The sequence below is a fragment of the Perissodus microlepis genome, chromosome 9 (genome assembly GCF_051167445.1).
Source record: "Perissodus microlepis isolate ML-2025 ecotype Zambia chromosome 9, ASM5116744v1, whole genome shotgun sequence".
NCBI lineage: Eukaryota > Metazoa > Chordata > Actinopteri > Cichliformes > Cichlidae > Perissodus > Perissodus microlepis.
Window position 1 is genome coordinate 5,837,461 of NC_140469.1, and position 72,089 is coordinate 5,909,549.

The 72,089-nt window shown below is 39.5% G+C and overlaps 1 protein-coding gene and 2 long non-coding RNA genes across 6 annotated transcripts; 2 read left to right on the plus strand and 1 right to left on the minus strand.

The window, feature by feature from the left end:
• Positions 1-964: 964 nt before the first annotated feature.
• LOC146379924 (uncharacterized) lies at positions 965-3,555 on the plus strand. 3 transcript variants are annotated; one of them, XM_084938833.1, is made up of 9 exons: positions 1,009-1,080; positions 1,229-1,308; positions 1,670-1,759; positions 1,857-2,035; positions 2,131-2,224; positions 2,636-2,992; positions 3,071-3,184; positions 3,259-3,350; positions 3,458-3,555. In XM_084938833.1, the coding sequence occupies exons 2-8, from the start codon at positions 1,306-1,308 to the stop codon at positions 3,274-3,276; spliced, it is 855 nt and encodes a 284-aa protein (XP_084794959.1). In that variant the 5' UTR covers positions 1,009-1,080; positions 1,229-1,305; the 3' UTR covers positions 3,277-3,350; positions 3,458-3,555. The 3 variants fall into 3 exon arrangements, with proteins under 3 accessions (XP_084794957.1, XP_084794959.1, XP_084794958.1); XM_084938832.1 differs by having other exon boundaries at positions 1,015-1,080; positions 1,527-1,759; XM_084938831.1 differs by having other exon boundaries at positions 965-1,308; positions 1,527-1,759.
• A 260-nt stretch (positions 3,556-3,815) lies between these two features.
• LOC146379925 (uncharacterized) lies at positions 3,816-5,101 on the plus strand. Its single transcript, XR_014801255.1, has 4 exons — positions 3,816-4,041; positions 4,243-4,410; positions 4,536-4,691; positions 4,891-5,101. It is a non-coding gene; the product is annotated as an uncharacterized LOC146379925 (long non-coding RNA).
• Positions 5,102-16,729: 11,628 nt separating this feature from the next.
• LOC146379926 (uncharacterized) lies at positions 16,730-39,085 on the minus strand. Of its 2 annotated transcripts, XR_014801257.1 has the most exons (3): positions 38,723-39,085; positions 24,778-24,870; positions 22,371-23,745 (listed from the first exon to the last, which is right to left on the minus strand). It is a non-coding gene; the product is annotated as an uncharacterized LOC146379926 (long non-coding RNA). The 2 variants fall into 2 exon arrangements; XR_014801256.1 differs by lacking the exons at positions 22,371-23,745; positions 24,778-24,870 and adding an exon at positions 16,730-17,960.
• Positions 39,086-72,089: the final 33,004 nt, after the last annotated feature.

Below are 72,089 nucleotides of genomic sequence, written 5' to 3' on the forward strand. Positions count from 1 at the left end.
GTGTCACTGGTGCTTGTCCTGGCCTCTTGTTGTTTTTTGGTGTGTTTTGAGAGTTTTTGGTATCACTCAAGTTCATATTGTTCTTTTTCTGAACTTGGAGTTGGATAGTCCTTGAAGAAGAACTTTTTTGGATGCTCCGAGTCACTGCTGTTTCTTTTTTTCTCAGTGTCTACTCTCATCCTCTTTCTCTCTGGAGAGTAGCTCTCAGAGTTGTTTTTGCTGCCTTTGGAAATCTGACTGTATTGTCTTTTCAACACAGTTTTTTCTTCACAGATTCGTCTCTTTTTCCTTGGTGGAGAGCAGCTGTCGTCACTTCTGCAATTCTGTGCAACATAATTCGGGCCTCGCTTCCTCTTGAGTGGAAGCTGGAAATGTGTTTCATCAGAATTTGGCTCTGGATTTTGGTGATACATTGTAGTAAAGCCAGCGTAAGCTTGTTGGCTTTTGCCGTGTTTACTCTGAGACATGTCAGAGTGTTGATGAAGTGACTGTCTTAAAGATTCAACTATTTTAAAATTTTTCTTTTTTTTTTCTTTTTTTAAAAATTTGGTTCTATTGTCTATGGGGCTTTGGAGCGTGATGTGACGGCAGGGGGCGTGGCCGCCGGGGCGCCATTTTAGCAGGCCAAACAAAGATGTTTGATAATCTTTGCTTTAATCATGGACTGTATTTTAGGTGTTCCCTTTTTTCCTTGTTAATTGTGTAGAATGATGCACAGAGTGAACCTCAGCCAAGACCAGTGCGCTGGAAAAAACGTGACAGACAGGGAGATTTTATTCCTCAGACCATCAACCAGTCGAAGTACTAGTTGCATGCCACGTGGTCATATGGTGTCCTCGCAAAAGTGGAAAGAGGCCAGGCCTTGTCTTATAGACAATATGTTAGCTACCCTGGATCCACAGTCACACCGTGTGTGTCAGTGTGGCAAACAAGTAGTTGTGAGGTGTCTGGACTGCCTGCCTCTTCCATTCCTTTGTGCTGACTGTGATATTGCAGTTCACACACGCTTTGTCCTGCACAACAGAGAGGCAGTAACAGGAGGGTTTTTGCAGCCTTCATCAGAGTTTCACAAGCCAATAGGTACGGTTTTTAAGTCTTATGCATTTCTTGCTATGTACGAGTATGAGTGGGTGCTGTTATTGTATATTTATTGTGTATCAGTTAATTTCTAATTCTTTTTATATATATTGTGTGTTTTAATGTTAGTTCGGCTGTTGCCTGTGCAAAGGCCAGACCATGTGTGTGACTGCCCAGCAGGTAACGTTGAGGTTTCACCCGGCGCAATTGTGGCTCTTGTAACCATAAATGGTAAGTTGCCCTTTTGTCACACACTACATACACAATAGATGTGTTTGGAGGTTTTATTGCAAATTGTGCATTGCTATCTTGGTTTGAATTACCCTCGGCCCGCAGTATATGTGGGCACCTGTCAAAGGTCATTTGGATTTACCAGACCGATTTGAAAACAACATGAAAAAAATGAATGCTTTGAGCCATGACTGAATTTATCCTTATCCTTTCTAAAGGCCGTTATAACCTTGCACTGCCAGTGGTGAGCTGCACCAGCTGTGGCCTAATGTGGTCCCCCTCAGTTAAGGACATCCTGGGTAGTGGATATTGGCCTGGCACCTTAAATTTCTGCACCCTGTTTTCAATGGATGTCTTTCAGTCTTTCTATGACATTAAGAAGGCTGCACCAGGGATGTCACTTAAGGCATTTGTCAAAATGCTGGATGAACGAACAGCCCATTTTGGAAGGGTGAGTTTCTAAATTTGCCAAGTTTAAGGAAATTGTGCAAATCAATGTTTATGATGACTGTCCTTGAATATTCTGTTGTATGTCCTCTATGTAAAAGACTGGCCGAATATCAGCTGATACCTTCAGTAAAAGTTTCTTGGAGTGGAGTGCTGTAAAGTTTGAGGTGGACAGGATGTGCAAGGAGCCATGCTTTAGCTGCCCCGCCTGCACTCCAGACATGCTTGCCGTCTCAGTTGATGGAAACCGCAAGCTTTATCGCTTTCAGTCTAATGCAAGGTACGTTATGCATTGCGTACATAAGTCAAATATGGATTTGTAGAAAAATGTATTTTAATGTTTCTTTTCAAACAACTGTCACTGTGTTCGTTCAGCACTTCAGAGCAGGGGAACTTTGAAGGTGTCTTCATTGAAAAAGATGAGGAAGTTGCTGAGTTTGTGAAATACATCCAGAGACACACAAATCATGTAAGATACACATATATATTAGTGCTGTTAGCGTTAATCTTGTTAAAATGACGTTAATGCCATAACCATATACACATACGCGCGCGCGTGTGTGTGTGTGTGTGTGTGTGTGTGTGTGTGTGTACATATATGGATGGGTGGATATTTATTTTATTTTTCTCTTGGTGTTGTCGTAATACTATTTACTTTACTTTATCTTAATGTGTACTTAATTTTGTCACCATGTGTATTTAAAAAAAAAACAACAACATGATTTTTATTTTGTGTTATCAGTGCTGTCCTGGGGAGATATGAGGTCTTGTGTGACTCAAGGCTAATTCAGCTAATTGTTATGCATTTGTTTTAAAAAGTTTGTCCCTGATAGGGCTTAATCATGCCATGTCTTTTATGTTAAAATCTTTGAGTGTATAGGTCCCGGGGAAAGGGTTGTGCGGATCTTCATCTTGGACTGCAGCAAAGGAGTCGTCCAAAAAGTCCACTGGGAAGTTGGATGAAGAGGGCATGGAAATAGCTGTTTGTCGCCATGGAGTCCTCTTAGCTGCATTGAACATGTTTCGAGGGGAGATCTTTGCTTACCCCCTTTTTCTCCAGAGGAAGTTGGCAGCTAACGTCCCAGGACATATTACGTTCCATTGCTCCGATGTGGCCTGTAAATATTTCCCCTATTTAACCAAGGTGGCTCAGCAGTGCCCTGAGCTGAGGAACCTCTTGTCAATGCGTCCTTTTCTCTCCGTCATGCATGCAAAGGCTCACACTTGGAAATGCGAGGTATACTGCAGCTTGTAGACATTTTGTTATAAGGTTGAATGAATTCAGCAGTCATGTATTGTGACCTCCTTTCTATAGATCAAATGGGGAGGTGCGTTTCAGGATGGGGCCGGTTCAACAGTTGGAGAAGAGGTGGAACAAGTAAACAGTTTCCTGTCTAGGGCGGCCATCACAAGTACATGTCTAAAGCAGGTATGTGTCCGTGTCTGAGATTCCACTCAGTCTCCTGCTCATTAATTCTTATTTGTATACTAACTGAAATGCAGGGCGAACAGACATGCTGACCCTCCTGGCTTTGGGCTGGAACAAAAGGAAAGTGGAACAACTGGGCCGCACTTTGAGCCAGAGATATCTAAAGGTGATTTTTTTTTTTTTCAAAAACCATTTTAATGTTGTGGTAATGGGGGAAAAACACCAGTACTCTTTTAATGTCAATATGAATGACATTTATTAATGTATTCTTAGATCATAAGGATCCTTAGAGAACAAGTGGAGAGCCTGAATGCGACCAAAAATGAGCTGGGTGTGGATGACGACACACTGCAGCAATGGGTGGCCGATGTGCAGACTTGGGCTGAAGGTGAGTCTCAATATAATGCACTCGTGTATAACAATAGGACCCACCATGGCCTCATTAAAGAACTTAAGGTAGAATTAAGATCTTTCTGACAGTGTCAACAAACAATGAAAAATAAGCCTTGTAAAAGCAGAATTTATGGCAGAGTTGTTGCGTTTCATCAAATTGGATAGAACCTGGGTTGAAATGATGTCGTACTAGTTGGTTTTATAAACCTGAACACCAACATACTTGTTATCTAATGATAATGCAGCACATGAAGGCTACAGATGTCTTATAATGAATGTCATCAAGTCAGTGATTACAGAGTCCACTGTAGTTTGGTGACTGTTACTCATCCTGTATTCTGATTAATATTCCTCTCACTTAGAAAGTGATCAAACTGATGGCAGCCTTGGAGCGTTGCAGGCACGAATAGAGGAGCTTGTCGCCATCATCAGAGTGCGAACACAAAGTCTTTACAGACAAAATGGTACGTCCCAGTTTCTTTGAAATGGACCGTTTGATACTTAGTTTGTACAGCTTGTACAGCTACTTTGTAAACAGAATAAAATCAGATCCAGGTTTGTTTGAGCTGGATGTGATTTGTTCTAGCAAACAAATTGATGAGTGTAGATTAAAATGTAACTATATACATTATGTGAAGGTGTGAATTTTTTATAATTATTTACAGATGGCAACAAGAGGCGACACAGAATTCGCAAGGTCATCTTAGTTGAGAAGAAACGCTTGGCGGCTGCTGTTGACGACTACAACAAGCTCGCTGAACCAACAAAGCAAATCGTATCCAGTGATGCCCTCATGCTGACCGACATTTGGCCCTGGCAGAGCACAAGTGAACGTAAGCTCTTGATTTCTAAATATCCTTTTTAAACAAACTCCCAGTATCTGAGCAGTAGTTGAATGTTTTGTTCTTGAATCATAATATGCTATTATGTTTTCCCATCTGATGTTGTTAAACTGTAGCTGCTGCTGACCTCCGGACAAAGAGAAAGGTCTTTGAGAAGGTGATGGCTGTGAGGCGCCTGAGAGAGGAGGAGATGATCCTTTGCAGGGAGATGCGGCATTACTGGACAGTGTTGCGAATGTGATCTGTGGTGTTGGGGACAATCTCCTCAGACTGTAAGGACATCTTTTATTTATTAATTTTTTGATGAATCGATTGAAAATAAGAGCAGATGCTAAAGTCTTACTGGATCTTTTACCTATATCTAGATTGCTAGCTAACACTGCCTTCTCCCTTTTAAAAAAATGTTTAATTACAGGATCCTAATTCCTTGTGTTTATGAGGTGAGGTTTTTTTGTTTTGTTCTTTTTACAGCCTCCTTTGTTGGCATGTCGGAGGATGCACAGAAGGGACTCTGTAGCCTGGTTTAAAAAAAAAAAAAAGTGAACTGAAAGCTGAAATGCTCAAAGTAAAGGACGTGTACAAGAGAATCCTCAGCCACCAACCACTCCTGGAAATGGACTCGGAGGAGGAGGAAGACATTCCAGACGATGCCACTGAGAGTGATTTGAGCACTTCTGATGAAGACTGATTGTGTCATGATTGATGTTATGTTTGGTAAAATAAAAAGTTAATCACATCTCTGTTTAATGTGATTTTTCAACAGACATTTTACATTTTGAGAAGAAAAATGGAATTTCCTTGGTGCAGTTGTTTACCCTGAATCATTCTTTCCCATCTAATTTAATGACTAGTGTACATGTTCAGATACGATAACATAATTTAATTTATGGGATGCTTTCTGGGCTGCTCAAATTATCACAAAATTTAAAAGCACCAGGCAGCACACTCACAAGTAAATTTTTTTGTTCAGTGTTTTGTCGAAGAAATCAACAAGTACAATTGAGATGTTTGCTGTAGTGGTGTGTTTGTTAAGAAGCATGCCAGCACACTGGTGAACTGACAGTCCCAGAATGCACCTGAGCCAGTGACTCGCCCCAGAGCAAATGAAATTGCTTATCTAGAAAGGCAACCGTCATCACAGAAGAAGTAAAAGAGTAGGAAACGAATGGTAAGGGAATGTGCACGTCTGCTCAAACGGTCAGAAACGGACTCCATGAGGGTGTTATGAGGGCCCGACGTCCACAGGTGGGGGTTGTGCTTACAGCCCAACACCATGCCGGATGTTTGGCATTTGCCAGAGAACACAAAGATTGGCAACTTTGCTCCTCACAGATGAAGGCAGGTTCACACTGAGCACTTGTGACAGAGTCTGGAGATGCCGTGGAGAACCTTCTGCTGCCTGCAACATCCTCCAGCATGAGTTTGGCAGTGGGTCAGTTTTGGTGTGGGGTGGCATTTCTTTGGGGAGCTGCACAGCCCTCCATGTGTTCGGCAGAGGTAGCCTGACTGCCATTAGGTACTGAGATGAGATCCTCAGACCCCTTGTGAGACCATATGCTGGTGCGGTTGGCCCCGGGTTCCTCCTAATGCATGACAATCCTAGACCTCATGTGGCTGGAGTGTGTCAGCAGTTCCTGCAAGACGAAGGCATTGATGCTGTGGACTGGCCCGCCCATTCCCCAGACCTGAATCCAATTGAGGACATCTGGGACATCATGTCTCGCTCCATCCACCAACTGCACCACAAAATGTCCAGGAGTGGGCAGATGCTTTAGTCCTGGAGTCTGGGAGGAGATCCATCAGGAGAGCATCTGCCACTTCATCAGGAGCATGCCCAGGTGTTGTAGGGAGGTCATACAGGCATATGGAGGCCACACAGACTAGTGAGCCTCATTTTGACATGTTTTAAGGACATTACATAAAACCAGATTAATGATTCTGTATTGCATTGATCAAGGAACCAACCCAATAGGAGCTAAAGGAATCCTCTTGACATTAATTCACTCAGTAAGTTTATGTTATGTTTAATGTGCATTTTCTTCATCAGTTTAGAACATAACATGTTAGCGCTCCCTGGTCCTTTTTGGAGACAGATCCTGAGACAGCAGGCAACTATGGAGAACTCGTGTCAGCTGTGGTAATTAAGGAATACTTTGATTTAATATTGAATTCATGACAACTATCCTCAGGCACATATTCCTGGATATATATAATGACATAAGTAAACTCCCATTTTAGAAACATTGCCTTCTTTGATCTGACTTATTGCCTCAGACTTTGGCCCTGTGTCCCCAAAACTACAGAAAATCCATGACACTGAGTAAGAGGCCTTTATCATGTTATAAGTGAGAGAGTTTGGTGTAACAGTGGTTGAACATGCCAAATCAATCCACAACATACTGCCATTCCCCAGCTGTAACCTGCATATGCATCAAACCAAAATCCAGTATCATAGCCACATGATAGACATACAGATGAGGTTAAAGGGCTGTGTCATTTTGCCAGATAGCTTCATCCCAAAAAAGATAAACATTCTTCAAAAATTAAAGTTTGTGAATATTGCCAGGCCTAAACCAACCTGTTAAACTTATCAAATTATTGTCATAGATACGAACCTATTGATTGAAACAGAATAATCCATTGAAGCCTCCATCATCATCCAAGATCACTGTTACTGTTCAGATTATTTTATCTCTGTTTTCCTCTAGAATGTTTTGAAAATCAGCATTTGATCAACGGACTTTTTAAAAGTTTATTTTGATTTTATTGTTTACGTGTGTAATTGCATTTGTATTGAAATTATGACAGGAAAACCCTTAATCAAATTGTATCTTTGATATCTAATAATAATATTAACAATAATGTTACATATGTAATATGTACACAATAATAATGTGCAAACAAACAAGAAAAATAGCAAAAAATGTCAATTTTTTTCTAATACCCTGTATATAAAAACCACATATGACCACAACTCCAAATGTGCAATTGTCACTGCATCTAAACATGACATATTACAAAAAGGTAGAAACATATAATATACAATATGTTCTGAAGCTGGTACTGGTGCAGTTAACTTTGCTTTAGGCTCCCATACACAGTAGGTGTTACTTACTATACGTGCAGTGCAGTATTACTTTAACTTGTAACATGTTATAATAAGCAAGTCACTTCTATATTTATGAGGATGTAGACAATAATGTTGGCTGATATGTAAAACTATGAGATATCGAGTGCAGGGAAGATATTATTGATCGATCAGATTCATGAATGTGTTAGGTACTTAAGCCACAATTAGAGAGTGAAACAGAGACTGACACTGGTTGAAATGTATAGTAAACATTTTATTTTGAACTTTTATGCTGAACTACAAACTGAACTGTGCGATCTCTGCGACCTGTGGTGCCTGGTTTACTGTGTGTAAAACTGCGCAGGTTCCCATGTGTCATCCCACACTTTGCCACTGTCAGGAGAAAAACATAACAAACAACAACGACAACCACACACAAAATAGGATAATTTAGGTTGTGACATATGACAATTTTTTAGGATGAAATATCTTCTATATTCATGTCATGCTTTATACACCTTCATTGTAATATAAATTAATCAAATCAAGTCAGAGAGTAATAATATATGTAGTAGATGTCAAGCAGGACCACAGCAGCAGCCACGATCCATCGGAACCTGCTGGATGAGAGAGCACAGAAACTCCAGGGAAGAAGTTTAGTTAGTAACATGCATGAACTGCATTACTGAGACATGTATGTTTACAGATGGTGGTGAGGGAGAGGGGGAGAGTTTTCAGTAAAAGGAGACGTGACTGCATCTTCAACCAATACTGAGCCTGCATAACCCTGAAAGAGACAGACAGAGAGAGGGGGGGGGGACACTAACCCCCAGCAGTCTGGTCCTATTACAGCATAACTAAGGGCTGACCTGAACCAGCCCTAACTATAAGCTCTATAAAGAAGTAAAGTCTTATGCCTACTCTTAAAAGTGTTGACCATGTCCACCTCCAAAACTCATAATGGACTTTGGAGGTGGACAGCTATCAAGCTCCTCACAGAAGAGCAGCTTGACAGCTAAAAGCTCCCAATTTACTTTAGTCCAAATACATGAATTCAAATTGAGGTGATAACTATTTATCAACAATATGAATGTCTGTTCCCGTCCAACAAAGTTGTTACTACATACCATGTTGAGCAGGGCTTCCACTTGACTTTAACTTCTTCTTTTTCCTGAAAAACATGATATAAACAAACAATTAATTCAGAAAGACATGCAAGATGCATACAAAAAGGAGCTTATAAACATTTGTGTACTATTGAATGGCTCAATATATTATACAATTAGTTTACAAAAACATAAGAACCACTACAATGCTTGTACTGCCAGCATCGAGTGCATGTCAGCAAAGCAACACTGCTTACATTGTGGCTCACAAGCAAAACTAACTGAAGCAGATGTTACTGAATGGGAAGGAGCACCTCCACATCAATCACTCCTTCTGAGCATGATGTCAGGAGGACTTTAAAGAACGTAAACATCAGAAAGGCAGCACGACCAGGTCGTATCAGGTGGTATGTTCTTATTTAATGTCCTATTTGGAGTGAAATCCTGACTCAGTGGCTGAATTAGTGTAGATTCATCAAATACAAAAGCTTATGGATAGTCAGTCAGGCACAGTTCAAATCCGGGAAGTCAAAAGACGCAAACACATCTGCACAACAGCAGGCTAAATTACTTACATTTAAAACTCTCCTGTCTACTATCTCTTCATATTTGAAAATCTTCTGTGTACGGTGTTTTCGGCATTCTGAAAAATAACAAATGAAATATTTACATGAGGTCTGTAAAACTGGAGAAAATGCAAAAATTAAGAAAAAGAAATCTTAACAAACTTAACGAACCTGTCATGTGTTTCGTACATTTACAATACCATAACGTCTAACCTTTCCTTGTCCTTTTTTTGTTTGGGACATCCGAGGTGTACACCGTAGAAATTGAGGGAGATGCAGGATGTGGAGATGGAGAGGAGGATGCAGGAGGAAGCAGAGATGAAGAGGAGGATGCAGGAGGAAGCAGAGATGGAGAGGAGGATGCAGGAAGAAGCAGAGACAGAGAGGAAGATGCAGGAGGAAGCAGAGATGAAGAGGAGGATGGATGGCTTTGTAGCTAATGCTGACTCAAAACAGCATATCCAATTTCATTTTCAACAAAACAAAAGATCTATTATTGTGAAAAATAATGACCATGAAATAATATTTCACAATAATAAGTACATTTTTATAGCAGAATGCAATATATTTCACAATAATGAGCTTTTTTTCAAAATGTGTTCCATTATTTCACAATATCATTCTCACATTACATATCTGTGTCTTATTTATTCACATAGTTATTTATTTCATCATGACCTATTTATTTATTTAATTTTGAACACTTTGGAGTTCCATAATTTTCAGGCAAGAATGTAGGTGTGTAAACCTTAAATATCCGAGCCGGCGAGAGCAGCAAACCCCCGCGGTTTTTCGCTACTCAGGTTAAACATGATAAGTCACTTAGATAACTTAAAAATGTTATTGTCTGGCTTTTTTCAGTGCTTTATTTATTCGTGAGTAAATCGGTTTGGCTGAGATGATTAGAGTCAATAAAACTTGCGATGTATGGAGAGAATTACACCCTCTGGAGAAGGACTATACACATTTTTCAGTAGCCCATAAGGTACACTCAAGGATAGATTTGTTTTTGATAAATAGAAGCGATAAACATAGAGTCATAGAGTGTAATATCAGTATAGCTGATCTGTCAGATCACAACGCGATACACTTGACTATTCACTTATATAATCAGAATAAGAAATCATTGTGGAAATTAAATACTGGTATTCTTAATAATGAATCTGTGGTACAAGAGATTAAAAAAGAATTACAAGTCTGTATTGCTGACAACAAGGATGAACAGATGGATCCAACAATAATTTGGGATACTGTTAAAGCAGTAATCCGAGGGTATCTGATATCAAGGACTACCCATATAAAAAAAAATGAAAAAGCTCACACAATTCAAATTAGAACAACAATTAAGGGATTTAAAAAAAAAACAGCATACAGATTTGAGTGCCGACTTGGCTGAAAGCATTAAAGATGTAAGAAAACAACTGAGCGATCTGTCTATGGAGGAAATAGAAAAGAAACTGAGATTCACAAAACAAACATTTTATGAGTCTGGTTCCAAAGCAACCAAAGTACTGGCTAAACGGTTAAAATCAATACAAATAAGTAATGCAGTTAATAAGATTAGAGATCCAAACACCAAGGAACTATTATATGAACCAATACAGATAAAAAATGCGCCTTGAGGCGACTTTTGTTGTGATTTGGCGCTATATAAATAAAATTGAATTGAATTGAATTGAATTGAAAAAATGCCTTTCAAAAATATTATAAAACATTGTATAATCAACCCGACCAGAAAAACAGACAAGAAATTGAAGAGTACTTGGATAAGTTAGACCTTCCTCCTATTGGGACAACTCAAAATGAATTTTTAACTAAACCAATCACTAAGGAAGAACTGGATAAGGCAATAAGGAGATTGAAATCTAATAAAAGTCCAGGGAGTGATGGGTATCCCAATGAGTGGTATAAGACTTTTAAAGAGGTTTTGGCTCCTATTTTGATAGATTCCTTTAACTGGACATTAAAACACGCTAAAACTCCACCCTCTTGGAAAGAGGCCATTATATCAGTCTTACCAAAAGAAGGTAAAAACAAGGAAAACTGTGACTCTTATCGCCCAATCTCTATTTTAAATGTGGATTATAAATTATTTACATCCATAATCACGAGACGCTTAGAGCTGTTTCTCCCAGATCTGGTGGATGAAGACCAGACAGGGTTCATTAAGGGGCGACAGACACAAGATAATATACGACGCACATTGCATATAATTAATGAAGTTAATAAAGAGAAAATCCCAACAGCCTTAGTGAGCTTAGATGCTGAAAAGGCCTTCGATAGAGTCTCTTGGATATTTCTTTTTGCTGTTTTGAAGAGAATGGGCTTTAACAGTATCTTCATCGAGTGTATACAATCCTTGTACCACAAGCCATTGGCTAGAGTTAAAATAAATGGGGACCTGACAGACAGTTTTGAGCTCTTCAGAGGAACCAGGCAGGGTTGCTGCCTGAGTCCAGCCCTTTTTGCTCTGTATATCGAGCCTTTGGCTCAGTATATACGGCAAAGTGCAGACTTAAAAGGGGTTTTAGTTTCTAAAATTGAACAACGAATAGGTCTCTTTGCTGATGATATAATTATATACCTACAGGATCCTGACACGACCTTTCCTCGGTTGATTAATACATTAAAATATTTTGGCAAAAATTCAGGATATAAATTAAATATCGTAAAGACTCAAGTACTCTGTCTGAATTATTTCCCCAAAGAATCAATTCAAAACGAATATAAACTAAAATGGGACTCAAATAAGATCAAATATTTAGGTGTCTATCTAACTAGCGAAATAAGTACACTATACGAGGCAAATTATGTAAAGATTAGTAATACAATCCAAAAAGATTTGATTAAATGGGCTCTGCTTGTCATGGACCTTAGCTCAAGAATAGAGGTAATAAAAATGAATGTGCTTCCTCGACTACTGTATCTATTCACTTCATTGTCAGTCCATATACCAGATGCACAATTTGGTAGTTGGGATAAATTAGTTAGTAGATTTATTTGGAAAGGGACAAAGCCAAGAATAAGATTTAAAATACTCCAATTAAGAAAAGAAAAAGGAGGACTTGCCCTCCCGAATTTCAAGGAATATTTCTATGCAGCCCAGCTGAGATATATTGTTTACTGGTGTTCACCGGATTACACCTCAAAATGGAAGCATATGGAGATAAATTATTGCTTATCATGTCATCCACAAGCAAGATTGGGAGAAGAAACTATCCAGTCTACGAACACAAATCTCATTACTGAATTCACTATTAAACTCTGGTGGATTATAGTGAAGAAATATAGAATTATAGAAGACTGTAAATTGCTGATTTGGCCTGCATATTCTCGAAAATTCCAAAGTGGACAATGGGATAGTACATTTTTAAGATGGGTCAATAAAGGAATTACAGCAATGTGCACATTAATAGACGGGACAACATTCAAATCCTTCGAGAATCTACAGAGACAATTTGGACTGGATAAATCAGATTTATTTAGGTATTTTCAATTAAGACATTTTTACAATACAGAAATTAGGAAGAAGTTCTTGAGAGAAGGAAGCCATATAATAGAAATAATAACAGGTGCATATAAAAATCCTCCATCAAGAATTTTATCGAAATTATATAATGGCCTGCAAAATTTGAATAGGAATGAAACATTATATATCAAACAAAAGTGGGAATCTGAATTACATCTTGAGTTGTCAGAGGATGACTGGCGATCCGTATGTCTCACACAGCATAATTCCACCAGCTCTAGACGATGGAGAGAATATGGCTGGAAAAATGTGATTAGGTTCTTTATTACTCCTTATATCAAAAGCAAGCAGCTGAAAACACCCCAACAATGCTGGAGATTATGTGGAGACTGGGGCTACGTCCACACGTACACGGGTATTTTTGAAAACGAAGATTTTCCGTTTTCGTTTAGAAAAAAAATCCAGTCCACACATAAAAGCCAAAAACGAAGGAAAACGCTGCTAGGAACATGCCAAAGCAGCAGGTGGCGCTATATTCCTATCCGTGTAGAAATGTTGGCCAATCAGAAGTCAGCCTGGGTGGGAAAGAGTAAACAAAGATGGCGCATAGAAGCGGAACTGAGTCATATGTGTTGAGGGACAGTAACTGTGTGTGTATGTGTAAGCATTTGAACACTGCAGAGAGTAAAATTAACAGTAACGTATTTTGTCTACGTCCGCCATTGTAGAAATTCATTTCACCGAAACAATAACGTGGCGCACAGTGTGACGTCAAAAAAATGCGCACACCTTTGACGCTGTGTTTTCTCCGTTTACCTCGTCCACACGTAAACTCAAAAACGGAGTTTTTGAAAATATCCACCCTGGCCGGAGTTTTTAAAAATCTCCGTTTTCAGTGACCGAAAACGCCATTTACGTGTGGACGAAAGGTGCAAACGCATAGAAAAATCTGCGTTTTCAAAAATACCCGGGTACGTGTGGACGTAGCCTGGGACGCCAATCATTCTCATGTGTTTTGGAAGTGTAAAAATATCAAACCTTACTGGGAAAGCATTGCGGTAACAATGAAGAAAGTGCTGGGGTATGACGTGCTGTGTGAGGAACGAGTAATGTATTTTGGAATATGGGAAAATGTAAGAAAGGAGGACCATTACTTGTTTAAAATTATGTTGTTGTCAAGCAAAAGGTAATAACAAAAAACTGGCTGAAAAGTGACCCTTTAAAATTGGAAGAATGGACTGATGTAATCGAGGACATATATATAATGGATAAAATGACCTACACTTTGAGACTGAAATCTGACAAACACCGAAAACAGTGGACAAAATGGATAGCCTATAAGACTCACTCAGCCCCATAAGGCAGGGACCTCTCCTCGTTGTTGTTTTTTTTCCCCTCTTCCACAGATTAGGTGTCCTTTATTTTTTTAGTTTGTTTCTTTTGTGTTCTATTTTCATATTTTTGTTTGCATGTACTATAAAATTGGAAAAAGTACAAAATAAAAAGTTAAAATAAAAATAAAACTTTATTAAGCGATCTGGAGGATTCCTGAGTATTTCACACAACTGAATAAACGTCAAACAGAAAACCGATTAAACAGAAGTGTGAGATGGTCGAGAATTTACGCCTAAGTCCGGTTATATTTTAGATAGCAAGCAGCAGACGGCAGAGTTTATCTCCACCGAGAGAGCTCGTGACGTAATTCTGACCGTCCAATTTCACAGTCGCTCACTTCAGCCTACCTGGCTTTCGGAGGACCCGGCCCACTTAGACCGCGAAGGCCTCGGTCCTCGGGTGGATATGGCCTCTGAATTTTGACACCCCTGCTGTTTCCAGCCGGACAATAATAACGGTGAAATTTAACTTACTTTATCTGATAAATAAACACTGTAAAATTAAAGTTTTGTTGTGTGTGTGTGTGTGTGTATACCACTCCCCCCCAACAATCCTTTGGAATGTCTCCCTAACTCTGTAACAGCTGTAGGTTGGCAAGTATGGTCTAAGGTAAATATGACATGTGTCAATTCAATTAAAATAATAAAAACAAATGAACTCAAATGAAAAAGATCACCAAATAAAGTCTTGCATATGTAATGCACCTTTCAAATGTACACTTTTACTGTTACATTTAACTTTTGGGCACCAAGACTGAGAGAAGAGGACAGAGAGGGAGAGAGCAGTGCCTCTCACTGGCATATGCACAGCTGAGGTAAAGCAACACTGACAGCCTGCATTCACTACAAATGAAGGACGGCGAGTTGTTGAGAAGAAAATGTAAAATAATGCAAAATATCTAATAGATACATATCCCTGTATTATCCTTGATCTATTGGCAAACAATATGATAGGCAGATATAATGAAATGCTGTATAATAGAGTGAGGTCTTCACAGTCCATCAGAGCGATGTTTACTGAACAATTAATTAACATTAATTTGTTATAAACTAAATTCATCTTTTACCCTATGAAGCTAAACTGGACTGAAAACAAATATTAAAAACTAATTAAAAGGAAGTGAAAGATGCAAAGCTTTAATTAAAGTTGCAACCAGCAGTAGAGGGCCCTTGCACCTGCATTCTGCTATGGTCCTGGGTACTTCCCAGTGTTTTGTGTTGGAGTTCTATTTCTTGATTATTGGTTATTCATGGTTTTGCTCTCTTGATGTTATTTGTTGTTTTGGTTTAAGTCACTGTCTTCCTTGTGTTCCCTGTGTCATATTCTTTCAGTCTTTCTCTCAGTGTCAAGTCCATGTCTTTGTGAATTATTTCTTGTTTACGGTTTTATTTTGATAGTCCCAGTCCTATGTGCAGTGAGTCTAGTTTTGCTTCCCCTTGTCTCCTTATGTATAATTAAACCCAGCTGTATTTCCCTCCTGTTTCTCATTCTCTAATTGCTCCTGTGTGTATATAAACCCTGTGTTTTCGCCTGTTTGTTACTGGTCTGTCTGTGTCCCTCCATGCCAGTCTCCCTTTTTATCGGTCTTCATAATGAATCTGCTGTCTGCACGCATTCTTACATACTTTTATTTATGTTCATTTCCTGAAGCATACCTTTGCACATCAATGAATATGATGTTCTGTAATGTGGGCTTTTCTCTTATTTTTGTATACATCCCTCTTGACTATATATTTCTAGTGTTTGCTACTTATTCCTGCTGTCTAATTTATATTTTATTCTGGCACAGTTAGTGTGGAACACTCACAAATTCGTTGTACATGTCCAATGACAATAAAGGGATATTCTATTCTATATTTGTGCATATTGAGTCTGCATGAGTGCTTCTGTTGTTTTGTTTGTAAAGCTGCACTTCAATGATGCATCAAACCTTCGCAGTTACGGTCTGCTTTAGGTAAAGTCTGTCAGCACACTTTTTTAGTGTTTAGAACTTAAATTCATCAGAGAAACCGTTTTTTTAAGTACTAGCATTATTTACTTGACATCCTCTGATGTATGTCTCAGCACTCCTTCTGTAAAATATGCACACCTGTTCCACAGGAAAGAAACAGGGACACTGTGACAAATCCGAGGACTTCCTTCCCTTGTTCTGATATTTTATATAAGTACAGGTTCATAAGACCTGGAGCTACAGGTGAGACTGAGTCCTTTACAGCTCAGGAAAAGCAGACTCAAAGAAAGACTTTCATTTAAGGGCTCACATGATAATGAATTCATAGGAAATTCATATATTGTCATTTTTCATCTTGTGTAATTTCACTTTAGTGATCTTTTATGAGTTGCTGTTGTAGCTCTACTCACCAGTCATAAATAGTGAGGAGGTAAAATTATTAACAAGATAATCGACCTCTGTTGGAGTAGCTGCTCTGCTCTGTGTTGGTACAGGGCATTGAAGATGATAACAGTGGGTGGATTATATCCTAAAAACGTAGTTACCGCACTTTTAGAATGACATCTACTGTGAAGAAATCTACTCCTCACTACTGTATCATCTGGACATATCGTAGCGTACGTCCAGATGAACAGAATCAACTTTTGGAGATTTACTTACCTGGATGATTGAGGCAAATTTCCAGATGCTGACAGTAACATTCAGTCTTTTCAAATCTCTACTGTGTAGTCTTTTGGCTTCTGTGTTTTGAATGAAAAAAAGCGTTTGAACTACAGACTGCACTTGTAACTAAACAATACATTTTATATTGACTATATTGCTAATGTAACTTGCAATACAAAGTTGCATGTTACAGATACAATAAGGGGAATGAGAGTAAGGATATAAGCATAAATACACCATATATACACATATATAAATACAGAATATACAATACAGATAAATAGGATTGCACATTTGAGTATATTGCACAATGGTTATTGCACAGTTGAATATAAGAAAAAACAAATATTGCAAATATTGCACAGTGTAAAAAAAGCACTACAGCTCAGTTGTTCCCGCCCTCCTTTGTCCCCCTTTTTCCCCTCCCTCTCCCCTCCAGTAAGGAGTTAAACAGTCTGATGGCGTGTGGGACAAAGGAGTTTTTAAGTCTGTTGGTTTTTGACTTTGGGAGAAGCAACCTATCGCTGAATAGGCTCCTCTGATTGTTTACGACCGTGTGCAGAGGATGCCCAGCATTGTCCATAATGTCCAGCAGTTTCTTTAATGTCCTTTTCTCTGCCACTGACACCAGAGTGTCCAGCTTCATGCCAACCACACAGCCAGCCTTCCTGATTATTTTCTCCAGCCTGGATGAGTCCTTCTTTGCTGTGCTGCTCCCCCAGCACACCACACCATAGAAAAGTACTCCAGCAACCACCAACTGGTAAAAAATCCTCAGGAGCTCCCTGCAGATGTTAAAAGACCTCAGCCTCCTGAGGAAGTACAGTTGGCTTTGGCCTTTTTTGTACAGGTGCTGCGTGTTGCATGACCAGTCCAGTTTGTTGTCCACCCACAGCCCGAGGTACTTGTATGTGTTGACCACCTCCACCTCCTCTACCTCTATCTGAACTGGCAGTGGACCTGGTCTGGACCTCCCGAAGTCCACAACCTGTTCCTTGGTCTTTGAGATGTTGAGTTGCAGGTGGTTTGTGTGACTCTATGTGACAAAGTTCCTCACCAGATTCCTGTACTCCTCTTCCTGGTCAACCCAGATACACCCCATGATGGCTGTGCCGTCTGCAAACTTCTGAATATGGCATAATTCAGAGTTATAGCAGAAGTCAGAAGTGTACAGGGTGAAGAGAAGAGGGGACAGCACAGTGCTACTGACCACAGTGTCAGACGTGATGTCCTTCAGCCTGACGTACTTTGGTCTGTCGGTGAGGTAGTCGGAGATCCAAGCAACCAGGCAGGGGTCCATCTGCATCCTGTTTAGTTTCTCCTGGAACAGACAGAGCTGGATTGTATTGAAGGCACTGGAAAAGTCAACAGGTGATTCTTTGAGATCACAGATTTTCATTCATTCATTTTTCACAGTTTATTGTTGTGCTACGAGAAGTGATGAGTATACTTTTAATAATCCTATAGCAGTAATTAATCACAGAGCTGGGAGATGAATTGAATTATGATTTAAATCACAATTCTGGCTTTTAACAACCAATTAAACAAGATCATTGGGATAAAAACTCATTTGAATCATTCAGCAGCTTGCGTTCCGTTAACTCTGAAGTCCATTTGTTCATATTTTTCTACTGTGAATCAACATCTCCCGTTTCCTTTACAGGTATCTCTTTCACCTCTCCCTAAAAGCCAAAATTTGCTCTCAGTTTAGTTCAGGTTGAATAAGCGAAACTCCTTACAGAGCTGTTACGGTTCATTGCCAACCCTTTGGCCTGAGACATCGATCAGTGAAAACAGTGGGCCAATAAGAAGCGTCACATGCACTGTAAAATCTAATTAGTTCCCAGAACTCAAAAAAACTATGTAAACTCGTTGCCTCAAAAAAACTGAGTAAAGCTTAGCTAAAAATGACTAAATTAGGACAACTTATTTATTTTGAGTACTCTGTACAACCTCATTTGTTCCCAGAACTCAAACAAAATTGGATCAAGTTTACTTAGTCAGTGTGTGAATGGGTGGATGACTGGTTGTGTAAAGCGCTTTGGGGATCCTTGTGTACGGTGGCCCCTAGAGACAAAGCACGTACAAACTCCAAAACACTTGCAAACTCCAAAACACATGCAAACTCCAAAACACTTGCAAAATCCAAAACACTTGCAAACTCCAAAACACATGCAAACTCCAAAACACATGCAAACTCCAAAACACTTGCAAACTCCAAAACACTTGCAAACTCCAAAACACATGCAAACTCCAAAACACTTGCAAAATCCAAAACACTTGCAAACTCCAAAACACATGCAAATTCCAAAACACAACGGAAGTGCTCCAGGACGCTAGGGGCAGTGTTGAGCTCGATTTGCAAAATAAACGGCAAGTTTGTCTGTATGGGACGGTCTAGTCTCCGTCTCGCTTCCCAGGTTGCCTAGCAACCATGATACTAACTGCTGGAAACGTGTCATACAACTTTGTTTGACAGAAATGAAGGAGAACATATTTTGTTAATTTGTTTGTTTGTTTCTACAAGAGCTTTGTGTGATTTGATAAGTATCTGAGGCTGAGACCACAGGACAGTAAAACACGATTTTTGGGCTTCATTTCTGTACTGAACAGTCATTTAAGATTAGTTAGTAAATAACAATTAGCTAATGTTGTTCATGAGACTAAAGTCATATCACTTTGGTAATGTAAATATAATATGGCCAATATTATAGTAATTATATTAATCATTATTAGCTATTACAGCAGTGAACATGAACTCTGTGTCAAATACTGAGCCTCAGTACAGATTCAAGTTGCAGTTATTTATATGTCTTATCACCTTAAATCTTCACTCAAAGACAAGTGTCTTTGACAGTGTATATATAGGTGTATCATATATAAGAGACAAATGTTGTTCCTTCAGTATGTTGGCATTACTAAATTTGGCTCATTGCTTACATATATTTATAAAAAGAAAATGTACAAGCTGTGATAACTGTTTCTGATAGAATGAAGAGTAGACTGAAATATTGAATATTCCTTTATTAAAATCAGACCATGTCATAACTGCTTTAAGTCATACAGAATAGATATCAGAGCCTTAAACAGGCTGACTTCTGCTAAATGCGTCAAACTGGGCAGAAAGTATACAAACACATAACATCCTTATAAAATATGATGTAACACTATAGATCAACTTACCTCAGAATATATAAAGCATATAAACTGTGAAGAGAAAATTATTAGAAGGCAAAGAAATTTACACTCAGATATCTATTTTTACATGCGCATGGGCGGTCACGGTCCGATCTGCTCTGCACCAGCGTGCACAACAGAAGTGACACAGAAAAACCGCACAGGGCTCTCAGCGCATTCTTTATTTATACTCCAAGTGAGCTTTCAAGGAAGTAGGAGTGGCATGTTCAGAATACAAAAACATTTCCATAAAAGGAGAGACCTTTAGCTTGTCTGTTGAAACAGGAGATAGCTTGGTATGTATAGAAATTTAAACATTCCCATAAAAGGAGAGAGAGAGAGAGAGAGAGAGAGAGAGAGAGAGAGAGTTGACTTGTCTGTTAACACAGGAGGTAGTATCGTATGTCACCGCATTCCTCTACACATCTGGTTCCACTTTCCTTTCCTGTGGTGGTTCCAACTCACAAGCTCTCCTATCTTAAATGAAGCTACAACTAAACAATAATCACAAAATTAAAAATCTTTCATCATAAACAATTACAGCAATATGATGCAACAAACACAGCAGTACTACTAATCCAAAATACTCAAAGCTTCATAGAACTGAAACAAACATTTATTTTTAGGTCCATTCTGCTGCTGATACATACTTTAGGTTTCTGAATGTTAAACTTGTTGCTGCCTTTCATAGTGTGTAACCCGAAGGCCCTGAGTACTTTCTCCCACACTGAAAACACTGGGAGGATAAAATTATTTGAACATTACCTAATAAGACTGATTCAGGACAGACAATTAGTGATTCTAAACTTTCCTAGCAGTCCTTCACAAACAGGGAACAGTCTGTCTATTCTCTCCATCTGTCAGCTGCTGCTGGCTCTTCCTCCTCCTCTTCCTCACACACTGCTGAGTTTGTCCTGGTGGATCATCAGGGATGCAAAGTCTCACAGATGATGTGCAGCAGTGGGTCCCTCAGTCTGTCCTCACTCTGGACACTTGCAGTTGTCACACATGGAAATCAAATGTGTGATAAGCTGCAGGATTCAAACACAAGTGTAACTTATAAATGAATGTTCATACTTTTATTACACAATCACAGAGAAAGAAACAGAGAGAGAGAGTGAAGGATAGACAGACAGGTGACAGTCTCAGGTGTACACACTGCTACAAAACAGCACAAAAGAAGGAGGATTTAGTTTGTGTTATTACCAAACAAAAAGAGTTCCCAGATGGTCCAGTGGACACATGTGTGACTTCTGTGATTAAAGCATCTTTCTTTCAGCTTAACGAGTGAACCGTCAGCTCGTTCAAACACACGTTAAAGTCCGTTTGGCTCGACACCACCGAACAGAGGCAGCAATATAACATTAACAGTGCAGTGAATCCTGCTTGTGCCGTGATATTCAGGACTGCAAACCAAGCAGCATCACTGACTTTCAGCTTGTTGTGTTTGTGGATATATGACTGACTTTAATTATCCATAAAATCATCACATTCTCTGTAAGATTAAAGTCAACTATTGAACGGCGTATATTTTGAAGTAAAGGCTTTAAAACCAAGTTAGTACAAACATCGCTAATGTCACATAACTTTCCCGACATGTGGCCAACAGTAATGTTTTAATGTTCTTCATTATAAAAACATTTGCGCATAAATAAGTGACATAATATTCAGTACTTACTTCTGAAAGTTTACTCTTTGGCGGCTCCGCTTCCGCCGTTTTTTTCGGCAAAATTATCCACACCACCGCTGCGCTATGAAATCTGGGATATGTTGGGCCCATCCTTAAAATTCAGGGAAATTAAGGACGCATTTGAGGGCCGCATTTCGAGCAGCCTTCGAATTGGGACAGCCTTCGTCGTGTCGCTGTGACATAATCGGTCTTAAAATGCGGCCTTTAAGGCTGCAGACCCTGAATTGGGATACAGCCCAAATCCGGTCATTGGTACTTCCTGGCTTGTGTAGTTACTAGGTAACAAAAGCTCAACACTGCCCCTAGCGTCCTGGAGCACTTCCGTTGTGTTTTGGAATTTGCATGTGTTTTGGGGTTTGCATGTGTTTTGGATTTTGCAAGTGTTTTGGAGTTTGCAAGTGTTTTGGAGTTTGTACGTGCTTTGTCTCTAGGGGCCACCGTACTTGTGGACTAGAAAAGCGCTATACAAATACAGGCCATTTACTTAAGATGACCAAGTTAGGTCAACTTATTCATTTTGAGTACACCGTACAACCTCATTAGTTCCCAGAACTCAAAAAAACTATGCAAACTCATTGCCTCAAAAAAACTAAGTAAAAGATTACTTAAGATAATAAAGTTAGGCCAACTTATTCAATGTGAGTACGTAGTACTTAAACGAACTTGATTTTTTTAAGCAACTAGCACACTATATTTAAGATCAGAAAACTGAAGAGCTTCGTAGTAACTCATCTTAATTACTATCTATATATCAATATATCAATATATTACAGGTTTACCACACACAGGAAAAGAATTCTAGCACATCACTTAAACACTCACCAGACTTAGTTAAAGGCAGAACTTTTATTTTCAAGTGCCAAGATGTATTTCAACCAAGATTCAATTATGGATATGTACTGAACAATAAATAATTACACTTTCACCATAATAGCTGTTAAAATTCAGCATTTTTTAAGATTATCCCATTAAAACACTTTTTTCCTCATTCACCTAAAATGTAAACAATAACCTCAGAATATTCAAAATTATTTTCCATGTTATCTTATATTTACTAGGCATTTTGAAATCAAATTTATGTTGCTCATATTGATGAGTTTGTAATTCAAGTTACACTACCAAATTATTTATTGTTCAGTTGAAAATGTAGTCTAAATGTAAAGACAAAATCTCATTTTTTAAATGGCTTAAAAAACAAAACAAAACAAAAAACATTTGTGGTTTTATGTTTAACTGCAGAACCAGTTCTAATGTAGACAAGGAAACATAGAACACGTTCATTACTTGCACACGAAAAGAAAGATGTACTAATCAGAAAAACTAACCCCAGTATCCCAAGTACTACTAACCAAAGTACAACAAGTTAACAAGATGCCCCGATAACCTGGTACTAAACGACTGCATTGTACTGCTAAAGAATTATTGTAATCAACTTTCAATTTTTATGTGTATTTGCTTTCAAAATGGAAAATGCTATTAAGATGTTTTTGTTTTACAAAGTTACCATTAACCTTAATCAAAAATGACATCAAACCATAGACTGTTGACAAAAATTAAGGATTTGCTTCAATTCAAAAGCATACATGAGAACATTTGAGTCTTTTCTAGCCACATTTTTTTGGCCTCCTTTGTTTCTTTTGTTCTTTTTAAAACGCCAAGGAATCAACTTTTGTGGTCACAAATGCTGCCATCTTCTTTGCATTCCATTCTAAAGGTTTAAATATGAACAAGTGCTTTATCAGTACTGAACTGAACTGGTAAAGCCAGCCTGACCTCACCTTAGAGGAAATAGCTATGAATTTTGCAAAGTATATCACAAGAATACAATAATGAATAAAACAATTGCCAAATCCTGTCTGACGACTCCTCGCTGATTATTAGCTTTAGTCTGACAAGTAATCCACTGGGTTATCTAAATCATTAGACTGTTTCTGAGGCTTTGCAGTTTTGGAGTAAGAGTTTTGTTTCCCAAACCAAGCATTACTGTCTGAATAAATCTGAGTGTATGTGCCATGTACTTTGGGTAATCCAAGTATAAAGCATAGGTAAGTCCAAATAATAGGCAAACCGCCTGAGGGAAGTCTTTAATGTTGTCCATGACCAGATTTCCCTCAATGACAATGGCAGTGGAGGTAGGATGGAGATAGACTAAGCTTGAACCCTGCGGGGGATCGTCTTCACTCAGAACACTCAGCAGACCAACTGTAACTGATGCCAGGGCCTCATTGATCTCAGTATCCTGCAATAAAACACACATGCTATCAGCACCAAGTCATGTTTGCTACCTACTACATTTGCTCTTGATAAGAAAACATTTTATCTTTGCTACTTAATATGCACTGAAACTGCTTCCAAAAAACTACTGTACATGTATAAAAAATTAGCACGAATGCTGATAGGTTTGTCTAGCACAGACCTATTGCTGGAACGCCAAGACAATTCTACTACAATGGCAAAAACAAGACACAAGCCACCAGAGCTCTTTGTGTTGCTCGTGCACGAGGGAGAGAACCGTGACGAGCGCTGTTCCTGACGTTCGAACCCCAGTCTCTCTCTTTTAGCTCCCCCGTAGCAATGCTCTTTATTGTGGTTACATGAATATGTATAGTCTCATTAACATATGACGACTTACATAGGCATACATGTGAACAAAGAGTACCGTCTCTGTGTATGTGTAGGTATGCGTGTGTGTCAAGATGTGACCCTGTGAACGACTCCGCAAGGTGGTGCTAGGAGCCCAGCGGTCCACCTAAACAAAGGGCTCTTATACTTAAGCAGATACAGAGTAGGTGTCCTCCCATAGTATAAATCAGAAAGAGAAGGTACGAACTCTCTCATGACCCTAGGATGTGTGTGCATGCCAGAACACTCTGGAAGGCACACAGAGTCTTTGCAGACTGCTAAGGATCAGACCTCTATCATTATACAATTGATTATATACCTCAAAGCATATATGAGTATGTATTTCTAAGCATAAATGACAATGCAACCAAGTATATTAAACAAAAGCTACACATTTATAAACATGACTACTGGCCATTCCCTGCAATCTAGTTTCTCTGACATTACAAAGTAATTCCTTACTTTTTATTTAAATATAGGCTGTTTTCATACCTATCTGTTAACGTGCAACCAAAATATTTTACTGTTCAAAAGCTAAACAGTAAAACATATACGGTATAAACACAGCTGCATTTCTAAAGTGTTTGTGTTAGTAGTGGATATGATCTTTGAAATGGAGACAAAAGCATTGTTGTGTGCACATACTTACAAAGCACGTCTTGTAAAATTTAGCGGTGTCATCACCAAGAATGATTGGAATGCCTTTCAGGACAACAGAACGCAGTGCAGTGACATCTTGAGTCTAATAACAGAATAGAGAAAATATTAGTAAACAGGACCTTCTCTCTGCTTAATGAGCTCCTGGCATATAAATTAATCAGCAGGTAAAAATCTGAATGACAAATTAAAACTAAACGTGGAAACATTTATTTTTTTAACACAATTTATTTGCATTATTTGTATTCAACTGTATACCTTGCAATATAGACATATACAAGTTACAGCTTAAACTGAATTTAGATATTACAACTGTCAGTGTACTATCTGAAATATCTGTAGTATCACAAATGAGTGGACACCTGAAATTGAAAGCTCAATGCACATGCAATTTGTCCCGAGAAGAATGTTACAGTGGCTATAATATATATATTTTTTTCTGTTTTTGACAAGTAGGAATTGTCCTCAACGATATTTTTAGTTAAAGAAATACAACTGCAGATGTTTAAACCATAATTACTAGACATGAGTGTGCTCCCCTGCAGAAAAGGACTGATAAACGACATGAAACTAACCTTGTAGTGCGCCATAATAAACAAAAAACATTAATAAATATCTGAAAAGTATGACAGTAAAACTTAATTAGCCACATTTGCCTCCAATGGGCCTCTCACCCATTCCGCATCCACACAGCTCTGCCTCAGTCTGCAACCTCTTACATCCTCAGCTCTGCTCCTGAAACCCATGAGATTCAGCTCTGGATTTCACTTATTTGCTCGGACTAGTTCTCCACACTCTTGTGGACTTGTTATACAGCCGAACACCAAAGGTCTGTCCCAAAACCTAGGAGGACCCAGTCTACGTTGGCCGTGCAAGTGATGTCCTGCAATAGCTTGGTGAAATGGGCTGGTCTAGCCTTCAGATTTACGTCACCAGCTGTCTCAGTTGAGTTTAATAAACGCAGCCGTCTGCACCTTCCTCGCTAATATATAACAACATTGGAGTAAACGCTTGACTATCTCACACTTCTGTTTAATCAGTCTTCTGTTTAAAAACTGTGTGAAAAATATAACTTTAATCTCAGCCAAACCGATTTACTCAGGAACAAATAAAACACTAATAAAAGCAAAACAATATAGTTATCTAAGTGACTTATAGATCATGTTTAACTTGAGTAGCGAAAGACCGCAGGGGATTTGAAAACGATGTGCCGGAGTCCGCTGTTCTTGCTGGCTCTAGGGAGCCTTGAACCCCCATCTAACTATCGAGCTGGTGGGTAACAGACGTCTCCGAAAACGTGGGAACACTTTTGCAAATATGTGATGTCTTGATAAACTGAGCAGATATTTGAAGTTTACACAGCTACATTCTCGCCTGAAAATATGTTAAACGTTAATTTTGTGATGCAGAAAGAGTAATAAAAGTAATATTAAAACTAAGTAGCTGCCGCCATTGTTGGAAACTGGAATTGGCTGGGCCACGCTATGAATTCTGGGATTGGATATGCCCCACCAAGGAGCGTGGCTAAAAAGTTTGAAATAATACTCTTTGAAATAAAACAGCTAATGGCATCAAACCCGCCAAAAAGATTTTCAGACAAGAATGATTTTGTTAAATGTAAAAATGGCCGAGGTTGTTACAGAATGACTTAAATTCAAAATAAACACGTTAATCATACTCAAAAGCATGTGCCGTCAATAAATCTTGCCAAGAAGTTATTTGCAAGAAAAAAAAAATCAAAATGTGATTTTCCACCTTCTCCATTATTTCAGCCTTTTGAAATAAGGAATTATGTGGATATTGCCATAATTTGTAAGGATGGAAATGAAGTCCCTAAAAAGCTAAAAGCTAGGCTAACATTATCGCTAAATATCACAGCTAACCTAAAACTGAGTTGCAAGAACTGTAAGATACCAAACCATACTGCAAGAAAAAACAATTTACTCACCAAAGCAGTGAAGCGAGGGCAAAAATTGTGGTGATACTGACAATAGTGCTATGTCAGTCACGAACAAAACGGCTCTTAGAGCCAGATCTTTGAAGTGAACGACACGAGCCGGCTCCATATCGCCAGCTGTGTTTTTTTTTTTCTTTCTCTCTCGCACTTTTTTCCGCTTCACTCTGCATGCCAGCCTTGTGCTTTGCACTGGGATGAGTATGGCGTTATTTTTGTGCCACTATTCTGAGCGCATGTAAAAAAAAAAAATTGGGCGCACATAAAAAAAATTGCTGAGTGCAAAAAAGGTATTTCAGTGTTTGCTATTATCCACACACACACACACACACACACACACAATTGACTATGTGCACGAGACAATGCTAACTTCCTGGTTTGAGACCGGATGTGGGGTTGTGCATTTCCGGTAGCTTTACTTTGCGGTCAATCGCTACTGCGAAGATATACTCCAAAATCATGTCCAAAACTCGAAAACGGAAAGATTGCGTTAAGTTACAAAGAGCAGAAGGTGGGAACACTCACCGCTGTTGTGTCATAAAAAATCTAATGATCAATTTTGACGTTTAAAGCGTTTAGATCGATCAGTTGTTTACATCACTCAACACAAGCAGAACTGCATTACTGCATGCAGAAGACACATCGTCCACATTCAGAAGCACATCTCTGTATAATGACTGGTCTTATGATTTAAACAGGCAAATGTTCAACATTCAAACTACAGGTGAAGAATAGTCAAACCAGATGTTTCCCCTGTTATGTCGATATCAGCTAGTCAAGTCCACACCTACAAAGCATGTTAACAAACCGTGAAAAAAGCCACACAAAAAATGAATGATTGCTGGTAACGGTTTCTATACATTAGTATTTACGAAGGGTGTGTTGTGACTTACCTTCAAAATTACAGCGGTCCCTCGCTATAACGCGGTTCACCTTTCACCTCGCTGTTTCGCGGATTTTTTAGTGCAAGTTTGCATGCTTTTTTTTTTAGGTCACATTGTGTCCTGCGTCCTGATCGCTGCAGACGATCTCCTCCGTGACGTCTCTCCTGTACAGTACAGAATCGCTGCATCGATCGCTAGCAGTGTGACTCTTTAGTGCAGTACTGTATGTCCACGAAACGTTTTGCACCATCAAAAAATAAAATTGGCTACTTGATTTCACCTATTGCTGGTTATTTTTAGAACATAACACCCGCCACAAATGAGGGACAGCTGAGAAATATAACATTTGAATCCCTTTTCTCTTTTGCTCTGAGGCGCGGGGGAAAAATATCGACAAGTCGATGAACATCATTTACAGATATATTGGGTAAATGCCCAAGACATCTATAGAAATGTAAATCGCCGCTTGATTCATTCATTTGCTTAACTTGTTTTGGACTGTAAACCAGGCGCAAATAGGACACCGGAAACAAAGCTCCCCACAGGAGTTTCCGCACCGGAAGTAGCATATGCTAACGTGCACATAGTCAATAGCAGCCCCCGTCGCTCAGTTTTTGCACTTTTGCACAATGTGTTGCTTGCGCTCTCAACATTTCTGCCTGTGCGCGCTCAACTCTTCCTGTACACAGTTCTCCAGGGTTAAAGGCTTTATGGTTTTTCTCCTGGTGGTGTAGTCTGTGATTTTTTGTCAGTTCAGCCTTATATATTATGTTTAACCCAAGTGACCACCCGGTCAGCTGGTGGGTAACAGGCATCTCCGAAAACGTTAGAGCACTTATGCAAATATGTGATGTCTTGATAAATCGAGCAAATATTTGAAGTTTACACAGCTACATTATCGCATGAAAATATCTTAAAAGTTTATTTTGTGACCCAGAAAGAGTAATATTTCAAACTCCGCCACTCTGTGTTCCTCCGCCACTGCCTCGTTTGAGTTTTGGACAAAATGGATTCAGGGATATTGCATTTCGTCATTTTGAGCTGATTGGAGACCAAAACAGCCAATCAGATTTTTTTTTGCATCCAAGTCTGTGATTGGCTGGTTTTGTGGCACAAATATAACGGTGTACAGAAAGAGTTGAGCGCACACAGGCAGAAATGTTGAGAGCGCAAGCAACACATTGCGAGCAAGCGCAAGTGCAAAAACTGAGCGACAGGGGCTGCTATTGTTTGTGTGTGTATGGATAATAGCAAACACTGAAATACATTTTTTGCAGGCAGCAAAGAATTTTGTTCACTCAAATTTAGCTTTTCTTCGCTCAAAATAAATTTCTCCTCAAAATGCAACACTTGCACCTGTAATTTTTTTTTTTTTTTTTTAACGTAGGCTCAATTTTTTTTTTACGTGTGCTCAGAATAGTGGCACAAAGATAACTAGAAAAAATTGCATTTCCTGCGAAAATGCTGTGTGGATGCCTTAACGCTGAAGATGTCTGCTGAAAAGAGCTGAAAAAAAACGTTGCCCTGAGCAGGATTCGAAACTGGCCCTTCTGGTTTCAAGGCAATTACACATCTCACTGAGCCAAACTGTTTCTCACAAAGAAGAGGTGGAGAGACTGACAATTGTGCTGAAATGAGCAGAAGCGGCTGAGAATTGGGCTGATAAGAGGTGAAAAGGCTGAAAACTTTGCAGAAAAGAGGTGAATCAGCAGAATTTCTGCTGAAAAGAGTTTTTTTTCTGAAAACAGCAGAAAAAACTGAAAATTTTTCTGAAAAGAGTTCAATCAGCAGAATTTCTGCTGAAAAGAGTTGAATGAGCAGAATTCTGCTGAAAAGAGGTTAATCAGCAGAATTTCTGCTGAAAAGAGTTCAATCAGAAGAATTTCTGCTGAAAAGAGGTGAAGAGGAAGAACTTTGTTGTGAAATGAGGTAAAGAAACTGAAATTTGTGCTTAAAACAAGTGAAAAAGCTGAACTCTGAAATCCTGCTAAAACAGCAGAAGAGGCTGATATTTTTCAGCTACTCATTGAGCCAAACTGGTTCTCACGTAACTGAAAAAAGGTGAAAAAGCTTAAAATTCTAATGACAACAGCAGAAGAGGCTGAGATTTGTGCTGATAAGAGGTGAAAATGCTGAACCAATCAGAGGTACTGCTTCTGTCTGCTTCATCAGGCTGTGTACTTGTATGTATTTCTGCCATGGAGCATTAACAAGAATCTGAGGTCCATATTAGAAAAGCTGTCAAAATCATAAAACGTTGCAGAATTGTAATAAATTATTAATATGAATTACAGGTCTGTGATAGTGTATCAATTTGTAGTGAAAAAAACATGTGGGCCAAGGTGGAATCGAACCCATGAACTTTGGTCTGAAGATCCGTTTCATTACCAACTGCGCCACTGGGAAAGAGAGCGGGCGCCTGGAAAACAGGCTCATGAGCAGTCAGAATTAGATCGCGGTGAGAGGCAAAAAACGCCGTTTTTTGGAGTTACAAAATGTTGTGTAACTCAAAAACTAGGTGGACTAGAAGCATAATTCTTGGACTGGGTGAATCAGCGGACTTTGGTGTACGTTGACCGCGATTTTCATTGCTCTCTGTACATCCGTCGCTGAGATATGACGAGAGAAGAAACGGCAGACCTCAGATATGATTGGCTGGCTGGGAAGCCGTGCAGGCCCTGATATGTGCATTTGAATGTCTGAGTCCTCACAGAGGATTGGCTGCCTGGCAGAAATATATAGAAATAGTATGATTAAGCATAAATACTATATTTAGCAGAAATACTATATTAAGCACAAATCCTATAAAAAGCAGAAATACTATATTAAGCACAAATCCTATAAAAAGCAGAAATACTATATTAAGCAATATAAATATCCTATAAAAATCCTATAAAAAGCAAAAATACTGTACTATGATTTGGTAGAAAAATTATAATTAATCAGAAATACTATATTTGGCACAAATCTTATAAAATAGCAGAAATAGTATGATTTAGCACAATAGTAATAACTTAAACAGAAAAATTGGAAAAGCAAAATGGACAGCTGAAAAAAGGATGAGAGAAGTAAGTTTCTAGCTCAGTCAAGCAGGCTGAGAGCTGCTGAATTTGAATCCACCAATCAGAGAGGCTGTGTACTTTTTCCCGCCAAAACAGGTGCATGCAGCACAGAGAGACACAGGATTTTTGCAGTCTATTTCTCATAATGACGACTCCCCTCAAACAAATGACCATAATTTCCTAACCGTAGGGGCTAGAACGGTCATTCTTACACCGTTTTGTTCAGAAGAGATGGGGGAATCTTCCAGTGTTGACAATTTATCATTAAAATATGAATTATTAAAGATATTTGACTTCTAATGCACCATAACTGAGTAGAGGCGAAGCAAAAACTGCCTTGACCTGCCCTCAAACAACGCTTTGTAACTCTAAATCTATTTGGAGTATCGATATCATTCTTTCACCGTAAGAGACAGCAGGCTTTGGTGAACAGTCATGGAAATTTTCAGGTCTCTGTGGAAATCCATCAAAAAGATATGACGAGAGAAAAAAGTGGTTCATTTCCAGAGTTTGAAATCTGAAGAAATCTGAGCGAAGGACGAATTTCCTACCCTCAAACAAGTCTAACTCATTTCAGAACGGTAATAGGTGAGAAAATAACTCTTGAATTGTGAGTGTCAGGAGTGTCTGAAGATATACTGGGACAAGCCTTATGTCTTAACTTCACTTCGTTAAGGAGATATGACGATTCGAATATGCCTCTCATTACAGAAATCAAGCGGTGATTTTGAACAAGCTCTCCATTGACTTTCTATGGAGAGTTTTGCGACTTTGTGTTGGTCTGAGGAGATTTGCCAAAATTCTATAAATCCCACAACAATGATAGTGACATTTTCGGAAAGCCAGCAAAAATACCTACGTTTTGATGTATAATTTGTGGAAGTTGAGTGAAAATTGAGCAAGTAGCAAGAAGTTGTTCGGACATGAAGAGAAGACTGCAAAACCTTCAGTGGCACACTGGAAGCCAAGTGCATAGCAACCATAACAACGCATGTATTTTGTGAAAAATCACAATTTTGCAACTGAAAACTTTAAGAGGCATAAAAGTAAAACGGTAAAAGATTTGAAAAAGCTGATTTATACCTGAATAGCCCAATAATTTGAGAACATTTTAAAGTTTGAATGGTTGTTCTACGTGAAAATATGAGGAAGTAGTTAAGTTTCAAAAACAAGCAAATTTTAGCAGAATTGCAGAAGTTTCCCATTCATTTCAATGGGACAAATTAAGCTTAATATTTTAAAAAGTATAATAGTGAAAAATACCAAAAGACATAGCACACATTAGCAGAAATAGCAGAATAGTTTAAAATTTGAACGGTGAAAATCGGCTGAAAATTGTGGAAGTAGCTAAGTGCCAAAAAGAGTACGGAAGTCCCAAGAGGAACTCAATAGTGTGGATGCCTTAAAGCATCCACACAATTAGAAAGGTATAGTAATCATCCACAACTATTTTCAGTTGCAGATGATAAAGGATTCAGAAAGTTTATTCATGCAGGCCCATATGACAGAGAATGTGCATCTTCTTTTTGTTTTCAAATTTTAATTTATATTTAATTGTGGTTTGCATTGTTTTGTGTTGTTTCACTTTAAATTTGTTTAAAAGGAAAAAGTTGAAAATGTAAATATTTAAAAGTTGAAATGTGAATAGTTGGTTTTTGTATTATATGATTTATTTATTACATTTTATGTGGAGTGAATAAATAAAAGTATATTTACAGTGGCCCCTAGAGACAAAGCACGTACAAACTTCAAAACACATACGAACTCTGAAGCACGTACAAACTCCAAAACATGTAAAAATTCCAAAACACGTAAAAACTCCATAGCACGCACAAACTCCGAAGCACGTACAAACACCAAAGCACGTACAAACTCCAAAACACGTAAAAACTCCAAAACATGTACAAAAGACAACAGACGTGCTCCAGAATGCTAGGCGCAGTGTTGAGCTTTTGTTACCTAGTGGCTACACAAGCCAGCAAGTACCAAGTTTGTACGTGCTTTGGAATTTGTACATACTTTTTAGAGTTTGTACGTGCTTTGTCTCAAAGGGGCCACCGCATATATTTATATATAAACATATATAAATAAAACCACTTTTTTTTAACATTAGTAATTCCTTTTGTGCATAATTTTATATTATTGTTAATAATAAATTAATTAAAGCAACAAAACAACCTGAAGAGCCGGTTCGGAGCCGAAAGAACCGGATCTTTTTAGTGAGCCGAGCTGAAAGAGCCGGTTCTCTAAAAAGAGCCGGAAATCCCATCACTAACTGACAATAACGAGTAGTATCACTGAAGTACCATCCAGTTGCACCAGGGTGTGGTCAGGCATGTTTCTGAATAGACTAAGCGCAAAGTCCCAGCGGATTCATCTGCACCAATTTTAGGTGGAGGACCTATTTTATCCTTCCGCTGACACTCTAATGCCATTTTTTCTTTGTCTGTCTGTATTAATACATATATCTATAAAACCACCACATCAGATGTTTTTTATTTGAGAGATTGAATACATTTGATTGACCTACAATTTGCTGAAAACATTTCAAACTAGGCTGAAATTAGTAATGCATTTTAAGATATGTGGTGTTATGAAAATTACTATAAAATAAAGATTCAAAAACCAATTAGTTTGTATTAATCATTAACCATTAATAAATAATTGGAAATCATGCAGCAATTACATGCTTATATACACTGCTTATTTGTTTCTTCTGTTTGATATTTGTTCAAAAATTACAATAGTAAGATGTAAACTATCTATAAAAATACATCCTGTGTGTCTTTGAACAGTGGAGTCATACAAACTCAATAAAGATAAGTCAGAAAACACAGATTCTGTGTAGAGTTCTAAGAACAATTTTTTTTTTAAAGTTAATCAAACTCAAGTAAATTGAGTTTATCATCTTTTTTTTAAATAGAAAGTACTGGTAACTTATTTAAACAAGGTGTTAAGAGCAAGTTGATAAAAATTGAGTTCAGTAAACTTAATATTTTTAATTAAGCACAATATTACATTTTACAGTGTGCCTTCTGAAGGTGGGTGTCATGTTGAAAAGGAAGTGTATCCTGTTCAATGTCTATTTTAAAAATGTATTTATTTTAAATATATCTACAAATCTCATCATTCGAAACTGAGTAAATCCAAAATGTTTCACTTAATCACTTTAAGTTAAGTAAAATTTCTTGTATTTAATCTTCCAAAATTTGGTGCAGTTATATTCTTGTCTGGTAACAATAATAGACTCAGCTGGCTCTTTTCTCTTCTCTCCATTAAAAAAAAAAAAAGCTAAATTTTCTTCTTCCACACATAAATCAATGTGTGTTTTGAAATAAGTCAAGATACAAAATATCACATTCTGCTTTATTAAACGGTATTCTGCCATGTCCAGATATTTTAAGGTTTAAAAATAGGTTACACATTTAAATGAAACACAAAGTTGGTATAAATGAATTTGTTCAACTCACAGACAATAAAATCAAACAGAAATCAGGGCATGAAATGTAAACATTTTTATTGACATTAACTTGAAGCGCTGAATTAGTTATGTTTTCTGTTCAATTCAGTTCACTTCAATCTGTAAGGGAAAGTAAATGATGGTCTTTTCACACTGTAAGGTTTCCTTACAGTAATACATTGTAAGGTTTCCTTACAGTGTATTACTGTAAGGTTTGGTACCTTCCAGTGTTAAAAAGAAAACCCCAGAAGACACACCCCTCTGAGCAAGCACTCGGCGACAGTGGGGAGGAAAAACTTTCTTTTAAGAGAAAGAAACCTCCGACAGAACCAGGCTCAGTGAGGGGACGGCCATCTGTCGCGACCGGTCCGCGGATTTTCATAAATGATCCAATTAATTAAAGAGCCACTATGATTTTAAAAATGGCTCCAATTAGTTTTTAAGAAATGTTTTTCAGTTGATTTCCCTACATTACAGAAACCTTATTGTCTTTTGCTCCGGCAAAAAAATTTGCGTACAGATGATAAAAATTGGCGGATGGAACCCGGTTTCTTAGATAATTTTGCTATTTCGTTTTTGAACACGTCCACGATTGTTTCATCAACTATTGGGTATGGTAAGTGCATGAACGTGAGAACGTTCTCTGGCGTTTCATACTTTTTGCAAAGAGATTTGTAAACCAGCTTGCTGAGCTTTTTAAAGTTCTCCAATGGAACTTTAACACATTCTTCTTTGAGTTCTGTCCAGACTACAGTGGTAAATCTGTTTTGGATGGCTTCAATCCTGTCTGGGGGCATGAAAATGCCTGCCTTATCAAAAGCACACCTAACCATGTCCCCATTACAGAGTTCCACAGAAAGTCTGTATTTTTCTTCTTTTTCACGTGCTTCAACTTGACACGTGTCTGTTAATGCCAATAGGTGTTGTTTGAACACACAAAAAACTGTGGTGTCAATCAGTGATTCGTCTAAAGCAGTTAATTTTTCATTTAGATCACTGAAAATGTCCTTGGCAACCTTTTCCAGCACTTCTGGGCCTAAAGGCACTTTAATGTTCTGGATTTCAGCCCAGACCTTCTCCAACAAACGTTCATGCAGAGAATTGGAAGAGGGGGACACTGATATTTTAGCAAACTGTGAAAACACAGTTTGAATAAGTTTGCTCAGCCATATTTTATCCTCAGAGTTGTTTTCAGCCGGCACGCTTTCATGTTTAATAGGGGATTTCTGTGGGGTTGGAGCTTTTACCACAGAGCGAGTTTCTGCTTTTACAGAACTAGATGTATATTCAGAAGATGGAACCAGGTGTTTTTTTGAATGTAGAAATGATCGTTTCTTGGTGTTTTTCGTCTAAAACCATGGCGGAGAAAACAGCATGCTCTGGAATAGCCAGCTCCTTACAGATGTCAGAGAAAATGACAGTTTCCACATTTTCTGCGATTTCTACATCTTTAGACTGCAGCTCAGGCCAAAGTTTGTCAAACATTTCTTTCTTGTAATTTTCAGCAGAGAGATGTGCTGCTTTTTCGGCCTGTAAAATCACACCGTCAATGACTGAGTGTACGGTGTAATCCTTAGGAACGTCACAAGGTGTTACATTGACTGGTTTTTCTATGGCGCTTTCAACTCCGTCTGCGGAGCTGACAGAACTTGACTGACGCCTACAGCACATCCACAGGTTTTTGCGTTTTTTCTTTAACCCACCGCCACGTGCAGTCTTCCTTCGCTTGACTATTTTTCTGCCAGCAGTGGCAGAGGGGACGTCAAGTGCAGGGGTGGCCTGGGAAGACCCCTGGTTTGCAGCTGTCGACTGCGAGCACAGGGTCACCATGTTTACCACAAATTTAGAGAGCTGTTGTGTGGTGACCTTGTCTGCGCGACCTAACAGAAACTCGTCCCACTGCTCCGGTGTAATGTTGTCGAACAACTGGCCCACAAGTGATTTCACAGCACTTACTGTGTCATCAGTTGTACAATTATCCAGATTACTCCTAGCTTTTATATTTTTCATTGTGTTTAAATTTCTCTTTGCTTCGTGAAAATTTATTCTAGGTTTGTTTTTAAGCAAGTAACTGCGTTCGAACCCAACACAAGCGGTGTGTGTGTCTATAAGGGTTTTTAAGACATTGCCTTGCCTTTTAAGACGTTGCCTGTGACGTCACTACTCCTTTGATCCCTGGATTTGATGTCATTTGATCTGCGTTTAACCCCGCCCACCCTCAAAGAAAAAACGAGAAACTGTTGCCTAGCAACCGCTACTCTCTGACTGAGCCGCAGAACCGTTTTTTTTTTTTTTTTTTTTGTAAATGTAGGGAAAAATGAATTGCATGGGTCTAAGGCATACATGCCAACTGTCCCGATTTCTCCGGGAGTGCCCCTCCCGAAAATCTCCCGAATTTCTCCCGATTTTCCACGCGGACAACAAAATTGAAAAACCATATCCCAGAATTCAAAGCACGGTCCAGCCAGTTCCAGTTTCCAACAATGGCGGCAGCTACTTAGTGTTAATATTACTCTTTCTGGGTCGCAAAATAAACTTTTAACACATTTTCAGGCGAGAATGTAGGTGTGTAAACCTTAAATATCTGAGCCGGCAAACCCCCGCGGTTTTTCGCTACTCAGGTTAAACATGATAAGTCACTTTGATAACTTAAAAATGTTATTTCTTTTTTCAGTGCTTTATTTATTCGTGAGTAAATCGGTTTGGCTGAGATGATTAGAGTCAATAAAACTTTATTAAGCCCTCTGGAGGATTCCTGAGTATTTCACACAACTGAATAAACGTCAAACAGAAAACCGATTAAACAGAAGTGTGAGATGGTCGAGAATTTACGCCAGTGTCCGGCCCACTTGGACCGCGAAGGCCGGGTCCTCGGGTGGACATGGCCTCTGAATTTTGACACCCCTGCTGTTTCCAGCCGGACAATAATAACGGTGAAATTTAACTTACTTTATCCGATAAATAAACACTGTATATATATATATATATATATTAGGGGTGCAACGATACACAAAATTCACGGTTCGGTTCGATACTTTGGTGTCATGGTTCAATATTTTTTCGATACAAAAAAAAATGTTCATGCCTTTTTAATTTGTCATTTATTAAAATTATAAATATATATTTTAACTCAAAAGTACAGTTTTTAAATTTAACCCTAACACTTGTGCGTGTTTTTTATTTTGACAGCGAATGCGCACCTGCGGACCACTTATGTGCAGCCCTGGTTATATAGCTCATCATATCGCAGCCACAGAAATTATTTTGCCCATGAAACCATAAAGCTGCACTTTCTTTTTGCCTTATAGTCTGATTTGTCATAACTTTTCCGTTTTGTGGTAAGCTTTTCTTTGGCTGTCACTTCTTCACCCTGACCTGTCTTATTTGGCTCAGCAGAACTAAAATATATATCCTGCTGCTTTTACACACGCACTCACATAACGCTCAGCGATTCTCTGCGCGATCAACCTCTCACATGTTTAAGCTTGCTGCGGGAGATTTCACTTGTCATGTTTGCGTAGTAAGCTAACGATTGATAAGACGATGTCAGAGGAATTGGTGCGCAAATTATCATCACACACCAATCAGTACTGTCGCTCTCTATACACAGTTCGCGCGATTGCAAAGTGAAAGTAAAAAACAAGCGCAAATCCAAACGCGATTTCAATATGTCACATATTGACAGTGGCTCACCGATGCCAATGACATAATTACCCAGCTACATTTCCGAAAGAATGCAAAAGCATTGACATATATTTTTCCTTCTTACGATAGCCCGACGGGCAGGGTAGAGATAGATTTTGGTAGCCCGACTGGAAAAATCGCTAGCCCCGGGACGTCAGGCTAGCGATATTGCGAGCCCTGTATCTGATTGAGGAATCACTCATCTTTGGAAAAGAGAGTTTATTACAGAGAAATGTCTCTTTCCAAAATAAAAGCTATACTATACGCTTCTTCTGGGCTATATTCTCAGCAGCATATTAAACATATCAGGTCCCCATAAGGAGAATCATGTGCTGTCTAAATGACTTGGGTAAAGTTTGTAGCATGCCTGCTTGTTGTTTTTGTCTGCTTCCACTTGTCTTTGCACTAGGATGATGTAAATGTGCAGTCATATTCGTTGTGTTCCCACTAGTGCTTTCAGGTTAATCTCGTTCAAATGACCTTAACGCCACAACATGGCAAATCTCCGTTAACGAGCTACCCCTGATCGCCCCGTGCAGATTTAAAGTGAAACAACACAAAACAATGCAAACCACAATTAAATATAAATTAAAATTTGAAAACAAAAAGAAGATGCACATTCTCTGTCATATGGGCCTGCATGAATAAACTTTCTGAATCCTTTATCATCTGCAACTGAAAATAGTTGTGGATGATTACTATACCTTTCTAATTGTGTGGATGCTTTAAGGCATCCACACTATTGAGTTCCTCTTGGGACTTCCGTACTCTGGGGCTAGACGGCCAACACGTTAACGAGCTAACTGCGCTAACACACTAGTTCCCACCCATGTAATTAAGCATTGCGTGGCACATCCAACACACTGTTTTACTTTAGTCCATGACGCGCTTACCTTCAGGGTCATACGTCACATGAAAACCAAAATAATTCCAAACGCCAGATCTGAATGAGGGTGGGGGAGGTTCAATTTGCCATGTTGCAAGGAGAGCTTAACTTCTGTCTCGCTAGCTTGCCCTGCGCTCTTCCTTCTGACGATGCTGTCTGTGTTGAGCGCTCAGTGGATCTGCGCTCGACAGTGCAGCCTAGGCGGAGTAGTCGAACGCAGATTCACTGAGCGCTCAACACAGACAGCATCGTCAGAAGGAAAGTTGATAAAATAAATTAAAAATTTTGTATTGTTCGATACATATGCGTACCGAACCGAAAGCACTGTATCGAACGGTTCAATATCGATACGAGTATCGTTGCACCCCTAATATATATATATATAATTTATGTTTGTGTGCCACCTTAACTATATGAGGATCAAAAGCTAAACAGTCTCCTCTGTGGCCCCTTCATATCATTAGGAATAAGGGGCCCTGCGTGGAAGGCAGTGGATGAGATTACTGATGTCTGAACACAAAAATACAGACACTGAAGCCGCAATGTAAACCCAAGGTATCTACCATTCTCCAATACAGGGTTTGTGTGTTGGATTTTCAGTGGGCTGATTGCTCCATCTAGTGATTATTTTTTATCATCACATTCTTAAAAGACATCTGCAGTGTAGCATGCTTTACTTAACTTTACTTAACACCTTATCTGGAGTTTACAGTGTTATTATACTCTCTCTCTCTATATATATATATATGTATGTATGTATATATATACACACACACACATATACATATATATATATATATATATATATATATATATATATATGGTGTATCGACATCTAGTGTATATAATCAGTGACTTTTTCCCTAGAAAAATCTAAATAAATTGCACAATACATTTTAAACAAAATTCCAGATGTAGCAAATACTATAAAAATTAAGAATACATTTTAGAACAAATTTGTCAAATGGTTCAATAATCTCAAAACAAAAAAGAATTTGCCTGAAATAATTTCATGTTTCAGGCTTTAAATGGTTAAAAAACATGTTTAACTAAACTGTATGTCAACACAAATGGAATGAAAAATTCCAGTTTCTCAAAAAGTCTTTGATAATTTTCTTTTTGTTTTTTGGGGGGTCAAACTGGATAAAACCTTCTCTGTCTGTTCACTATTGAGTTGTAGTGTTAAGTAAATGGTCTGACTCTTATATATCATTTTTCTACTTACCCAGAGTAGTCAAAGCGCTCTATACAACATGCCACATTCACCCAATTCAGATTTTGTTCTTTACTAATATTTGTGCTCTCATTGATGCATCAGAAAGCAACTTGCCCAAGGATACTCGGCATATAGACCGGAGGAGCCAGGGATCGAACCACTAACCTTCTGAGCAGTAGATGACCTGCTCTACCTCCTGAGCTACAGCCACCCCCTATTTAACATACCACCCTGAGCACCTCCGATCTCGTCTAAAGTAAAAGAGGGAGAAGCACAGTCAAACCTTAGGCAGAAACTTGATTTCCAGGTCTGTTCAGGTGAGCTGACACACCTGGTGGGTGGGTATCATCCTGTATTCCTGTAGATTTTTGGCTGGTTGGCTTACTCAAATCTATTTCTGTGGTCAAATGATTTTTGTGTAGACAAAGTGACTTTTGTCACTTTCTATCATTATTCGTACAGTTCATACTGATTGATACGATAACCCTGTTACTATGAGCTTTTATTAACACGGGAAGTGTGAGGATCTGGTGTGAAGTTCAAAACCTACCAGTTATTTACTGTAGTTTTCTATAGGAAATAAAAAATACAGTAGACTCATGTTGATTTTCTTGGCGTGCACTTAAGTAAGGAGAGAATGATTTCACATATCTAAGCACTCTGTAAGGACAGGTTGACCTAAACACATATTTATATCTGTATAGCATGTATGTGTTCATGTGTGTACATATACATAAGCAGAAGTATTTTATGTGGAAAAACTAGAGAATCATGAGGAACACATGGCTGAGTGCTGATTCTGTCTGAGCTGTCAAAAAAATCACACCTGAGCCCGAGAGATGAGAGCTTACTTTTCACATTTTCCCGTTAACCACTTACAAGGATGCTGCCCTTGTTGATATGAACTCTTCTACATCTTGGTTTACATCGATATTCCACATTTGCTAATCTGTTTCCATACGCTGTTTATATGCATGCATGGACTTCTTGTTATTACTGCTCCTCTCCTCCTTCATAGCAGTCAGTCATTGCAGGAACACAAACCGTGCCAGGTACCGCCAAGACTTATTTTAAGCAGCCCCGATCCCTCATAAAGCTAACGGCTATTAAGCAGAAGACGCATGGCACACTCCAGAAAACTCAACCCTAACGCCACGCGCCTCATGCTTAATAGGAATGGACGTGGTGACACTTTGGCAGGGCCACAGCGAGGCAGGAGAAAGACATTATTCAACAATGTGTTTTTCCACAGAAGAACCAGAAAAACGGCAGAGAGCTGCCATCAGAAGGATTTCTCAATTTCTTTCTTTCCATTTCAGAATGTCATGTGGATAAAAATTCCCAAAGACCATGCTTTAATACACTGCAATTATGCACAGCTCATTGAAATGGAGTTCCACTGTGTGTAAATGAATGTTCGCCTTTACCACAGCTGGTTAAGCTGCAATTATGCTCTTACAAGTGTGTCATGTATGCTTGTGTGCATCGCCTGTAACTCTATCTACTTCTGTCTGTCTGACTTTGCACATTGTGGTTGCTTCAAGTCACTATGATGTAGAGTAGCTGAAATACAAATTGATTTCTTTCTTCACAGTCGCCCCAATACCAACACCCCAAACCGAAGCTCACCAATGGGGCTTCAAGTTAAAAAAACACAATTTTCCATAAAAAGCACAGCTTTATTCCTCGTTTTAAACCCATGAGCTTGTAAATCTCTCATCTTCAGTGTCTGTAGCAGAACCTCCCTCTTTTTAAACATCATCACAGGACTAATGCTTGGAAACCTCTTTTTGTGGACTTGAAGATTGTGTGCTGTCTGCTATCATAACTGACCTTTATGGGAACACACAAGAGCAAGCAAAAACAACATAGTGTACCCTTCAGCATGCAGCTGTTGATTACTGTCTGCAAATTTAATACCTCAGCAAGTCTGTGGCCTTGGATGCTGCAAGAGTGCGGAACTATGCTGTGGTGGGGAATGGATTAAGATGCAAAGACAGGACTCGTAGAGTGGATTTAGATGATAGTTGGAGTTAGAGGGAATGCGTTGCTGTTTTGTTTATATATATATATATATATATATATATATATATATATATATATATATATATATATATACACATATATATATATATATATAATATATTCACACAGTTCCCTTTTGCACACCTCTATAATTGGATAAACCAGAAAAGAGGGAAAAGAGGGAAAAGACATTAAAAAGGCTGGTTTGGTTCACAGTTAATCTTTAGCTGCCAACGATGTGGAGGTAGTAGAGGCAGGAGGGTTTAACCCCATTTGGAATTAGTCCTAAAATCAGTTTTAAATTACTGACTAAATTGTGATTCTCCTTTCTGGTGCTGGATGTGCTTTGGGCTGAAAAATCTATCTTAATTTTTTTCCGTTGCACTACAAATGTGACACAATCAAAATGAGTTTTTCACTAGGAACTAGGCAATTTCACAGATGGAGTATTATTTGTCTATTTTCTAGTCAGATCAGGCCTTTTGGGAGGAACACTCTGGAAAATATTTTTCTTCCTATCAATGCATGGTCCACTATTTTGCAAGAAACAGAAGATTTATTATGATGTTGGAGGAGGAAAACAAAAAGACAGACCCGAGTCTTACCGTAAACCCTGTGAGATGCATCACAGGTGCTAACCCTAACCTTGTGTTTTGGAGAAAGGCAAATCATCCATCCGTCCATCCAGCCACCTTCCACTTATATAATTAGGTGCCACAGGAGGCCTGGAGCCAATCCCAGCCTCATTAGGGTGACATGTGACGTTTAAAGTGACAGCAAAAAATACAATTTCTGATTGTCAATGGTTGGATTGAAGAAATTATGGGATTATGAGTTAGAGCTGGGATCACTGATGTAGGAATGGAAGTTGCAGCAGTGCTTGTGAAATTGTAATTTGAGTTTAAAAAAAATTTCATTGAGAGTAATTTGAAAACTGTGAGAGTAAAGTTCTTTTTAATTGTTTTTCTTAAGATCAGAGGGATTCATGAAGTCAAAAGCACCAGCACAGTGGAAAATAAAAGGTGATCTTCGTCATTTGACCAAAGATCATTTAGGCCTAAGGCAAAAACAATGCTGAAACTGACAGAACGGTGTTGGTAAAAGGATCATGTGTTGTACAGGCTGCTGAATAGATTTTCTGTCATATAAGGACCAGTGTAGATAAACCCTGAAGCTGATCAGCAGACACTGGAGCTGCTGGATAACTTTGGAGCTAACTGCTCCTTTGAGCTGTAACCAGAGCAGGTGTGACAGGGCTGGTTTTGGATGGTCATCAGTTACGCAGTGGAGACGAGTGTCATTCATGGTGGCCCAGTAAAATCCAGTGCCAGGAGCTGGCCTTGCTGTTACTGGATGTGGGAAGAACAGGACAGACAGAAAATCCAACATCCCAATGGGTGCCTGGGGAGGATTCAATGGCGCTGACCTTCGTTGGCAAAGTTGACCTCTCTTGTGTCCTGTCGTTGCTCTTCCTGTCAGGCCCAGATGGAGACAGCATTTCACCCAGTTGAACCCTGAGAAAGCATTCAGAGGATGACACGTTTTTCTCCTGTTTCTTTACCTGATGAAGTTCTTGATGTCTTTTGAGCAGTGATCTTCCAATGTCCTGTCTGCTCAAGAAAGAGGAGAAGAAGCTAAAGATTAAATAATAAAACTGTCTTCAAGTTTTAAACTTGAAACAGACTTTACATTTCTTGATAGGCAGTGAGAAGTTTCAGGCACTCGAGTGTTTTTCTCTGTAAGTCATTCACCTCCTGACTGTTTCTCTCTCTAACTTCATCAGCATCCAGCTGAGATTCAGATTGTTCCACCGATTCTCCCCGCAGGCCCAGCAGAAAGGATTGTTTTTGAAAAGAGAGGAAGAAAAACAGTCTGTACACCTTTCCATCTTTCCACTCATCCATCCATCATCCAGAGATGTTTTCTCTTTAAATATCTGTTGAACCTCAGGTTTCACACACTGAACACGACAAAACACGTGCAGACAAGATCTTCTGACTTACATACATACAGGTGTTTTGTTGAGGAAAGGTCCTTCAGGTTGGGTTTTCAGGCCGAACAGTCCCTGCAGTTGCAATAGTTCCCACTAGATGGTGGCAGAACCATGTGAAGATATCAGGTTTTACAGGGACATACGATGGAACAACTGATTGCAATTAAGCAGAGCTTGACCGTTGTCCAAACGGTAAGGTATCACTTCTGAACAGACTCTAACAGTTGAGAATGTTTTTTTTTTCTAATCTTAAAGTTTGTCTATTATGATCCTTTTGGGGCTTGTAAACATTCCCAGGTGTTCCAGGCCTGCGACATGATCCTTGGCCTTCAGAAAACTCCATGAATGGAAAGATGAATCCTTCCTCAGATCAGGGACAATGTGGTCATTCCCCTTTTACAACATAGCATACAGTAAATTTGCCCCCCCCCCCTTTAATCCCACCACAGCCATTTCTCCATCCCTTGTTTTTCATAAAGTCTGTCATTCCAATCACAAAGGTTATGACAAAACCGTGCCATAGTCCTGTCTTTTGAAACACTGAACTGATTTAGCATGGGTCAGTGCTCTTGGCATGAGCTCAGTGGCTGTTAGGTTTAGTCCCCCTGTTCAAAATTGGCCTGCTGGAGAGATTTTGTGGTCACGGCTTGAGGTGCAATTGCTCGTCTCTGCTGATCCTCTTAACTTGTTTTATTGAAATAAACAAAAGGTTTAACAGAAGTTAACTCTGATTTCCTCAGGTTTTTTCGATTGTCCCTAACCATTTTGAAAGCTCATGCAAACGACTGTCAAATCTGCTGTGACATAGTAGCAGGATTTTGAATTCATCTTCCAGATCTCCTCACATTGGAAAATCGATCGTTTCTTAAGTGGTCTTTGATGGATGCACCATATTTTGTGCGTCTTAATCCAGAAGAAAAATATCCTTTTTTCTGATACTGGACTGTATTGTCTGGATGCTTTTTCCACAAGGGTCCACCTGGGGTCTGCTAGGCCCTGAGGTGAGTTCACGTCGCAGTATGTCAGACAGGCGTGGTAATATTTTCTATGTGGGCTTGATGTCTTGGCAGGTTTGAGGCTCAACCTCTCCATGTGTTTGTACACAGCTGTCAGCAGGGGCAGAGGAAATTAATTTACAGAAATGTTTGTATAAAGTTCTGGTTAACAGTTTGAAGAATTCTTTTCAGACTTCATGTGTGTGTGGCTTACACCACCTGAGCTGGAGTGCCGCAGGTGTCTTGGTTTTCCCCATCATTGGTCAAGTGTTTCTGAGTCAAATACTACACACTGTGACTCAGTGTTCCCAAGGAGCCAACACTTATCAACATGAGAGACACACATAATGTAGCTTATGTCACCACTTGAGTTTAATTTTAGCATTTTCTTCCAGTAAAGTGAAATGTTAAAAGTACCCAAAGGAACTACAGTTTGACTGGGCCACAGCACACGGGAGCTGACATATAGCTGATGATTAGGCTGCGTGCTGTAAAGAGCCGAATTATTTTCCATTCTCTATTTTTTCAGTTAAACCGTTTGTGCTGGATACAAAAAACTAGCTGGAGTTGGGGACCTTGCACAGATTTCTAGGGGTCTTTTGGGTCTGCTGAATTTAGGGAAAACTTTGAAATATAATATTAATCTGAAACTATGTGCCTGCAACATATACATGGTGCAAAGTGCTGCACATTTCAGCATCACTTAATCATGATTTGATTAATGAGGAATGTGATTAATGGTTTCATACAGCTCTTAAAATGAAATGAAATGTTTAGAAATGTTTAGTTGGCGAATGTTTAACTTTTCTATTTAGTGTGCCCGTTTTACCTAATATCTCAGTATTTTCTGTTTTTTAGACTGGCTGATTAGGATCTTTTTTAACAGAGTAGCAAACTAGTCACAGGATGTTTGTTTAAAAATATGAGGGGTCAGTCAGAAAAAAACTGGCTTAAAACTTTGGGGAAGAACCCATACAGATGATGAAGAGAAGGATAAAAAAGTACTTTGAACCATGAATCATAGAAACGGACTTCACTAGAATTCAGGAATTAAGGTATGGAGCTGGAAATGAACAGAATATGCTTTGCATTGTCCAAATTGATTCACATTAACTATGTGTTTTCCTTGTGTTGTGATTCAGGAGGTTCATCTGCTGCAGTGGAAGATTTCAGTGAGCCACATTCATTTTTATTTATCCTCTACATCCCTTTCTTCCTGCTCTATCTGGCTGTTTGGTCTATTGCCATTATTTATGAAGCGTTGTTTTTCCACGCCTGTTAGATATTTCACAGGTTTGTTGTATTTGCTTGCTTATTTTCCCCTCAGCAGATAAAGTTTCCATCATTTCTGCTGGATGCTGAACAAACTCTGGCATAGCTGTGTGTGTGTGTGTGTTCAGATGTGTACATACACAGCATGGATGCTGGGCAAGGTGTTGTTTGATCATGTATGAAGCAGGATGTACAGCAGCTTATGAAAAAAGTGTTGGGTTGTAAACACCTCAAGAAAACTGTGAACGCGCTGTCAATGCACACAGAGTGAGTCATGCACTGGCTCACTTACAGAGACAAATATATGTTTTATAATATATATATTTATATCCATGGTTACAGATGCCAGTGTAATCCCTAAACACATACTCAGACATATACATCTATTCTGCCACAAGTAGGCTCAAAATTCTTGTTCTCTTGCAGGGCTCTATGGCATAAAGCCCATCCTCAGATTCAGCTGCTCCGTGGAGATTCCTTCTGAGGAGCTCCTTAACTCTGACACCCCGCTGCCATTTTCCACAGTCTGAGGACAACCAGGAAGCAGCCGGCAGGAGACATGCCTGCCACCGGAGCCAGCCATGAGCCAGGTAACGGACCCTCAGGCGAGGAACACAATCAGCAACACTACTAATATCCATCTTATAGAAGAATTTGCTAAAGGACTTATTTGATTCATGCTATTATGTGGCTCCACAGCCTACAAATAGAAGAGTATGAATGCAAGTCTGACCTCAGCTGAAAAATGAATACATCTTTTTTTAAATGTCAGTATAGCCTGTTGGTGCGCCCACCACTTTAAGGGGAGCCCAAATCTAATTTCAGTGTAGAAAAGAATTACTATTCGTGTGCCTCAGGGTACTTTTTCTTGACTCGAGTGGACCATGTAAAACTGTGGTTGGAAAATAAACCAAAGTCTATTTTCGCTCCATTTTGTGCCCAGCTCAATGAAAAGCATACTGCTGTGAATTTACAGTTTAACAACATAGAGCAAAGCGATGTTAAAATACATACACCGTGCTCTCGCCTTCCAGTTGTGAGGAGTGCGTGTGTGTGATGTCAGAATGAGGAACATGTCAGGCTTGTCATCACAGAGACAGCTGGCAGAAATCACCACCTCTCCCCTCAGGAACGCTTTCCTCCTCTCAGACCGGCTTAATGGGCGGCTACATCACTGTGCACGCACACACAGAGGTCTTGACCCGACAAGCTCCGAACAGCATGAGGACAAAAGGAGGAGAGACATTAAGTCTTACGCTGATGGATAAAGAGCGTGTGTGTTTCTGTGTCCAGACTTTTAACAGAGTAACTGAAGGTCCCGTTGTTCTGGAAATTTGTAGAGGCAAAGTAGAAAGCCAGACCGTCAATTACGATTATAGTCATTTTGGGCAATTACCGGCAAGGGTTCAGGTTTCCAAATAAAACACGTAAAGATTCCTCCGGCCCATCTCCTCTGCTTCTCCCCCTTCATGGTCCCGTGAAGTTGTGTGTGCAGGTGAAACCAAATGAGCATTATGGATGAATGTTGTGTTACAGGTTGGGAGAAGTCATAAATGCTTGTGGTTAGCCTGGCATAGGGAGTAACCGACGTTCTACCAACGTTTTCACAGAATACTGGTAGTATTACTCCTGGTATCATAATAAAGCTGTTGATTTAGGAGCTGAAGTTTTGTGAGGATGATGGAAAAATCTGTAGAATTCATAGTGTGCAAGAAAAAGCAAACATTTCACTGAAACCCATTTGTAGATCAGTTATGACTTGAGACAGCTTTGAAATGTAATAAGGAAGCAAAATGTTAAAAAATATAAAGTAATGACTGCTGCTGAAAAAGTAAATTTCTCCACTGATTAAAATCTCCTCCTCCTGTGAATGCTTTCATAGAAGATCCCACTAATTCCCTCTTATTACTATGTTCCAGTGTGACTGAATCTATTTCAATATATTATGTACTTCCAGCTTGGAGATCAGTGACAGGCAATACAGTATTGAATTTTTTTCTCTAATGTGATTTAACATTTGTCATTTTCTGGTTTTAAAGGTTTTTCTGGTTTTCCAGTGACATAATAAAACTGTTTTGAACATTCAAGGATATCTCAAATCTGTATGTGAAAGTGATCAGTTTTCTAATTTTTTTTTAAAGATCTTTGTTTTGCCTTAAATTATTGGTTTTGATGAATATATTTGATTATAGAAGTTTCATATTATTATAGTTTTTTACACAATGATTGTGTAAAGAAGGTTAAAATCCACATACAGTTTCCATGTTCTCCCTGTGTTTGTGTGGGTTCTCTCTCAGATCCTCGCACAGTCCAAAGACAGTAGTTTGTGCGGTTAGGTCAGAATTTTTGTTTGTCCTTTCTACACTCTAATGGGAAAACTCAAAACCATTTTATTTGTTCTTATGTTGGAATCTTACTATTTACAATACCTGAATTTGGCCTGGAAATATGAAATATGACCAATCTGTATCTATTAACGCTACCCTGAGGAAGTATTATTAGAAAGCATCTGCTATGCAGATGATATGACGCTTTGTCCCCCCATTAAGCCAGATGACACTATAGCCATGTCTTAAAGACATAAGTTTCAAGTTTTATTGTCATGTACAGATAAAGTGTAGCCACATTTATCCGTAATGAAATTTCTTTGGCTCGTGCTCCTCAGCTTTACATGAGCATATAGAGAGTGTGCAGTTATATTGAGAAGAGAATAACAGAAATGCCTGGATGACTTCTAACCTTCTTCTTTTAAATTCAGATATATCTGAGGTTATTGTTCTTGACCCCCAAATTGTAGAAACATGATATTTAGCCTTATATTTACTCTGTATGGCATTATCATGCTCCCAGTGACACTGTGGGAAATCTTTAAGTCATTTTTTTTAACCCTTGTGTGGCGTTCGTATTTTTGTTACTCAGCCAGTGTTCATGGGTCTGGTGGACCCGCTAGAGTTTTGGCTTTCCAATTAACACTATCAAACAATTTTATGTCAAATTACTCAACAGATGTTTACTTCATCCCAATTACAAGCCATGTGAACAGCAAACATGGTTAATTTTTTCCCTTTACCTTTGTTCGATCACATTTATGAATTAATGTGCTTCTCGTTTTTTTTAATAAAATGTTATAAAAAAAATAAAATCAGTTATAATCAAGTGTAAACATCTTTATATCATATTTTGCAGGTTTTGATGGTATATACTGCCTAAAGGGGCAGCGGCCTCTAAATGGCATGGGTCTCGCAGACCCGAACACCATACAAGGTTAAAAAACGATATGCCATTCAATGTGCATATTAACGAAAATGTGGGACTGATGTGGGACTTTGTGTAATATTTCTAAAATTAGAAATATCCTGTCTCAGAGTGATGCTGAAAAATAATTGTGTGTTCAAACAATTTGGGCAATTTGTCCAGTTTTTTTGACTAGTGTTATTGCACTATACCTAGGTGTAGTTAAATGTTGTGAGCCTGGTTACAGTTTAGTTCGACTTAGACACTAATTCAGTGTGCATGGAACTGTGTTTTCCTAACTAAAACTTCCTCTGTTAAAAACTGCTGTGTAAATGTTTAAGTAATTAACTCATCTGTAAAGCATGTGAGCGAACAGTGTAACACCACTTCCAAAATCACCCCAATTAAAGCACAAAAATTATGAAACTGCAAAGTTTATTGTGGTGAGTGTGAGTTCAAGCATGCAAGAGTTGAGATACTGAGATAAACTATTGTGAACGAACACGGGGCATGTGGAGGAAGGTGTGTGTCATGCTGAGGTGTGGCATTAGATAACTGTGTGTGATGTGTTGCACACTTAGCAAAGTATTACACCATCAGAGTTTCCTAGCATTGGAAGGATACATTTTCCAGCAGACATTCCCATACTGGGTGATTTTACTATGATGGTGGAGAGCACTGTTGAAAACGTCCATTGAGTATCTACCAAAGGTGCTGACTTTTTGTAAAAACAACAAAAAGACCTGAAAGATGAGGCAGCCTACCAAAAAACTGCTGAAGAATCCAAGTAAACAAGGAGCCAATATGAGAAAACAGGTAGGAGACAGAAATATGAGGGAGAAAAACCATGGTAAATTCACAAGGAGAAGGATAACAAGGCACAGGAAGAACTCATACAAGACAATAATGACAAGGTTGGGGTAATGGGGACAAAGATGGGAAGTAAAGTAAACACCACAAGAGGAACTAAATTTTAAAATGAAAGAGGAAGCAAATGAAAGTGAGCAGATAAAAAACTGGTTGTTGAACTAACTGCATAAATTTAGTCTGGCTCCTCAGGCTCAGTGTTTCTCTGTGTTTGCCTCCTGTGTTTGGTATTTGGCTTTCTCTCTTCTGTGCAGATGTCCTGGTGTGGACAAGCTGGAGAGATTGTTGGAAGAGAAATGTGGAGAGGACAATCTGTGGAGTTATTTGTTTACCTGGCCTTGGGCATTACAAAGCAAAGCCTTTACTCAAAACCAGAGAACGTCTTTGTTGTAAATAAATCTTTGTTGTAGTAAACCAGTGGACTCGCAATTCAAGAAGCACTGCTGGGTGAGCATGATAAGGTGTTACACCACATTGCTGGCTAACAGGATGTTCTATACCACTAAGTTACCAAATTGTGAGTTCTATGGTGTGTCCTATGCTCACAATCTCAGTCAGCTGCCAACTCTCTACTTTCTCCTTCCTCTCAGTCACAGCCTCACTCTCAGCCTGCAACTCCTCTGCTGCCAACATCATCACTGCTGCTGAGGATGCCACCGGCTGCCACTGATACCACTGCTGTCACCATTAGAGCTTCTGGACAGAGCTCTGCTAACACCAGAAGTCTTCTCTGGTTAGTTAGAGATATGCAGGCTTCCTGACCCAGTGCTTTCTGGTCTTTAAACTACATCGTCAAACCTATTCCTCAGATAGTTCTAAGACTGCTCAAGGCACATTGAAATCTTTCATATGTTGACTGTCTGGCTAAATTTAAAAGTGTATTGTATAAGAGATCCAACCCTGATGCAGTCACTCATAGGCTCTTCAGTCTGTGGCAGGGTAGGAGAATTGTGGCAGAGGAAGGTGGTTGGGAAGAAAAGGCACTCCGAAGCACCTTTCTATATGGTTTAAGTGACTACCTGAGAAGTGAATTAGCAGATAGAGAGAATGCAAAACCACATTTGTGAGCAACAGCAAATGAAAGACTTCAACTCCCATGGGACCTGCGCAAAACAGTTTCCACTTCCAGTTAAGTTGCCCTGGAAGAACTTAGCAGAGGAGGACGTGAGTCCGTGAATTCTGAAACAATCGATGGAACTCGGCAGAGCTCATCTCTCAACATCAGAGACGTAAAGAAGCAGCCCAGCGGGTGAGTGTCTTTTGGTCGCTGGAGGCATGAATCAATGAACTGTCCTCTCTGACCACAATATAAACAGAGCCCTTCAGTAAAACTGAGGATACTGGCGGATAAAATAAACAGTAACTTCTCCCTACCAAGAATAATAATTTTCCAGTGCTGTTAACTTGATCTCTCATTCTCTCCAAGCATGCATGGAGCAGAACAGAGTTTTTTGGATTTAACACTGGCTAAAGAATTAGGAATACCTGTAAAACACACACCAGAGTCCCTTCAGGTTTTAGCTTTAAATTGTGTTTGTTAACTGCTTTCACTCAAACAATGTTACCAGTCTCTCTCATTCTCTGGGTTAATCACATACAGCAAAACGGTCTGTACTTATTCAACACTCCTAACACACCCCTGGTTTTTGGTCAGCACTGGTTCAGAATTCACTACCTTAACACTGATCATTATTGAAATAATATTTCGGGATAAAGCGTCTTCAATCATTAGAGCCACCTTAAGTTTCCCTCTCCTCCAGTGAACCCTGACTCTCCCACCTCCACTTCGAAACCCTCAGATTTGTCCACAGTGCCTGTTGAGTATCATGATCTTGAAGAGGTGTTCTGTAACATTTGACTCTTTCTCTTCCTCTATGTCACCACTATGACTGTGCAATAGATTTACTATCAAGTGCACCTTTTCCAACCAGCCACCCATACAGCTTGATGAAGCCTGAATGCGAGGCAAAGGAAAAATATATAATTGATCTCTTAGCTGGAGATAACATCTTCTGCCTCATCGCCTTCTGCCTCATGTCTTGCCATCAGCTTCATTGTGAAGAAGAAGGACGAGACACTCTTTGCATGCATCAATTTCAGCAGTTTGAAGAACATAACTGTCAAGACTAAATATCCTCTGGCTCTCTTGTTCTCTGTAATTTAACTGTTGCAGGGAGTCACCATCTTCTCCAAAATTAACCTACAGAATGTGTACCACCCACATAAAAGAAGGGGACAAATGGAAAAACACCTTCAATCATTACTTTGGCCATTTGAAAATCTGGTAGCTCCTTTTGGCCTCCCAGAAGAAGCTTCACCACTTCTACTGGTGTTTCATCAGAAACTTCAGAAACAAAATCCCTTTGTCTGTCACTAATCTCTTTCAATTCACTTCATTTTTATTTATATACTGCCAACAACAGCTTGAACTGGGCATGGTTACTCATTGAGAGCAGGCTACATATGGGAGCAATTCAAAGAGAAAACCACTGCTAACCAAAAAGAAAGCCTCGTCTCACATTTGCCAAAAAAACATCTTGGTGATCCTGAAGACATTTGGGAAAATACTCTGTGGACTGATAAGACAAAAATGTAACTTTTTGGAAGGTGTGTGTGCCATTACATCTGGCGTAAAAGTAACACAGCATTTCAAAAAGGGAACATTACACCTTACACCAACAGTAAAATATGGTGGTGGTAGTGTGATGTGGCCAAATTACCTCAATTTTGCAAAGATGAGTGGGCCAAAATTCCTCCACAGTGCTGTTAAAGACTCATTGACAGTTATCAGAAATGCTTAACTGCTGCTGCTCAGAGTGGTCCAACCAGTTATTAGCTTTAGGGGGCATCACTTTTTCACACAGGGCCATGTAGGTTTGGATTTTTTTGTACCTCTTAATAAAAAACACCTTCATTTAGAAACTACATTTTGTATTTACTCATGTAACCTTTGTATAATATTTCCATTTGTTTGATGATCTGAAACATTTAAGTGTGAAAAACACACAAAGAAATAGGAAATCAGGAAGGGGGGCAACATTTTTTCCCAGGTCAGAAAGTCGGGTTATCCATGAAAAATATTCAGTTACGGATCGAATAAAAGAAACTCTCTTTTTGTCCTCTCTATTACTGTAGGCTCTTTACATTACAATATAAACTGCCTTAAGGTGACTGTTGTTTAAAATTAATTATATTAATTTCATTAATTGTATTCGTCGATGCCTGAATTAACCCTTGTGTCTGTCAGCTTTTTAAGATTCCATGTCTTCCATGCGTCCAAGCGCAGAACCGTTTGATCCAGCCTGTTGTGCCCTCTTTCCAACCCCATTCCTGCCACTTGGGCCATTGACGGACAGCCAGCCTACAAGGTCAGGAGGGTTCTGAATATTAGGCAGCGTCGAAGTTGTTTCCAATATCTGGTTGACCGGGAGGGATATGGACTTAATGAATGCTCATGGGTTCGGTGATTTGCCATCCTGGACAATGCTATAGTCAGAGATTTCCACTGCAGACTGGCAGAGTCTTTTTTTTATCAGAGAGATCTTGTTATTTTCTTTGTGGGTGTGTGTATATGTGTTTGTATATGATTAAGTAACCTCAGTTCTTCTGTTTCAGGGACAAGACTTTTCCTCGTTTCTAACCTTCTGGCTCAGAGGTGGTTGAGCTCACCTGTCTGCAATCACTCACCTGCTGCTATTTATATATCCAGTTCACCCCTGGTCGTTGAGCTAACTACATTAGTTAGTACATTAGTGGTTAAGCTCCTCATGCTCGGTGTGTTTACTCTGTGGTTGCCTCCTGTGTTTGGTATTTACCTCTCTTCTGTGCAGATGTCTGGGTGTGGACAAGCTGGAGAGATTGTTGAGAATTCTGTGGAGAAAAACTTGAGAACTGTTGTTGTAAATAAACCTGTAAACGTTTTTTTAGAGTCCAACATTTGGATCTAACTTTAAGACTGTTTTCCAAAAAGCCAAGTAGTTTGTCATATAAAAGTTAATGACTTACAATAAAGTAACTTCTAAAAATCTAATTTAATCTTTGTAAACTGTAACTTTCAGATACATTACATTAGAAAGGTTTGCATTCTGATTGGTATTTTTTTGTTACAGCACACAACCATGCATATCTACAGTGTTATATGATAGACATCTGCCAGCTCTGGCTTACTAGACTGACAGGTAATGGTGACAAATAACAGAGAGTCCTAATAGTGTTGTATGAGATTTTCCATCCAATGCCATCAGTCTGTTCCTTCAGCTATCACTCTGTTTCAATGCTGAATCTCAAAACATGTCAAATTGATCAGCAAAACACCAATCACATAGCTGACAAATGTTCACACGCTTCATTAAACACTTTGTAGCAGAGTGAGCAGTCTTGCAGTCCAGCAGTTTGAGGATCTGACAAAAAATCCTGATGGCTCTGATTTGAATAGCAAACGCATTCGGCTCAATTCTTCCCCACCTATATAGCTGATACAGTCAATACCTGCCCAAGCATTATGGTATCAGGACTTCAACAGACAAGCATACAGCTCATACAGACAAGCAATACCTCCTTCACATGTGGCAGCTGCCAGTAATTACAGTTGTTACAGCTTATGCCAGCACATTAGCTTCCCTTCTTTAGCCTCACCACACACACTCCCAGAAGATGAAGTACTGTGCTCAGGCTTTAACACAGTGAGAAAAATATTATCACTAGAGAAACTATTCTTTAGTGGCAGATCTCCTATTTCATCACCACATTTGGGTGGGAGAATGGTTAAGAATCTCTGCGTGTGTAGATTTTATTAAAAATGCTCATTATTGGACTATTTGGAGAGCAAACACATGGGCAGACAAATGGAGGGCACATGTAAGATCATACCATCCCTCTCTCTCTTTTCTTTTTCCCCGTCTCAGCCCAAATAAACAGCAGACCTCTGTATGAAATAAAAGTCCAATAAATGAAACCAAATAGTGAGAAAATAAACTTGAAAAACAATAAAATGTTAGAAAGCTGCCCTTAAATTGGGACTGAGGGGAGTGCTGCAGAGGTTGTCCTGGTGATTAGGTAACAGTCGACTTTTTGGATTTTGTGGAAGGTAATTTATGATGGAGCATTTGCTGCTGCCCCAGTGCTTTCAGGTGCTGTAATGCAATGTTTACGTGCTGCTAATGGGTGCCATGTACACCCATTAGCACACATCCTACCTCTGCAGCCAAATTCTCCATATTTTTATTCTTGGACTCAGTGAGACTGCCTCGCATGAGTCACAACACAAAATAATCCTTATTTATATAATAGCGGTCATTTATGCTGCCCCACCCTTTAAAACCAACATCTACCTTAGCCAGCTTACTTCTGATTGGTTGCCCCTCACAAACAGAAGATTTGAACAGCAGGTGGATTTGGCCTATGTGCTCAAAGATGTATCAAAGACCATATAAAAGATAAAGATAAACTAGGGAAGAACATAAAAGGTCCCATTCAAAATGAGCGTTTAATTGTGCAAAGTCTTCTTCACGTGGACGTTCAGCCACCAAGTCAAAGCTCTGATTTTTAACCTGAACACTGTAACCACCCCCCTTCAACAAAGCTATGCAGCTGCTCTCCAGGTCCTTTCTGTGTGCCAGACAGCTGCTGTTTTCTCCTCCTGTTCAGCTGTGATGGAGTTTGGACGTACGCTCAGTCGGGGAGAGATAACTGTTACGCCTCCGCTCAGTTTGGCTCGGCTCTCCTCGGTTTATTTCAGCTCCCACTCAGGGATTTTTCAGACGCACAGAGCCAGCTAATCCTCTGTCTGCTGTGCTTCAGACTATTTATCTCTCTATTGAACTTCATTAGCTGAGAAGTTAAGAGTCACACTTTTACACTATGTGGGTGTTTTGTTCTGTCTGTTCTGTCTATCATAGCATCGCAGGATGTCTGTCCAACCTCAATAACAGACTCACCTCTCCAGAAATATTTTAACTGAACCTAAATTTTGACAAAGCAAATTTGGTAGTTTTTCAGCCAACATTAGCAAAGTTGTGTCATTTTAAAAATGGGGGGAATTTAAATCACCAGGCTCATAAACAATCACTCCAGTATAAAGACTTTTTTGGTGTGCAGTACAGTAATAACAGTGCTGGATCTTTCTGTCTGCTCTCTGGTCAAAGATCCTGAGAGACACAGTGTCTGGTTATTGCCATTCAGAGGTCAGCGAGCCTCCTGGAGTGAGAGTGGGTGTTTGCTCCATGTAGCCCCATTTCCTCTCTGCTTCTGGAGCAGTGTGATTGCAGTTTTCTGGTGGAGTGATACTCTTGACTTAAGGCTGGAGACATCAGGATGAACAACTAGACTTAAATCTTCAAATCTGCCTGAGACAGAAGTGGGCGATGCATTGCTTTCTCTAATTTTACATGTTTCAGATGTCTGTAATGCAAGGTCTCTTGTTATTGTGGTATAAATGATAAATTTTAATAATTTATTTATTATTGTGTTATAAAACTAACTTTTTAAAACTAAAAGTTACATATTTACTGTGTTCTGTTCAGGAATGTGAGGAAATTACTAGTATTACTTAGTAACCGGAAAAAAGAAATGAAAAAAAGGTTTGAGGATAAAATGGACAACAGGTAGCGTGTTCTCCTATCTTGTTTTGGCAGATCTGAAAAGGGGAGGCAATGCCATCTTACTTGGAAGGAAGTGTCCACTGGTGGGAACTTAGGATTGCACTACACTTTGTAACCTTCATAAAAACAACAAAATTATGGCCTTTGTTTCAGAAAAAATACACATAAAACCCCCCAGAAACATAAATAATATTTAATGAATGTTTTTGCTAATTACCAATACTGTTTTAGGACAGCTGTAACATAAACCTTCCTTAGGGTAGTGATCTAATAAACACTGTATAGATATAGTCAACTTAACTTGCATAGTGTTATTCACTTTCAACTTTATGTTCTGTCTGAAAAATGTAATTCCAAATTTGAGTCATTTGTAATCAGTAATCTGTAATTTTTTTCATCAAAGTTACATTGTAAAACATTTTCCCAGTCAGTGAGGGTGCCATTTCTTTTTATGTTTGGCAAATTTTTATAATACAGTTAATTTTAATTCACTTATCTTTCAACAAAAATAAAATAAATGTTGGTTTTTGATTGAATTACATACAAAAAATTGTGGCCAGCTTTGCCCTTATTGATTCGGTTTAACTGATTGAATGAGACAGTCATAAGTTTGAGTAAATCTCTCGGGTTTGTTTGAAATCCCAATAGTGCTGCTTAGCCACAAGCTTGCTGACAAGTAAACCTCCATGTGCCATTACCATCACTGCATGATGCCCCTTTAAACACACATCTGAGGCCAGCCCAAAGACTTGCACACACACTTTGGAGGAGGCACTTCTTAAGAGCCTGTTGCCCTTTTATTAACCTTATTAAAGTTAACAATGTTATTCCAACCTGTACCTGCGTGTTCTATCAAGGTTTACGGCCCCCGCAGAGCATTTAAAGGTAAGGGTGGGTCAGCCATCCACAGCTGTGGAGGAGGTGGGCGACACACATTAAGAGTCTGCACATGGAAATCTTTCGATGGGACAATGCTTTTACCAGATACACTAATAACTCTTTGGCTGCATGTTTGTGTGGTTGCAACAATGAGTGATTCCAATCATCTTATTCTCTCTGCAGAGAGACACCCCCATGTTGGAGAAGGTGATGCCTGGGTAATGACGCTGAGTAATGAAATGCAGATACTGTTGCAGTGAAGCCCTCTGTGAGCTCACTGTGTTATTGTTTCCATATACTCTTTGTGTAGAACGAATGCATATGTAAAATTCTAATCTCTAAACATTATGAGTGATATGATAAGAATCACAGAAAAGAAAAGTCAAACTTAAAAGTAAATTTTTCCATCCTTATGTCAGGAATCCTGAGCATCTGGTCCTTAGTCGGTTTAACTTGTGGGAGACATTAGGGAGGCTTGGGGGAGGACTTTGCCTGTGCTGAGCAGGGTGAGGGATCCTCTGAGAGGTTCCAGCCATTTGTCGTGGTTGATGGCCAGTAGCCGGCTTGGTGCCGCAGTGATACAGTACCGAAACACAAGGATTTGTTGCCACTGGAAGAGCTCCCTTTTTCCAGTTACATCAGAACTAAAATTTCCACATCATTTTACCAAGAAAAAATAAAAACACTGTCAGAGGAAGCAGATGTAAAAGGAAGAAAATGAGCAAGCGCAACTCAGAGAGAAGAATGATGACTTTTATTTGTTTGAATACGAAGAATTCTTTCTCTTTTTGTTGAGGTAGGACGAGATCCTTGGCTGTTCCCTTCCAAAGCACACAGGGTACTAAATTGGTTACTGGCGGGCAGGACATGCTCACTTGCATTACAAAGAACCTGAAAACAGCTTTACAGACCATGTGCTCTGTTTGACAATCAGACCATGGGATCCTGAGTAATAGCCTGCACTCTGAGACAGGGAAAAAGATTTAGAAAGTAAATTTAAAGGATGAATTTTTACGTGCTGCTATTAATGAAAGAACGAAATGAAGCATTTCAGGTGCTCCTGGCCTGTCTGACTCGTGTCTCTGGAAGCATGAAATCAGGAGCTGGTCACGGCTTTGGACAGAACATGCAGGCGTGTGCCAGAAAATGTGCTGCTGTTCCATTGCCACGGTAAGCGGAGGTGGCAGGTCATTTGGATCTGGCTTGCTTGTTGTGGATTCTGTGTTTTCTCTACCATGTTACAGAGCATCTAAGCTTAGCCGGCTCAGGCTGGGCCAAACAGCAGCCTTTCATCTCCATCTGGGGAAAGAGGAGCTCTGGATGACCACTGCCAAATTGAGCCTTTCCACAGACTTTAGGACCTTCTATCACCGTATCCAACAAACACTGTACTGCCACTATACTCTCCAGCCTCCACATTTTATCTATCCCTCTTTAGCCACGAGTCTGTCGCCACGTTTTCTGTCTGCCTAAGTATTCTTCTCCATGCCTCTATGTCTTTCCTTACCCTATGTATCATTTGGTGATTTTTGGAAAGTGTGATAGGAAGGCAGTTTAACCACTCAGACTTGGACAAGATGCCAGGTTCCCTCTAAGATATTTCATTCTAGCCATTTTGCTAGATCATTTTACTCAATCCTCATCTTAACTTTAGTGTGACTGTTAAAACTGTTGTAGCTGAAAATACTACTAACTCTTCACGTGGTTAATGGATCCTGCAGACTGTATGCAATCAGTTACGTTGATTAGAGTTGTCCTTTTGTCCCGAGCTCTGTCTTCCACATGCTTGACAGCCCGTTTAAGCTTAAAGGTGTGACGAAGCATGGATTGGTTAGGCGTTCACTGCATGAGATGAAAGAAAATAAATGTTTTTGGAACAGTCTGGCCTGTCCTGTCTCGGAAATATAACTTTGATAAGTTCCTGCAACCTCGATTTTTTTCCTCCCGCAGAGTGAAGCATGATCTCAGCGAGAGCCACAAATTGTTTGTAAACCATAAAAAGACCTAAATCTAGAGTTCAGCCCACAGTAGTGAAATGGTCAATATGTGATTTGATGATGCTAGATTGCACCAAGTGATTTTTCCATGCTGAGGAACACTAATTAATATCTTGCAAAAACCACTATATTTTTTTCTCTTTGAAATTATGGACTCGTTCAGAAACCATAAATATCTCTGAAGATGATATCGCGGGGCTCTTTCCCTCACCTTTTTAATGTGGAGAATGATGTGCTGATTAGTTCTGGTAATGGGAGGCTTGTAGGCCTGCGAGTAGTGCAGGCTCCTGCTGTTAAATTTCAGGGCTGCTTAACTATTGTATTTTGTACTACTACTTTTGTCTCATAGGTGATGCCACATGGCCACTTGATCATTGCAGGAATTGCTGCTCCTCCTATTCTTTCCTCCTCCCACAGAGCAAAAGCTGCCTGGGGACAGAGGGCTGATGACATATTCTGTCTGTTGGCTGTGAACAAGGACAGCTAAACACTTCTGCTTTTGTTTGACACTGGATTCAGTTTATATGTATCCTCCCACCTACTGTCTGTCTAGAGTTTCTCCCTTTGGATGAAAACTTGTTTGCACAAGTACAGGAATCCTCATCATCATTGTAATTCTTATCTCTTCCTGTTGCAGAAACCCATCTTTGTTTTGAATGTGATTAATCTTCGTCTGCCTGCATGGACACTTTAATCAGGTTATTTATATCAATTTGTATCTCAGATGTTGTGCTCCTTCAATGATTCTTGCTTCAGATGATTTTCAGGCTTTGGCTAATACAACAGCCATGGCTGGAGGCGTGATGCTTTCAGTCTGTCTGTCTGTTTATCCCACACTGATTATGAAATGAATAAAGTTAGGGAATTTCTTCAGTGTTCTCTTGGAGTCAAATACAAACAGCTTGAGATTTTGCTGGTCAGGTAGTTATTTTCATGAATAAACATTGTTACACTGTCTGGTCAGTAGAAGTTCTAATCTCTGGGTTCTCACGGTGTGGTCTGCAGACCAGTGGCAGCTCTCAGCAAGTTTTTGCGTATTAGTGAAAACTAAATAAATGTTCTCATTTTGTTGTATTCCCAAATAAAAACAAATAAATAAATAACAGCCACTTTATTTCTGGTTTAGGATCTGTAAATTAGAACTAAAATAATAACATAAAGCACTACCACTTGTACCAACTACTACCACTATTCAAAAGGAAAGTCAAACCACTGACATTTAAAACTAATGTTTGAACATGTCTGTGCCAGGTTAGAAATGTAACCTTTTGCAGGTTCTCTTATGCTGCCAGAAAAGCTATCTGGCTTTAATGTGTTAAAGAATAAATGATTGATTTTGGAATAACTTCATTTCATGGGTGAATTTTTCCTGTTCAGGCCTCAGCTTTATGCTGGTAATCACCCTGTTGACTGACGCTTAACCGGGCGTGGTGACACTTTCTCTCAGCTAAACACAGGATACACACACACACATGCACACGCACGAAACACGTACACTGATACGCCCTCACTATCACCCTCCCTACCCTGGATCCAACGCCTCCTCCCATGCTTACCTCCCATTCGATGTGGACACCGGATCAGCTGGAGGTGCAATCGAAGATTGCAGCGGTCCCAGATCAGCTGTACACACTGGAATACTCTCCCATGTTGCTTGTCTGTGTTTTATTGTGCTATGGTGTGTTGATATCTGTGCATTCCTGTATTATCCTTTTGTGTTACATATTTCGATGTTTTTTTTCCCCTTGCTACCCAGCCTGACCTGTCTCCCCAATGTGATGTTTGTGTATTGTATGTACGGTTGGCAAGGTCTGTCATCTCGGTTGTGGGCAACTGCAACTGACAAATAAAGGCTATCTCATCTCATCTCATCTCATCTCATCAAAACTACAAGAACGCCCAGGTTTGAGCAGCAGAATGTCTATTTGAAGCATCATTTACCCTCAGTTCTGCTGCTTTGTCAGTAAAGTTTTCAAAATCAGCTACTATGAGTTTAATAAAACCTTTATTAAATTCAAAATAGAGACCGTAAACTGCACCTTGTACATTTGAAAGTACATCACAGGGAGGAGGTAATTCCACTTTTCTTTACTCTCTGCTGGTCTTTTTTTGCTATGCTTGAGTCCGTCTTTCCTCTTTCCCCTCTCACCTGGAGAATAGGAAGGTAAATCAAGCCTTGAGTGGATTAGTCGACACAGTCTGCAGCTGCTTCTTTTGCTGCCGCTCGTGTGTGTCTGCCACCATTTTTTTTTCCTGTAACAATGGCTCTCAGACATGTTCACAAGGCAATATTTGAAATACTGATCTGCTGAAAAAGCTCCCACATGTTGTCACAACGCTATTCCCCCAGAAGTCTGGCGAACCTCACAAACGTTGTGCTCTCTATTTTCCTTGAAAGATATATGAGGGGGGTCAATAACTCATTCGGCACCTGGGAGAAAGTGCAGTTGCAGGAAACCGAGTCAAAACCCAGCGTTCATTTCCTGTAATCGAACAAGTTCATTTTCAGCAGACATGCAGACAGTTTGTCTTTCTTTATGTACATCAGTTCAAGGAGGGAAATGGGCTCAGCATCCATGCTGTGCAGTCCACACATGAAGTTCCACACAGACTGATAAATTTGTCTCCCAGCAATCCACATGCCCCTACTGTGGTGTGTGTAAGCAAAGAGTGCTGAAGTTACAATGTTATTGCAAGAGTCATATTTTACTAACTTTGTAGTGGTAGTTTAGTCCCTGTAATTTCCTCATCATGCACTGCTCTTGCAAAACCCCTGAGGTTGTTGACCTATGTGACTGGCAATTTGATGTGTATCATGTTTAATGCATTTCATTGTCTGGTTTTTTTGTGTGTGTTTAACATAAAGGAGATCTGTGAAAAACACTGTTATTTTCTGTGACCGCTGTGGAGGTGTGGGCGTGAGAGGGGAAGTGCTGTTTGGCAGTCAGAGTGGTTACTTCCTCCATACGGAGCACTTTGGAGACACTGGCTTCTCCGATTTCTCTGAAGATCATTTTGGTCATCCTGCTGGACTTGGGGACCTCGGGGTTGGGCAGGTCCAGCACTGGCCACAACAGAACCTCGTGGTCCACTACTAGACACTGCCAGGCCCACTACACGCCGCTGCTGCACGAGAGGGTCCAGAGCCGTCGGGCCAAAACAAATGAAATAAGGCCAGAAGAGCTGTACAAGAAGCAAGTCAGTCCTCCCTTTAGTGGTGAAAAGTTGGCTCAGTCTTCTTCTTTCATCTTCTCTTATTTTGATTCTCACCGTCTGTGCGAGACACTGTTTGCATATACATGATCCGTACATATGCTCATGCATCTGGCCCAAGATTTATCTCTCTCTTGACTTTTTATAGTGTCCACACACAGTGATTTGACCAAGTCTGTGGTTGTTTCCTTGGCTCGTTCCCCTGTCCCTCTCTCTTTCTTCCTCCTTGCTTGTCCACCCATACATACTTATATTTAATTTCAGTTTTGCAGAGTCCTTGTTTAGCTCATGGCTCCTCTACTGCTCTTTCTGTTGTTGTTATTTGAAATTGGTGTTTTTTTTTTTTTTTTTTAGGGTTACAGGGTTCAGGCTGACACAATGATCACATAAGACAAGTACAGTGGCAGCTTTTCCTCTTATCTCTTTGTCCATTTTTTTCTGACCTGCTAATGGAGTTGATGTGTTTCCCATCATGTCCCATTGGCACTAGCATCAGACAAGCTGTTGAGGTTTTTTACTCAGCAGGGACAAGAAGGAAACTGTTGTCAATAGGAATAAAGCGTTCAGTCACCGAGAGCGAGGACAGGAGGGGAGACTTCACACCTGGGAGAAAAAAAATTCTTTGGGACTCTTGTTCTTTCCCTCCCCCCGACCAAGTATCTCAGAACTGCCAGTACTAATGACATTACCATATCTCTTTCCCCCTTCCTCTGCCCTTCCTACACCCATCACCTCATCCCATGTCTCTTTAAATCCTTTTTTGAATATATTATGTGAGATGTTCTGTAGGGAGTTCCAAATTGTAAATGATTGAGAGGACCAGCTGCCCTCAGACAGCTTTTGTTAGCTACAAAGCAAACTTTCTGATGATGAGGATGCCAGAACTAGGCACTGCATGGTCCCATACCAGGGATAATATCATACACCACGATACAGGAAAACCACAGGGTTTAGTCTAATGACATGTGTGCACATGTGTTGTGTGTAAAAGTTCTCTTGCCCCCCCTTTTGTTGTACCATTTTCTTCACCAGAGAAACGGTGGGGTATGAGGCGCTAACACTGCACAGGAATCGTGTTGGGGATTAGAGAAAAGGGCAGGATATCATATTGATGTATCCTGTGCTGTATGTCCACTTAAAGATCTCAGAGACTCAAAGCTCTAATCAGCTCCAAATGGAAAGCAGGGAGTTCAGAGTGGCAGATGACCGTCTGTCTGTCTGGGTGCCCAACAACAGCAGCAGCAGCAGCAGGAGAGCATGACATCAGCTCTCCCACAAAACGTCCAGAGCTGCCAGCACACACTGACTCTAACCCGGTCAGAACCCAGTTCAGTCAGTCACTCGTCCAGCAGTCAACGTCAGCCATCAATCAGTCATTTTCAGCTCTGACTTACTCTGCTTCTGTCTGTGGTGATTTTCTTTTTCTCTCTCTCCTTTCTCTTTGTTGCCCTGTGCTCTGATGAACAGAGATGGGCAGTAACGTGTTACTGTAATCTGATTACTTTTTTCAAGTAACTAGTAAAGTAAGGGATTACTATTGCAAAAACGGTAATTAGATTACCGTTACTTTCCCGTAGGAACGCTGCGTTACTGCGTTACTAAAACCGTGATTTTTTTTGCCAGAATGTCTCATGACAGTGACGTAAGCGAGTGCGCTGTTAGTGAAAACAGCTGTGTGCAGATCAACAATGGATCATATATCGAGTGCAGGAGAGAGTATGAGCGTGCAGCGTTTAAAGCGTGGAAGTACTGACCTTACTTTGAGTTTGATTCCATAAAAAGTGACAAAAACATTAGTGTCCGTTGTGTGTGGGTAGAAAACTTCTTTTTACAGCGGAAAAAAACCCCCTAAACAAGCACCGAGTGCGCTACGACGTAATGAGAAATTCACAGAGAAACTCGCAGATTCTTCAACTGACCGCTGCGGCACACCTGCACCACGGCAAACCTCCGCCTACCCCAGTCCTGCTTTACAGGCGAAAATAGAGCAAAAGGACCGCTAGTCTTTGACTTTATTTATTTTCTGCTGTGTTTTACTTGCATCTATTTGAAAGACTGAGTGTAAACACAAAAAATATTTTATTTTATGTGCTGGAATGTGCAGAAAATAGGTTTAAATGTTAAACTAATTTATTCAAGTCAGAGAATGGTGCATATAATTTTATTTTTGCTTGATGCATAAAGTTAAAAGATTAAAACTAATAAAACAAGTTAAAAAAAAGATACTTTTCCATTTGATTACATTTTATATGATGGATTATGCAGAAAAAGTAGAATTGGGCTGAAAGATCTATCACTTTATTACCTATTCAGGTTGTAAATCGTGTTTTTAAAAAGTAACTAAGTAACTAAGTAATTAATTACTTTTGAAAATAAGTAATCAGTAAAGTAACGGGATTACTTTTTTGGGGAAGTAATCTATAATTAGTTACTGATTACTTTTTTCAAGTAACTTGACCAACACTGCTGATGAAAGACACTCTCAGAGAGGTAGCCAAGCCACTTGTCTTTGTTTTGACGTTTCAGTGGCTCTGCTGTGGATATGTTTAGAACTTCTTCACGTGATCAGTGTTAGTTCAAAGGCTTTCAAGCACCGTGTGGTTGTGTTTGTGGAGTTTGAAACTGGGGGGCCTTTTCTGGAGAATTAGTGAAGGGGTCTTTGATGCAGCTTGACTGCATTCAGTATGAGCCTGACCTTTAATGCATCACCTAGTTTGGTGGATCACAGCCACGCTGAGGACCAGAAGTGAGCAGCAAACAAGTATCTGCTACCACTCTCCATCAGCTGTGCTCCAAGACTGTGTTGTGTTTGGATGTAACCCCACTCACTCACTGGTTTTGTGCTCTCTCCGTCTTGAGTGCTTCACCTCCCCCCTGCTTAATCTTGAAACCATCAGCTCCACAGTCTGGTTCTCTTTAAATTGAATTTGAAATCTTCATTCTTTTTATAAGCTGGATGAGTAAAATCCTGAAAGGCCTCGTGGATTTCAGCATCCGCTGTTCTGAAAGGATTCAGATTTAGCCACGGGCCTCTTGTTCCACGAGGCCTGTGTCTCACACTATAACCAACAAACTTACACATGCAATAGTGTTGACCTGTGCATGGCTCACATAGACCTGGATTAATGCAAAAAAAAAAAAAGTGCTATCCTTGTGCACTCATGGCATCATTTGGTCTAAAGCCAAGCCTGTTCATTTCACTTACTTCACATTCAGTTGTTGAAAGAGTTCAGAGCAGTCGAATTGCACTTTTATAAAAAGACTGACAACCCACTCATTAGAAAAGCGATATAGACAATTTATATTGAGTACGCTTTCTTTTTGTTCAGCAAACACACATCTGCTTTACTACAGAAAATTGAGTGTTTACAGACAGCAAAGATGTGTGCATGGAAAACCTCGTGAGGCATAGGTGCCATCTGTTTTAATAAAAAAAAAGAGAATAAGATTCATATTGAACTTTTTAACTGATCAAAAAGAAGTGGGATTCTTAGTTACCTGACATGATGTTCAGTGTTTTTTCTAATCAGGGAGAACAACAGGAAAAGCTGGGAATATATCAAGGACTTTATTGCCTTTATGTTTCTTTTTGTTTCCAGTAACAAGCAGAACAATGACATCATTGTCTGTTAGCTGTCTTGTAATAATTTAAAGTGTGGGTTTCTTTTTATACTTGTTTTTTCTAGGACACGTCCTTCTTACAGGGACTAGTATAGGGCTTAATGTGTTTTTGTTGCTTGTGCATCTGTGTATGTATTCATGCATATACAGATTGTGCCTTTTTTTGTTACAATATACATCCTGTAAGGTTTTTCGGATGGATGGAGGGACAGTTTCCATCCATCCACTTTCTTCCCCACCCATTAGTCTACCTCTCAAGATCACATGAACCAGTTACAATTCCACCTCTGTTTAAGTCAGATTTATTCACCCTCCTTCCTTCTTTGCAGTCTCATTCCTACATTATGGAGCCTGTTGCCCCGTTTACCCGCCTAGATCTTCTGATTCCTTCCTCTACCAGCGGGAAGCGGCCTGTGGTTTGGTTACTGCTTATTAAAATAGATAGCTGGAGAGATTGGGAAGAAGATGAGCACACTTGACATCTTTATATGGAACAGACAGACTGAAGTCATGAATGTAACACATTCTGTCTGCTATAATCTCATCATCACTTGGGTTTCTCTAAAATCTGCAGCTGATTTCTTTCTCTGGTTTTTGCTACAACTTTTTTTACGCTGCAGATGGATTTTGTTGTGCTGTAAATCAGCTTTCCAGCCTGTGTTATTAAGTAAATATAGATTAGATTAGATCAGATTAGATTAGATCAGATTAGATTAGATTAGATTAGATTCGATTAGATTCGATTAGATGAAACTTTATTAATCCCTCGGGTGGGTTCCTCCGGGAAATTCGGACCCACTTCACCTTTGTCTCTGATGGATATATTTAACTGAAAATGCTTTATTGCTCAGTTACCTCTCTAATTGTTACAGCTACATTTGGCTGTATCCTTTGTATATTATGGTCGCCATTTTGAAAGAATACATATTTTCGTGTGCTGGCATCTTTTTTCTAGCCAGAATCATTATGTCACAGAGACAATTGAGAAAGAAAAATCAACATAATTTTCAATCCTTTCTTTAAATACATCTTTACTAAATAAGCATGTTTGTTCAGAATCCAGGGTTGTAACCCACCAGTGTGAGCATGTAAAAATGTCTGAATTATGGCATACCTCAGGCGCTCAAGTAAAGCCCTGATGTCGGGACTTGAGGAAACCAGAAGGGTTTCATTTGATTCCTGAATTGTTATAGATGGCCAAAGAATAAGGCGTCTTGAACGCGGATGATGATGGGCAGGGCCTGTGCATGTTCAGGCTCTTTCTCCCTGGCCCCAAAGAAAACAGCACATAGTGTGGGGCAGATAGACTGATGCTAATGAAGGTGGCATTATGTTTCTGTGATATTTAGCCAGGCATAAGGGTGGAGCTCATACTTCACCTAGCCCACGAACCACTCCTGATTATCCCTAGCTAATCTGTCAAGAGGAACCCAAAGGGAAGGATGTGTCAGTCCTATTCACACAAGAGTTCCATGCCCTCACAGGCTGTTACCCACCTTTTACTGAAAAGCTTAAATTACTAGAAGAGTTTTCATCTGGATTTGCTGTTTCTCCAACAATTTTGATTGTGCAAAAAGAGAAATGCAGAAATATTGAGGTGGAAGATCAGCTCAGTGTTTGCACGAAACAACCTTGTGGTGAAGAAGGAGCTGAGCATTTACGTAGCAAGGGTGGAAATAATTTGACTGTAGATACAACCAAAATTAAGTTTCTATTCCCCTGGTTTTAGGTTTACCTTTAGGGAGAAAGCTTTAAGCAAGTAGTAGTGATTCTTTTACTGCAAAGGGCTGTTTAAAATTATTCAAGCATCTTGTATTTTCCATAGGAGTACAACTTGGGATCCTCCAGGTGGAGCTGGAGAAACTTTACTTAGTTGTTCTTAAATGAGTAGTGATGGATAGGTGTATATACAGGAGCAAGATGTCTGCATTACCAACTCTTCCAAAAGCAAGAAGGCAAATACTGGGAGTACTGTGACCTTCTTGAAAGAAGGTAAAACGAAATCACTAAATGACATTATGAAATTTGAATACCACTGTGTTCAGGTGCCAGCAACATACTGAGTGACTCTCACTTTGGGGCCTATGTCAATTCAATTCACTAAGTACCAATCAAAGTCTAAGCTAATGTGGTTCAATTTACTACTACTACTGTAGCAGAATAAATATACCAACTACAATACATTGTGGTCAAGTCTTGGCATCACAACCATAAAAAGATCAAATACATCAGTATTGCATCAAGAAACCACAAGGAGTTCTTTCCAGATTCTGCCCCTTCCCAGCTTTCTTATTCTTCCCTTTTGTTCAGTAGAAACTGAGCAACTCTAGTGTCGCTTATTGTTAGCACAAAGCCAAAAGTGAAAACTGTCCTGCTTCAGACAAGAAAAACTATACGTTTCCTCTACTTTCTTCTTGATACTAAGATGTAAGCCAGCCTGTCATCTAGTGAGCCAAATGGACAGACAGGCAGACCTTAAAATGCACAGAAGTACCAAACAACCATCTCGTCTTACTCAGAAACCTGTAGTCAGATGCAGCATTCAGGTGTACGTGGCTAACATCATGGACACACCATTAATAAAACCTTAATTGTCCTCTTCCTAAAGCTCTGCCACCAAATCTCCTTAGATTCCACCTTTATTTTGAGCTTGTGTAAGGTTGTAGAGGGGATACCAAGGAAAGGCTAAACAGCAGAGAGAAAACACACACACATCACGTTAATCTGACAGGCTTCCTAACCCAGGTCGCTCATATGGAAACGCTCATGCCTCACCTGTGTAATTACAGCCAGTTGTTGGTCACTCTGTCTGGAAGGAGAGAGATGGTCCAGAGGAGGAGGTGTCACAGATGGAGAGAGAGAGACAAGAAAGAAGTAGAGAATTCAGAGCAACATGAAGACTTAAACCAGACATATGCTCTTTCTGTCTCTCTCACCTGTACTCACCAGATGGTCAGGACGTCTCACATCCATCCTAATCCGATTATGTTACAGAGATGAAAGAAATATTGTCCAATATCATCTTTCAGTGGCAAGTTAGCCTCATTTTGCACTTTTCATTGGTGCAGCATCAGGATTGACATGAAATGTGAGCACTTGGGTGTGTTGCTAGCAGAACTAAAACGCTGCAGACAGTCAGACTCTTTAATTAAAGGGGGTTACTCAAGGAGCGCTTTCTATAAATTTCACTACACTCACTGTTCCACTGCCAAGTTCCAGCTCCATGAAATGCCACAGGAAATATTATACAATATTTAATTTCCACCTGCATCTCCCTGAAGACCAAGATTCTGTCAGCAGACCTCAAGGCAGACTTTGGGATTCCTCATTTTGTGGCTGGTCATGTCCCATAAATGTTGCTGTTGTTAGTTGCTAATAGGCTTCGCCCTTGCACCATAACGTTGTGAGCCTTTAATGACATGCAAAGGTGCTGCAGCTGATGCATGTACCAAAGTGGAAAGTTTCATCTACTTTTGATGAATGAGCTAATTTTCAACTGAATGCAGTGAATACCAGGAAGAAGCAATAACTGGATTAAGCTCTGGAGCCTTCCAAGTTTTGTGGCTCACTCTGCAATGTCCATACAACTACTTGGCATGATCTTTGTTTCTGACAAAACCAGTAAGACAATAAACGATCTGTTGAAGAGCAGCTTACAGCCTCTAGGTAAGCAATTAAATGGAATGGTGTGCTGTTTAATGAGCAGGATGGTTCTGTCAGAGAAAAACTAGCATAGGCTCACAGTTCTTGATAATACAGAAAGTTGTGCAACATAGGAATGAAGGTTGACACACCACTTCATTTTAGTACTCTACTCTCCATTCAAGAGTAACGGTACACATGGTAAGAAGCACCACCTTGTGATTTTGTTACTATTTTCTGAGTTGAACAGGCTATGTGATGAAAAATAAATAAATAATGAATTAGAGGAAGTTAATTGTATAAATTGTATGAATAAAATCTGGCTTATCGTGACTAACTGAGGAAGGTAAACCAGAAACCTATATCATATTGCAGTTTTGAAATGCTCTCATTTAAAAGGTTTTGGCGTGGTTGTGATTGTTCATTTAAAAAAAAAAAATCAACTTGCCATTTGTTGCTAGAAAATATTCTCATGACATGAGCCAGGTGCTTATTTATAGTTTGAAAGCCTCACTTGAATCCAAAATATATCCCCTTCCTTGCACTGTCTTACTTTGTATTTAGGCTACCTTCCAAATATTTTCATTAAAGTTCAATGGTCGACTGCAGCCCAGAGTTACCGGATCAAGCACGTTGTTCACAAACAAGTACCTCTGAAATGAGCCAAAAGGGACTAGATGATGATAGATGAAGCCAAATGCAAGGTTATGATAGGGACAGGGGAAGGAAGAAGGAAACTCCATATTGCAGCAGACGGGTCACAGTATGCTGTTGACTACTGAAAAACTTTTTGAACCATGTCAAGCACACTGGAGGGACAATTAAAACAAGAAGAAATCTACAGGTCCACCAATCCCTATTCTATCATTCAAATGTCTGTATTGGTAATCAAGGAAAATCTCTGGAGTGATCCCACAGCCATTATTCCAGGTCACTTTGGTTGACCTCAAATTTGTATTACTTTGGAAAAAAATGTCTCAAAGTGAAACCAGAAGGTCTACATGATACAAAGCCAATCTTAATAGGACATGGAGCGAAGGCGCAAGACACAAAATATGGAAAATGAGGTTCATGGTGCCATATAGTGTATTTATGGTTCCCTCATGGCCCAAGAACTGCCTGAAGATATCATGGGCTCACCTGGAGCTTTTAAAGATATTCTGTGCAAATTTAGATGTTGAATTGACTGCCTCTCTTGTACTCAAATCAGTCTGATTTAGTAAGTCAGATGCATTTGTCCTGGCTTAATGCCCTCAATCATTCATGCTTTCTTATCCAATAGTGGCTATAGTATGTCACAGGACTTGCTACCACTTTCCTTTGTTTTTTTGCGGGTAATGTTTTTGTAGGCTGCAAATTCAGACGTTGAAAAACTGACAGAAAATGTGCAGGATTTTAGGTGCTTCTCAAGATGTTCTCTGTATGTACATGAGTGTGCCTTTGTCCACCTCTGATCTCTCATCCATTCACCGGATCTCTGGCCACTTCTTAATTAGCTGTCACATTCTCCAGGCCTCACTGCCTGGAGAATGGCCCACAGCGAAAGAGAAACAAACTTGGGCCCAGACCCCTTTCCAGTGAGTTCATCAAGATTAATTGTACATGGATATACAAATTATAGAATTATATAAATAGTATAAACAGTTAAACATTATCCTTAAAAATGAAACCCAATAAAAAAAATGAGCACAAGAAAATGCAAAGAAGAGGGAAAAGGGGACGGAAGAGGGAAGTCCTTTTCCACTGGGTGGAGAGCAGCTAAAAAATAAAAGGGGGTGGTAGCCAAGGAGTAAAAAGCAAATCATTTATTTACAATAAAAA

Bases quoted from the DNA above. Each gene is read 5' to 3' on its own strand.
- LOC146379924 (XM_084938831.1), top strand. From the start codon at position 1,200: ATGTTAGTTCGGCTGTTGCCTGTGCAAAGGCCAGACCATGTGTGTGAC. The intron at 1,309-1,526 runs GTAAGTTGCCCT...TCCTTTCTAAAG, and splicing joins GGCTCTTGTAACCATAAATG to GCCGTTATAACCTTGCACTG. The intron at 1,760-1,856 runs GTGAGTTTCTAA...TCTATGTAAAAG, and splicing joins GAACAGCCCATTTTGGAAGG to ACTGGCCGAATATCAGCTGA.